Genomic DNA, 72,089 nt, shown 5'->3' on the forward strand with positions numbered 1-72,089 from the left:
TATATGTAGAAAACACATGCAACCCTCAATGTGAAGGTGGCTCAGTAGCCATATTTTATATTTTAGACAAAATTGTAAACACATTTTTTCAATTCATTTTATATTTAAATTCCAACTTATTTCTATCTGATTGGAATAATGCTCTTCCACTTCAGATCATGTCGATGTTCCACCGTCAAATCCTTCTTAATAGTAAATGGTAAGGATTGTTTTTTATGTAACAAAATTTAAAGAAAGGAGATACATTCAATGAATCTCGATCTATTATATTAATATTTTAAAATGATTTAAATAATTTGGTAAATTCATAATTTTCTATTGCATGATTGTATAAAGTTTCTTTACATTAATAGTGCATGTCTATTAAACTAAAAAAATTATCATGGTTTGAATTTTATAACAATTTTATTTTCAGAAACTACATACGTAGATTTTCGGTAAGTTGAAATTTTGGAGAGAACATAGAAGGTAAAAGGTAAGGATAGAATTTAGGAATGATAGTTGAACTAAGTTTAATGGGCACTTTTAAAAATTATCGAGTAAAAATCCGTAAAATGAATACGGACATGGACAAATGTAATAGTTAGTGTACAACGTGATAAAGATAAACAATGGAAAACAAGAGAGAGAAGAGAGAATAATAACAAACTTTCACTACTTTTAAAATTATTTAAAAATGGGTGTACACACACTGCACAGATTCCAAAAGGAATAAAGATGTTATTTGTTCACACCACTCGCTTGTTTAAATACAAGTGGGACTGAATGAGAAATACTAAAATACATTCTAACAAACTTTGTCTACAAGTTTCTGAAATGAATTAATTCTAACATCACCCCTAGGAGTACCTAGGACACTTTAGTTGCTAACATCTTCCCTCTGTGTAACCAACCCCTTTCCCTGTAATCTCTGGCATTTTATTAGTTTTGATTTGAAAACTTCTTATCTTTGGGTTTTGTTCGTACTTTTCCCTTTTTCTTTGGAAACGATAAAAGGGCGGTGGCGACTCTGGTTTTATTGACGTCAAGTTTATCCATAGCTTGATGGTCATGAATTTACCGCTACAATCTCCAGTCCACCTCTCAAAAGGAACAATTCCTTCAGTTTCTTGGTTAGACATATCTTGAGCACATATGCTGCAGTGACAACAACTTCTCCCCACAAAGTGTTAGGAATCTTCTTCTCCTTCAGCATGCTCCTTGTCATATCAAGCAAAGTTCAGTTTCTTCTTTCAGCAATACCATTGTATTGAGGAGTATAAGGAGTAGTCACTTCATGCTTCATTCCATTCTCCTCACGGAACTTCTTGAACTCTATAGAGTTATACTCACTCCCACCATCAGTTCTGAGAAACTTTAGAGTCTAACAACTCAGTTTCTCAGCCTTGATTCTAAATTTCTGAAATTCAGCAAACACCTTGTGTTTGAACTTTATAAGGGATACACGTTTCATCCTTGTGAACTCATACACAAATGATACAAATTATTTATTCCGTTTTAGTGAAGGTTCTGAAAATGGTCCACACACATCAGAATGCACTACTCCCAAAGCATATTTTACTCTTGGAGCTACTTCTAATGCAAATGACAGTCTTGGTTGCTTCCCTCTCATGCACACATTGCATGATTTTTCTGGTTTCTTAATTGTAGGAATTTCACGTACCAATTTCTTTGAATTCAGATGCCATAAGCTTCTGAAGTTCAAATGACCAAATTTTTTGTGCCACAACTCACTTTCCTTCACAACACTTGTTGCTCTAAGGCATTCAGAGTCTGTAATTTTAACATTCACCTTGAATGTTATATTCTTTCCCAGTTCTGACTCCATAATCAACTTTTGATTACAATCATACAACTTCAAAAGATTGTCCTTCATGATAATTGAAAATCCCCTTTCAATTAATTGACCTACACTCATCAGATTGCTCTTCATGCCATTATTTAGAATCACTATAACGCAAATTTATGAATTAACGCAAATTTTCCATTATTTAGAATCACTATAACATTTCCCACTCCTTCAGCATTCAAATACTTATCATCAACACATCTGATCTTGGTCCTCTTCATAGATTCAAAATCAACCAGCCATTTCTTATTTCCAGTAAGATGGTTTGAAGAACCAGTGTCCATATACCACCAATCTTCTAGAGACGCACTATCAGAATCAGAATCCATTAATAGCACATGTTCATCATCAGAACTTCTGGTTATATTCTCTTTTTCTGATTTCCTCTCCTTGTTTGACCAACAATCTGCAGCGAAGTGGCCAAACTTCTTACAACAGTAACATTTGACTTTTCTCTTGTCATACTTCTTCTTTTCCTTCTGACTCCAAGAAGTTGAGTTAAGGTTTCTGACTTCTGAGACCTACCATGTATTTTCTTGGCTTCTGAAAAAGATAACTTTTGGTCTTTCTTGACAAAAGAAGCTCTCAGAGTCTGCTCTACCTCTCTCTTAGAGGTTCTTTCAGTCAGACGCAACGCTTGCGCCTCTGGACTGCTTTGCAGCTCTTCTACTCTCATGGTGCTTAGATCCTTATAATGTTCAATTGCTACAACGATATAATCAAACTGAGGATTAAGAGATCTAAGTACATTCTCAATGATACTTTCTCCAGAGAGAGTTTCTTCACACAACTTCATCTCATTTGTGATCAGAATCTCTCTGGAGTTGTAGTCAGGTACCTTTTCATTGTTCTTCCTGCTGAGATTTTCATACTGCTTACGTAGAGACTGGAACTTCACCTTCTTCACTGATGCATCACCGTCGTGGCACCACACCAGTGTGTCCCACACAACTTTCATCATCGTCGAATCATCGATTCGCTCAAACACGTTCACATCCACACACTGATGGATGTATAATAGAGCCTTCTGATCCTTCTTCTTCAGATCACGCTGAGCATTTCTCTACGCTTCTGTTGCGTTTTCTAGAAGTGCAGTTTGATCGTAACCATCGTTGATGAGATCAAGAACACCTTGAGCTCCAAATAACACATGCATTTGAATGATCCAACGATTCTAGTTCTTACCATCAAAGACTGGAAGCTTGGTACTCAGATTACCGTCTCCGTTCATCTTCAACCTTGTGAAATACACTCAGATCTCACCTAAACACAATATTTCCCAATTCCGCAAAATCAATATATTTGATTCTGTTACGATTCTGAACAGAAATTCAACACGAATTCTCTGAACAGAAATCAATCATACAACACCTCACCGTTTCACTCGTGTTTCCCGTGGTGTTTCCTTTGGATATGAATTAGAGCTCTAGATACCAATTGTCATAAGGTGATAAAAGATGATAAATTAACACATAAGAGAGAAGAGAGAATAATAACAAACTTCCACTACTCTAACAAATAGTTACACAAAAAATGCACACACACACACAATGCACAGACTGCAAAAGAAATAAAGATGTTATTTGTTCACACCACTCACTTGCTTAAATACAAGTGGGACTTAATGAGAAATACTAAAATATCCTCTAATAAACTTTGTCTACAATTTTCTGAAATGAATTAATTCTAACAACAATTATCCATAAAAATATACAGACATGGACGCGGGTACGTGTACCTTAGCATCCATCCAGCCCGATACCTACACAATACATATTTATATATTATTATTATTATTATTATTATTATTATTATTATTATTATTATTATTATTATGTGTTAATTTATCAATTTTAATGAATACATCAGTATTACACTTCTACGCATTTGAATATAAAATATTTATTTATTAATTAACTCAATAATATTATTCTTAAAAAAAATTTAATGTTGTTAAACGTTTAAATATCATGATAAATTATAAAAAAAATATTGTTTTTTATTAAAAATATAAATAAATGAGTATAAATATAAATACTTAAATATTTATAGGGTACATGTACTATACGGATATAAACATTAACATTTACTCGTACATGAATTCGGATACGATGATTTTTTTAAAATAAAGAATGTTATAGTTGTACAAGAGATCAAGAAAATGTGTATTGTTCTCTTTCTTTTTAACTATAAATATGAACTATCAATTAAATCTAATAGTATTTTGTAATGATGCAATAGCGAACCACATACTTGACGTCTCACAAAAATAAAAAATAAATATATAATTTAAAAACAAATTTCAAAATTTTAATCATTTTATTTTTATTTTAATTATTATTTTGTTAATTTATTAATTTTTATAATAATTTTAATATACTGAATCAATAAAAATGATTTTTTTGGAAAGGTGTATAAATACTGAATTGTCGGAAGCCAGAATAATCTAATTAACTTCAATTTATCAGAGTAATATTTTAATAAAAAAGTTAAAAGTAAGATATTTTAAAAATAGTGTAATTGTATTTAATTTTCAAAAGAGGGGGCACTCTACGATCTATGATAATTCTTTTTTACTAGAAGGAAAATGACTCTCAAATATTTTGAGAAAATTAGATTAAGTAAGTATATTCTAATCAGATAATTGAGTTGCTCATAAAAGATCCATTATATTAAGGATCCGTTTATTTTATCTTTTTCTAGTGTAATATAATTTGTTTTGAACAAAGATTCTCAAATATTTTATTTTTGTGTAAAACAAATTTACAACTTTAAATAAAAAATTATTTTGAATAATTATTTTTAAAATGTGATTTTAGATACTTTATTATTTTATTGATTTTTTTTAAATATTAAAATTTCAAAAAACCACTTAATTTTGAAGTTATTTAAAATAGTTTTTATAAAATTAAAATATATTTTTTTAAAAATTGCGATTTCGACTACGTTTTAATATGAATTTTTACCAAAATAATCCAGTTTTTCAAAAAAATTCCCAAAATAACCCAACTTTCAATTTTTTCTCTCCAAATTATCCCACTTTGAAGAGGAGACGCCAGATGAATTGGCGTATGCTCTTAAACTTAGAAAGGAGGCGTCAATTGGATTGGCTAGTGCTCCTTGTGTTACCAATCAAATTGACGCCTATGTGTTAAACTTTAAAGGAGGCATCAATTGGTCTGACACCTGTGTGTTTTGTAATTTTTTTTGAAAAATATTATACATGATAGATAAAGTCGAAATTGGACAAATTCATATTAATATTAATACCCGTTTATAAAAAAAAGACTAATGTCGATGACCGGGATCAACTAACCGACCTCCGGTCCCACATCCCCTAGCTACCCGAACTCGTGGCCCTAACTCAAGTTGATGATTCACCCCAGGTGTTTGAGTATCTGAGGGCCCAGGAACATCACCACCAACTGCAGGAGATTGCCTCAGATAGTCGGACAAATCAGCGTAGTCTTGTGTATTGATCGGTAACCATTTCCAGTGAATTCCCACCGTTAATCCGACGTATTTTCATCACTTTGGTAAGATTTATGTTTGTTTTTAGTTGCTTCGGAGTCATTTATCATGTTTTATTGGTTTGGTATCGCATTGCATTCGATTACAAGTTTATGTCAAAAAGATCTCGTTTATGCTTCGTTTGGTAGTGTCATTGTTACAGGCCATTGCACAGGTTTAAAAGCAATAATGGTGAAGCTATGGATACTCAGAAAGGCAAAAATATGAAGAAACAGCAGGTCAACACGGGCACCCGTGTGCCACAACAATGCCCGTGTTGTTGATCAGGCAGAGCAAAATGAGAGGAGAAAAACAGAGAACAACACGGGCACTCGTGTGGTGACACACGGTCGTGTTGTTTAAAACAGTGCATTAACACGGGCACTCGTGTGGAGGAACACGGCCCGTGTTGTTGCCACTGTAGCTTGTGTTGAAAATAATTAATTATGGAGAACAACACGGCCACCCGTGTGGTGACACACGACCGTGTTGATTGGACGCAGCTTGGAAACCCTACTTTTTGCTTTGTGAACCGATTCTGCTCATTAAGGGTAGTTTGGACCTTTTGCTTGGGAGAGATTCATCTGAAGCTATAAGAAGGCTTGGAAGAGAAAGAAGAAGACATTTTTTTGATAGACGAAAGAAAACATTGCATTGGAGAAGATAGCGAATACGAAGGATTTGAGACGGGAGATTCAAGGGCATCAACCATTGAAGATCGAAATCTCCTAATTCTTTGTAATGTCTAATCTTTACATTATGAGTTCTTTAAGTACTATGAGAGGCTAAACCCCCTGATGCTAGGGGGGTGGTCCTGATGTTATTGCATGTTATGAATTTGAACAAATGATTTCTTGATTACTATGTTACTTATTTCAATTCAATTGTGTGATGTTATTATGCTTTTGTATCGGACAAATACAAATTGATCTACGACTTTCAATAACAGGATTGTGATTGTTAGGGTTTTCACATAATTGGGTTTATGAATGCATCATCTAGGACTAGTAACTTTCGTAAATCACCGTAAACCTTGATATTATGTATGATTAAAACCAATGATTAATTGAATGGACATTTGAGTAAGAGTTGGTAGTTTAATAGTTTCTTCCTTAAGGACTTAAGTAAGAACATTCTGAGGTTAGGTGATTGAATGTTTCATATGTATTAAGGAAATCTTGACTGAATTCATAACTGGTTAAATCAACCACTCACCCTAGCATCTTTTATCTTAATCAATTATTTTTACTATTTTTGTGTTTACTATTATAAATTCCAAAACAACCAAACTATTATCTTTTTGTTCTGATAGAATCAAATTAAAATAAGTATTTCCTACGCAATCCCTGAGATCGATACTTGGAAATAAAACTCCTTATTACTACATCGGTAAAAATAGTACACTTGCTATTTTTCCGATCAAGTTTTTGGCGCCGTTGCCGGGGATTGCCAAAATACATATTTTAATTTCTATTCTATCGAAATTTTGTTGCTCGTCAACCAAAATTTTATCTGTGACAATTTTGTTATTCAATTCTAATCTTTGTCTAACTTGTTTATGCGAGGTAAGGCCTCAGCGAATTTTTCTTTTGACGCAGATCCAGAAAGAACTCTTCGCGCTAGACTGAGACAAGCTAAGCGAGAAAAACTGGAATTAGCAGAGAAAGCAGGGGAGGAAGTTGTTTCAGTGCACTCAGAGAAGTCAGATTCCGACGCGGAAACAGTTCCTGAAATCATGGCTGCAAACCCACCACCACCACCAGAGAGACTTCTCGGTGACTATGGTGGAACCAACACCCCGGGTGGTCGTATGACAATTGTAAACCAACCGGTCAATGTGGAACAATTTCAGTTGCATCCCAGCACCATTAATCAACTCGAAAGGCGGTCCTTTTCTGGAAGAGTGAATGAAGATGCCAACAAGCATCTGAAAAGGTTTTTAACTATGAGCACAACGCTGAAAATGCCTGGACATAACGAAGAAGCAATCAGACTTCGTATGTTCCCATTCACTTTAGCAGATGAAGCCGAAGAGTGGTTCTATTCCTTACCTGCTTGTAGTATCACTACATGGGAGCAGATGGAAACAACATTCTTGTAGGAATACTTTCCCGCATCTGTGTCATTGCGGAAAAGATATGAGATCCTAAACTTCAAGCAGAAGGAGGGTGAGTCACTAGGAGATGCCTATAAAAGATTCAAGAAAATCCTAGTGGCTTGTCCTACTCACAACATGGATGAAACTGAGCAAATGCAAATGTTTGTTAATGGTCTTCGAATTCAAACGAGACAAATCCTTGATTCAGCAGCTGGTGGCTCAGCTAACTTTGCAACAGCCACCGGTATGAAGAAGATAATTGAAGCAATTGCCTCAAATGAGCATCTGGAGTTGTATGATAGGGTGTCAAGCAAATCTGCAGTAATTGATTTGAAGCTTGAAATAAACAAACAGGTAAAAATTGAAGAAGCAGTTGCTGCAGAGGTGGAGAAAAGGTTGAAGGCACTAAACATAGGTGCTCAGAAAGTGGCTCAAGTGCAACAGGCACCAAACGATGTGTGTGGCATTTGTAATGGACCACACAATACTGTTCATTGCTTTGCAACACCACAGCAGATAGAAGAGATCAAGTTTTTAAAGCAAAACAATCCCTATTCCAACACATACAACCCGGGGTGGAAGAATCATCCCAACTTTGCATGGAAGGATCAGATAGGGAATGGGCAACATCAGGTACAAGGCCAATATCAAAACCAATATCAGCAACAGCAACAACAAGTCCCAAAGAAGGAAGATTGGGAGATTGCAATTGAAAAGATGGCAACTCAAAATATGCAATTTGAAGAAGAGACTAGAAACAATCAAAAAAATACCACCGCCTCCCTAAGGAATCTCGAAGTTCAGTTGGGACAGATAGCACAACAACTGACAAGTTCTCGAACACCAGGTTCCCTACCAAGTGAAACAATTCAAAATTCGAGAGGTCAGGAGAATGTTAATACTGTCACGACGACAGAGAAAAAGGTTGCTAAAAAGGAAAAAATTATATCACCGAGCGAGCCGACTAAAGAAGAAACTACAAAAGGAACTAAACCGGTGATTAAGTTGCCCTATCCGCAGAGAATGACAAAGAAGGAACCTAGTGAGTCAGACTTGGAGAAATTCATGACAATGTTTAAAAGGATTGATGGTCATATGGCTTTGTTTGAAGCACTTGAAAGGATGCCCATGTACAAGAAATTCGTGGAAGAGGTAATGGATGAAAAGAAACCAACCACTGAAGAACAGGTATCCGGTAAGGAACAATATAATGCAAACTCCCTGGAGCAGAACATTCCTAACAAACAAAAGGATCCAGGAACCGTCATAGTACCATGCACAATCAAAGAAAGAACCTTCAAAAAGGTACTAATAGATTCTGGAGCTAGTGTGAATCTGATGCCATTAGCGATCTATCACAGGCTGGGTATTAAAAATATCAGTGATATAAAGACCAATCTGAAGTTTGCGGATCACTCAAGAAAAGATGCATATGGTATAGCTGAAGATGTGCTGGTAACAATAGCGGACTTGACTTTCCCAGTTGATTTTGTAATCCTAGACATACCTGAAGACAATGAGGCACCCATCATTCTGGGTCGACCTTTCATGAAGACGAGTCGATGCAAGCTCGACATGGATGAGTGCACGTTAACCTTGAAAGTTCACAACAAGGAAATAACATTGAATGCTATTGAAGACCAGGAGATGGAGGAAGATACAGAATCTCAGTATCAAGTAGGCTTAATCAGGACAGTGAATACTATCAAAGTCTCACCACTGCCAGTAGCCACCAGAAACGGAAAGATTCCTAACACCGAAAGGAAGGTTAAAAAGGAATCGTGGCACAAAGGAGTCCACACTGATAAAAGAGACAACGTCCGAGTTGTAGACAAGAGGTGCAACAAGGTTTTGAACCTGAAATACCCCCCATGATAAGGGAAATGAACCGTCGAGGCATGCGACGTTAAACGAAGCGCTTCGTGGGAGGCAACCCACGCGTTTGATTTCTAATTTATTTCGTTTTTCTTTTTCTTTGTGTGTGCTAAAATTTTGTTGTAGGGGAGGAGGAGAACTAGAAGGGCAAAGTCACAAACACATCAAAATGGAAGGAAACCACACAAGTGCAGTAAAACAACAGTAGTCGCTGTGAGTCCCCTTTGTATCTGGATTTAAACATTGAGGTCAATGTTTAGTTCAGGTGTGGGGGGGTTTTTCCTTTCATGTTTTATTTCGTTTTCAGTTTGTTCATGTTTTCCTTCATCGTTTTTTGCTTTCGTTTTTTTTGTGGTTTATTTGTGTGTACAGAGTGATGAGAAATGGTTGGACGAATCCAGGATCAATGGTAGTGGATGAATGACACCCCTCAAACTTAAGCTGATAAGGCACCCCGGAAGTGATGCAACCTTGAGAAAAGAAGTCGGACACAATTTGGGGACACCGGACCAAGAGAGCGGTATGGAAAGACCAAGTCAGAAAAGAACCACATAACACGAGGAGACTTCAGAGCTTGCAAGCTAACCAACATGGTGAGATCACAAAAAGCCAAACACGAAATATCAACATGAGAGTTCAGCCAGGTATGACTTTATCACTCTGATTTTGCGTATATCCTGTTGACACGTCACAGCATGACAACACACACTGAGGCAAGTTGTTTGTTTAGCCAGGGCCTTTCTAACCATCCCTATCTATATGTTTCCCTTCGTAAACCCCGTTGAGCCTTAGCCATTTTATTCATCGTAAACCCCATGTTAACTTTTAAGCGTTATTCATCACAAACCCCCTGTTAATTTTTAATCATTCATTTCCTTTTGTGTCATAACTCGGTATGATTGTGTGAATTGCAAGATGTGCAGTAAAACTAAGTTTGGGGTGGAAATCTTGAAAGAGAAGGCAAGTGCATAATAAGAGATCATACAAAAAGAAAAATAGTATGTATTTTCTTTAAAAGAAAAAAAAAAGAGAAAAAAAAAAAGAAAAGAAAAACAAAAGAGAAAAATGCTCTTGCCGAGACTTAAGACTCTAACACAAATAAAATGCTCGGAAAATTTGAGTAGAAAAAGAGTCAAAAGAGTGAAATTAACCCCCAGAGTATACGTGATGGACGAGAAAAAAAGAAAGAAAAATCACACAACATGACTACCGAGTTCAAAACCCTTTGTTATCCAATTTTTTTGTTTATCCCACCGTACCCAAGCCCCGTTACAACCCAAAAAGACATGAAAAAGTGTGTGGAATCTGCTGTGGTAGTGACATTAGAATGTATTCAAAGTTAAGAGTTTGGTATTGCATACTGTGCTGTGAGTGTACACACCTAACCCTGAGAGATATTGTGAGTGTGTGAAAAACTTGCAGGTGAAGAGGTTTCTGATGTGGAAATGTGGTAAACTGCCTGAATCGGAGAGACCTGAAACTCGATTGGAAAGAAAGAAAATAAATGGTGAAAGACTAGGTTACATTGTGGAAAATGAATTCGGGGGTGACCTTTGTTTGGACTCAATACATCACTTGAGGACAAGCAATGAGACAAGTTTGGGGTTGTGATCGGTCACCATTTCCAGTGAATTCCCACCGTTAATCCGACGTATTTTCATCACTTTGATAAGATTTATGTTTGTTTTTAGTTGCTTCGGAGTCATTTATCATGTTTTGTTGGTTTGGTATCGCATTGCATTCGATTACAAGTTTATGTCAAAAAGATCTCGTTTATGCTTCGTTTGGTAGTGTCATTGTTACAGGCCATTGCACAGGTTTAAAAGCAATAATGGTGAAGCTATGGATACTCAGAAAGGCAAAAATATGAAGAAACAGCAGGTCAACACGGGCACCCGTGTGCCACAACAATGCCCGTGTTGTTGATCAGGCAGAGCAAAATGAGAGGAGAAAAACAGAGAACAACACGGGCACTCGTGTGGTGACACACGACCGTGTTGTTTAAAACAGTGCATTAACACGGGCACCCGTGTGGAGGAACACGGCCCGTGTTGTTGCCACTGTAGCTTGTGTTGAAAATAATTAATTATGGAGAACAACACGGCCACCCGTGTGGTGACACACGGCCGTGTTGATTGGACGCAGCTTGGAAACCCTACTTTTTGCTTTGTGAACCGATTCTGCTCATTAAGGGTAGTTTGGACCTTTTGCTTGGGAGAGATTCATCTGAAGCTATAAGAAGGCTTGGAAGAGAAAGAAGAAGGCACTTTTTTGACAGACGAAAGAAAACATTGCATTGAAGAAGATAGCGAATACGAAGGATTTGAGACGGGAGATTCAAGGGCATCAACCATTGAAGATCGAAATCTCCTAATTCTTTGTAATGTCTAATCTTTACATTATGAGTTCTTTAAGTACTATGAGAGGCTAAACCCCCTGATGCTAGGGGGGTGGTCCTGATGTTATCGCATGTTATGAATTTGAACAAATGATTTCTTGATTACTATGTTACTTATTTCAATTCAATTGTGTGATGTTATTATGCTTTTGTATCGGACAAATACAAATTGATCTACGACTTTCAATAACAGGATTGTGATTGTTAGGGTTTTCACACAATTGGGTTTATGAATGCATCATCTAGGACTAGTAACTTTCGTAAATCACCGTAAACCTTGATATTATGTATGATTAAAACCAATGATTAATTGAATGGACATTTGAGTAAGAGTTGGTAGTTTAATAGTTTCTTCCTTAAAGACTTAAGTAAGAACATTCTGAGGTTAGGTGATTGAATGTTTCATATGTATTAAGGAAATCTTGACTGAATTCATAACTGGTTAAATCAACCACTCACCCTAGCATCTTTTATCTTAATCAATTATTTTTACTATTTTTGTGTTTACTATTATAAATTCCAAAACAACCAAACTATTATCTTTTTGTTCTGATAGAATCAAATTAAAATAAGTATTTCCTACGCAATCCCTGAGATCGATACTTGGAAATAAAACTCCTTATTACTACATCGGTAAAAATAGTACACTTGCTATTTTTCTGATCATGTATGCATCGAAAGGGTACCGCCATAGCTGAGTTCATGACCCATGCCAGAGTAGTTGGGTTGTGTTTGAGTTGTTGGAGGGCGACCAGGACGACTGAAGGGAGACATTGGTGTGAATGATGCGTCGATGAAAGGTTGAAATGATTGTTGTGGTGTTTGGTAGCCATATGGTTGTTAAAGGTTTTGGTTTTGCGACGTTTAGGCTTCTTGGCTATAGTAGGAGGAGGGACAGTTGGTGTTAAATGATCGTTGAGTGTTTTGACTAAGGCGACTATGATAGGGTGATGTGTTAGGTGCAAAGCGATGTTGGATGTCTTGATGATGATCTGGTTGTTGGTGGTGGTACGAGGTATGCTCTTGGTATTATGGGTGGGTGTTTGGCATGTTGGGATTGTAGGTTTGTGTGTTTATGGATCGAAAATTGAGTAACCAATCTGGCAATGTTGTTAGGGGTTAGATGTTGAGCCTTCTGGTGTGTAAGTTGCCTGGCGTGGGTCGTCTAGGTACATATCCTTGGCGATGAACTCAAATCCAACCGATCTGTAACAAGCCATATAATTATGACTTGGTTTTTCTTCGGTTAGCATCACAACGTCAGTTAAGACATTGTCTTGGCGGTGCTTCCATTTGTGACACTCAAATCTAGCGAAGCTTTGCCATGAGTTAAAGTTCCATTGGTCGTTAACTTTGCGTAGAAGCCATTCTCCTAAGTTTGTTGGGGGATCTGGGATGTGTTGAAGCATACCGAACTGCAATTTAACACGATCACTATTGTGCATCTCCATAGTGGTGAATCTTATGATCAATGTGCATGCAGTCCAAACAGCTGCGTCTTGTTCGTTGATTTCATGGTCATGAATCAAACTTAGATATGGACGCCAAATAAACTGAAATGTGAACATATGTTAGATTATAAATTTGGTAGAAGAAATTAACAAATTATTACGAAATAATTAGGTTAATGGTCATACATCTGTCGGTCGAAGGTGATCCAAGAGATTACAATACTGGGTAATACAATGTCTAGGACATCTGTTATAACTCATAACACATGCCGACCATCGGCACCATAAAAGTAAAAATATTATTTAGAGATAATAATCGATAAAGTAAGTAAATATAGTCCATTTTTAAGAACTTACTTTTGTGCATACGGGAATGTGAATGGGTTGTTGTTGACGGGCGCTAGAGACGATAGTCTGGACCAAACCCATGCTTGGAGCAAAACAACACATCCAGAAAATGTAGACGTGTCTTTATGTGAATTTTTACACAAAGGGCTATAAAGATAAGCCAAACAAGTGGGATGATGAAGATGTTGAATATATGTTTGTTAGTCACGAACATTCTGGTTGCAACTCTATTGAGTTATATATTACTCTTCAACCAAGTATACCATCTCAGCAATCTCAGAAAACTAATCAAGTTGAATTTGATTCAGAAAACTCAGATGGCGTTGACCCAGAAGCAGAAGAAGAAGTCAACGTCGTTGATGAAGAATAAGAAGAGATCGAGACACAGGTCGATCATATGTTGAATAACAACATTGAAGATGACGATCATCCAGCGCCATTACCTCCAAGTCATGTATATAATCCTCCTCAACATATGACAAACATGGATCTGCATGACAATGAAACATCCAATAGTATTTTTTATAACCCGTATCCACGATCAGAGGGTGAGTTAAAAGTGGGAGACATGTTCCGCACTAAAGAAGAATGTGTGTGAGCTATCAAAAAATTTCACATGAATAACTCTGTTGATTTCACAGTGAAACGCACTGATTCGAGAAGGTATGTCATCAAATGTCGTAACATCCTTTTTAAGTTTCGGTTGGTTGCGTCTCACAAAAAGAGAAGCGACTCTTGGGAGATAGCTTCTATAGACCCACCTCATTGTTGCATTACAACTAATGTTGAATAAGATCACCGTAAATTAAGCGTTGCATTGATATGTCAAGATATTTTTCCGCTTGTTAACAAAGACCCATCAACGAAGGTGAGTATAATAATATCTCATATTGTCTCAAGATACAACTATACTCCATCTTACAAGAAAGCGTGGATTGCGAGGACAAAGGTTGTTGAACATGTATTCGACAACTGGAAGGATTCATACAAAAAATTGCCACGACTTTTATGGGCCCTAAAAACATACGTACCAAGCACTGTTGCAATTATGGAGACATTGCCAGCATTTACGCTAGACGGAACCTGTGTTACTGGAAATAGAATATTTCACCGCCTCTTTTGGTCGTTTGAACCGTGAATCAAAGGTTTTGCATTCTGCAAACCTATTATTCAAATTGATGGAACATGGTTATACGACAAATACAAGAGTACTTTGCTTATGGTTGTTGCACAAGACGGCAACAGCAATGTCTTTCCCATTCCCTTTGCTCTGGTTGAAGGTGAAACCCCTAGTGGTTGGGGTTTCTTTCTTCGACATCTCAGAACACATGTCACTCCATAAGTCAATCTCTGTTTGATTTCAGATAGACACGCTGCCATTGAGAGTGCTTACAATAACCATGATAACGGATGGCATGATCCTCCTTCTACCCATGTCTATTGCATTAGGTATATCGCACAAAAATTCATGCGTGCAATCAAAGATAAGAACCTTTGCAAGAAAGTGGTGAATACTGGGTATGCTCTAACTCAACCGTCATTTCAACATTACCATGATGAAATTAGATTGTCTAATGCAGATGTAGGAAGATGGGTGGATAACATACCAGTAGAGCAGTGGAAAAGGGCATTTGACGGAGGTTGTCGATGGGGCCATATGACAACAAACTTTGTGGAATGCATGAACGACGTATTCAAAGGCATTAGAAATCTACCAATAACCGCTTTGGTCAGAACAACCTATTATAGGTTGACTTTTACCTTCACAACCAGAGGTGAAAGATGGAGTGCAGTGTTAATATCGGGTCAAATATTCAGTGAATGTTGTATGAAAGTGATGAAAGAGGAAAGTATTAAAGCTAGCACACACACGGTTACAGTCTTTGACCGCCATAGGCAAAATTTTAGTGTACAGGAAATAATGGACCACAATGAGGGGATGCCAAATTTATCATATGCTGGCAAACTAAACAGAAGTTGGTGCGATTGTGGAAAGTTCCAGGTCTTCCGTATTCCTTGCTCCCATGTCATTGCGGCATGCGTACATACTCGTCAGGACGCTTGCAACCATCTATCTGATGTTTACAAGGCCATTACCGTCATGAATGTGTATAACAAAAGTTTATCAGTGTTACCAATGGAGGAATATTGGCCTCCATATGAAGGTGACATAGTTTGACACAACGATGAGATACAAAGAAAGAAAAAAGGACGACCAAATAGCACGCGTATTAGAACAGAAATGGATACGACTGATAAAATGATAAGACTATGTAGTATATATCGTCAACCAGGACACAATAAGAACAATTGTCCCAATCTAGGAGCAACATCTGCATCATAAGATAATATCTCCTTTTAATTTTTGTAACATTCGATTTTTATAAATCATTATCTTTTTGTTACAACAAGATTAACAACAAACATCACTACAACATAAGCAAACTTAAAATAGAACATTTCTAACTGATTACAACAATCAAACTGATGTCATCTCGTCCAAACATCATTTCTCAAGCATCCTTATCAGTTTTGACTCGCACCCAACCAAATATACTATCGAGTCTCTCAATACGTCTAATTTTTTCCCTTCTGGTATTTTTCCATCTAACCAATGAACCAGCTCCTTCTTCAGTTGATCGAAACTACAAATGTTCCAGAAGAGCATCAACATCGGAGGTTTGTCTCTCGAATAAATAACTTTTCCATAGCGACGACGAACACTAAACATGTTTGTAATATGACAAAATTAGATGTGGAAAAATGAATCACAAAACACATCTATTTATAACCAAAAAAATTCAAATTACACTGAGGCGTTAGACCATTGACGCCTCCTCTTACAAATAACACATGGGCGCCAATTGGATTGGCAGCACCATGTGCTATAGCCAATCCAATTGACACCTCCACTTAACGTTTAAGGGTAGGCGCCAATTGGTCTAGCGCCTATGCCCTACACACACACACACACACACACACACACATACACACACACACACACACACACACACACATATATATATATATATATATATATATATATATATATATATATATATATATATATATATATATATATATATATATATATATATATATATATATATATATATATATATTTAAACTGGGGAAGTTTGAGATTTTTTTTGAAAACTGAGTTATTTTGGGATTTTTTTTGAAAAACAGGGGTATTTTAGTAAAAATTTCTTTTAATGTTACGGAACGTCAAAATTAATCATTAATTTAGAAAAAAACGAATATAAAAAAATATGTAATATTTTGGAAAACATTTTCTAAAATCCATTTAAAAAAAAATCATTTTTTTAAAACTAAAACAATTAAACCTTATAATTGTCTTAAATAATCTCATTTACTTATATAGTTTTTATAGATATCCAAACAAAATTCACAATAACACAAATCGAAGAAACCTAAATCTAATCCCGTAATCATCTATGTTTCTTTTCGATTTTTTGCTGCATTTTGTTATAAATAATTAATTTATTTATTATTTTTATTAGTAATTTAAGTTTGGATCTTTAGTAAGGTCCTTTAGGATAAAATACTCTATTTAAAGAGATTAACACTTGTATATTCTTAATAATAATATATCAAATTATTCAACTTTGATATGGTATCAGAGGTCTCGTTCGAGAGGGTTTCATTTCCGCATGAAAAAAATCTAGCCATTTTAATTGCGATTTAAACTTTTGCACCGTTCATCGTACTACGGCACTGTTCATCATATTGTATGGGACTGTGCGCTATGTAACACCCCGATAAAATAAGGCTAATTATTTAATTTGAATTAATATAATATTTATTAATTTAATTAATTAATTGGAAATATTATTGGATTATTATTATTATTATTTGGAATAATAATTATTTGGAAAATATATAAGTGGGAAATAAGAGAAATAGTCTCATTGGGAACAGAAGAGTTTTACGTGAAAAAGCAGAAGCATCGTGAAAGTGGAAAAAGGAAAAAAAGGGAAGAGCAAGAGCAGAGGTTGAAGAACGGAAAGGATTGAAGCTCAAAGATTTGCCGGATTATCTCAGGTAAGGGGTCTGAACCTTATTAAACGATAATATGCGAGCAATTTCATGATATCTGTTGAATTGTTGATGAATTTTGGGGATTTTAGGGAGATTGGGAAAGTTGGGGTTTTGATGGAAAATTCTCCGATCTGTGAGTTTTGTTGTGTTATATGCACTGTAATCGAAGTATGTTGTGTATATATGTCTGTTAAATGTTGATTTTGGGTTATTAGCTGTGGGGTACGGGTTATGGCGAGTAGAGGGGCAAAGCTGCGCTGAATTCTGCAGCAGAGGGTTCTGTTCGCGCGCGATTCGCGGCGCGAAGCCCAGTTCGCGGCGCGAACTGGGCAGGATTCAGAAGGAGTTCTGTAATTCGTTGTTCGCGACGCGAACCCTGCTTCGCGGCGCGTACTGAAGCGAAATAAGTTGTTCGCGACGCGATCCTTCGTTCGCGGCGCGAACTGTGTTGTATTGGAGAGTTCGCGGCGCGTCCCTATGTTGGCGGCGCGAACTGGAGAAATGCAGAAGCTAATGCTGGTGGGTTTTGAGTATGTTGAGTTGCGAGACTCTTAGTAAGTCACTGTAGTTGTACTATAAACAATTAATAGTGATTATATGATTGCATATGAGGTGTTATGATGATGATATGTTGAATTTACGTGTTTAATTATGAATGCGTTATGTGACGATGTGATATCGTTATGATGTTGTTGTTGTTTTGTTGAGTTGTATGTCATGATATTAATGATGATGATAACATGACTATATGATGTTGTTGTTGCTATGATGATTATGATGCATGTTTGATGTGCATGCATTCATGAAAGGCCGATGCCTAGTGATGAACGGACATGAGTTCCAATGATGTTGTTGACTCCGGCTTGTTGAGAGGCTTGGTTCCTTACGGGGGACTCGGATTCTATGGTGATGAATCTGGGAGTGGTGATCCTGTAGTGGTCACAAAATGGGTATACCGAGTCGTGTTGAGTCATGCATGGGTGTGTGCATTGCATTTGATGTGTTGTTTGTTGATGTTCATGAGTTTGTTGATAATGATGATGATGATGAGTTGTGGTTGCTTATGTGAAATATATAATTATGTTTATATTTCTGTCGTTATACTATTATTTAATAATGTACTTCTCACCCCTTCTGCATGTGTTTATGTTCATCTATGATGAGCAATGTGCAGATAAAGAGGAGTAGCTATTGTTGAGGTTCGAAGAATAAGTGTAGAGTTATTCTACAGGGTCGAGTCAAATGCTCTGGTCATGTGACACCGGGGATTATGGGATTCGATAGTTAAATTATTATTATTTACGTGTTTATGATGACTAATTTGTTGAGATAATGTTGAAACATTTTTATAATATTTATGTTGTTGTCCGCTGCGAAGTTTTAAATAAAATAAATAATATGTTTTATGTTGTGATGCGAAAAGTGTTATGTTGTATGAATTGTAAACTCTTCTACATGTGGTACTCTGATAATATATATAAATATGTCGTTTGGGTAGAAGGGTGTTACACGCTACATTGTTCCGGCACTGTTCATCTTACTGTGTGGTATTGCTCACCGTATTGTTTCGGCACTATTCACCGACACTTTTCAGCATTGTTCACAACCATTTTTCAGCACTGTTCATCGCTACTATTTTGGCACTATTTATGGTACTTTTCAGCATTGGTCATCGCTACTGTTTGCGGTATTGGTCATCACCATTGTTTGAACAACCTCACACTCGCTTGTGATTTTTTTATTTGCATTTGTTTCTAAATTTTTTCAATGGCTGACAATAAAGAAGAAACAAATGCGTACAAATCTGAATCAGAATTTACCTATTATTCCTCAAGTTTACAAGTTGAATGGAAAAAATTATTCAAAGTGGTCTCAACTAGTGAAAACGGCCTTGAAAGGTAAGGAAAAGTGAAACACCTTACAGACGCACCTTCCAAAGAGAAAGATCCCAAATTTGACAAGTGGGATATAGAAGATCCAGCGATCATTGCATGGTTATGGGCTTCAATGACTCCAGAAATTAGTGACACTTGCATGTTCCTAAGTACGACAAAAGAGATTTGGAACGCAATTAAGGTGACTAGGGGTGAATCACAATTAAGGCGGAAAGTCCAAAGTGCTGCCCAAATATATGATGTGAAGGTGAAAACATTGGGAACTAAACATGGCAATAAAATAATTACATAATACGTTAATCATCTCAAAGCCTTATGGATGGAGTTAGACCACTACAGAGTTATCAAAACCAAATTTACAATAGATGCAACAAAACTTAGGTAGTACATTGAGCAAGATAGAGTCTACGACTTTCTGGTAGGACTCAACTCTAACTTTGACCATGTTAGAGTACAAATTCTTGGCAAAGAAAAAGTACCGAACATTAATGATGTAGTGTCTAAAGTGAGGAGTGACGAAAGTAGAAGGAAATTAATGCTGACACCACAATTTGTGGAAAGCTCAACATTGCTAGTTGAGAAAAGTTCAATCATGTTTGTTGATCAGAAGAAATTCAGAGAAACCTATGTCGAGAAGAAGGGCGAAGGGGTGTGGTGTACTTATTGCAACAAACCTCGTCATACTCGAGAAAAATGTTGGAAATTGATTGGCCAACCTCCTAATAGAGAATGGGGACTAAAAAGAGACTTATTCAGAAAGGGAGGACATGCACACATGGCTAGAAGTACTAGTGAAGACAGTCTAGAAGGATGGGTGCATCTTAACCTAAGTGAAGTAGAAAAAGTGAGATCTCTCCTCAGTAAGTTGGAGAAAGTATCAGGTACTTGTTCTTTAACACATCCAGTAACAAAAAAAATATCCACTGCAGATGGCACCCTTATAATTGTAGCTGGTGAAAGAACAATTAAACTTAATTCATCCGTGATTCTTAACAACGTTCTTCATATCCTAAAATTGACTACTAGCCTAATTTCTATACATAAACTCACAAAAGACCTATTGTGTAATGTTATTTTCTATAATAACTCTTGTGTAATAAAATGAGTACTTTTCTGTTTTATCTAGTTCATAGAGATGTGTGGGGGCCATCTAACATTCCAAATATTTCAGGTGCTCGTTGGTTTATCACCTTTATTGATGAATGTACTCGGGTTACTTAGGTCTACTTACTTAAACAAAAATCTGAAGTTAGTCATATGGTTTCTCAATATCTCTCTATAGTTAAAAATCAATTTGGTATGAGTATTAAGAGGATTCAGTCTGATAATGCCAATGATTATTTTAATCATAATCTTAATTCTTTGTATCAAAATGAAGGTATCATTCATGAGTCTTCATGTGTTAAAACATCCAAACAAAATGGCATTGCTGAAAGAAAAAATAGGCATTTGTTAGACCAAACACGTGCTATGATATTTCAAAATAAAGTTCCCAAGGAATATTGGGGCGAGGCAGTCTTAACTGCATCGTATCTCATAAATTGTTTGCCTTCTACTGTGCTTGCTTCCAAAACTCCTATGGAAGTCTTATCCTCGTTCTATCCTAATGTGTCTACCTCTAGTAACCTCACTCCTAAAATATTTTGGTGTAAATCGTTTGTCAATATTCATAGTAATGATAGATGGAAACTTGATTCTAGAGCCTTAAAGTGTGTCTTTATAGGATATTCTTCCACCAAAAAAGGTTACAAATGTTATCATCCACCGTCTCACAAGTTCTTTGTCTCTCGAGACCTCACTTTCCATGAACAAGAAAGTTACTTTGTTCAAACTCATCTTCAGGGGGAGAACGTAAATAAGGAATATGAGTCCCTTATACTTCCGAACCTTACTCTTGAAACTGAAAGTGATTCTAAAAATGATGAAACTGATGTAAGATATGGGAAGAATTTAGTATATACAAGAAGGAAGACCATTCCTGAATCTACTCATATCTAAGAGTCTGACCCGATATTACATGAGGTAAATTCTAACTCTAGTGATTCAACTTCTAATTTTTTTCATGAACATGAACTGGAATCCAATTCAACTCCACCACCATTACCATCACACTATCAAGATTTACACCTTCCAATTTCCCTTAGGAAAGATACCAGAAACTATACCAAAGAACCACTTTACCCTTTATCCAACTACTTAAATTTTGAACATGTTTCACCTACCCATAAAACCTTCCTTACAAATTTGAATACTATAAAACTACCTACCTCTCTATCTGAGTCATTGTCTAACAGGAAGTGGAAATAAGCCATGGATTTGGAGAAGGAGGCACTAGAAAAGAACAATACTTAGGAATTGGTTTCTTTACCAAATGGAAATAAACCTGTAGGATGTAAATGGGTATACACTATTAAATTCAAGACAGATGGATCGATTGAGAGGTACAAGGTAAGATTGATATCCAAAGGATTCACTCAAACCTATGAAGTAGATTATTCAAAGACATTTGCTCCAGTTGTAAAAATGAATACAGTTAGGGTGATATCATCTTTAGCATCTAATTGTAATTGGAACTTAAACCAATTCGATGTGACTCATTCCTTCATGGTGAACTTGAAGAAGAAATCTACATGGATATACCTCCCGGATTCTGTGAATATACTACCACCAACACTGTTTGCAAGTTAAAAAAAATATTGATATGGGTTAAAGCAATCGCCACGAGCATGGTTTGGAAGATTCACTAAAGTTATGATAGGTTTGAGCTTCAAACAAAGTCAAGGAGATAATATCTTATTTACCAGACATTCTAAAATAGGGGAAGTAACTGTGTTATTGGTATATGTGGATGATGTTATAGTCACATGTAATGATGAGGAAGGATAACAATTGTTGGATATACACTTAGCCAAGGAATTTGAGATTAAATCCTTGGGAAAATTGAAATACTTTCTTGGAATTGAAGTTACCCACTATAAGAAAGGAATTTTCATATCTCAACAGAAATACATTACTGATCTTCTGCAGGAAACTGACAAGACAACATGCAAGCATTCAAATACTCCAGTTGATCCAAATGTAAAGTTGGAAAATGTAGAAGAAAATATTGCGGTTGATAAGGAAATGTATCAGAGATTAGTCAAAAAACTTATATATCTCTCGCATACTATACCTGATGTTGCTTTTGCTGTTAGCTTAGTCAGTCAATTGATGCACCGACCAAAGAAGATTCACTTACAAGTTGCACTCCGAATTTTACAATATTTGAATGGAACACCTGGTAGAGGAATTTTATTTGAAAGAAATGAGAGTGTAGGTCTTAGAGCATATATCGGTGCTGACTATGCAGGGTTAATTGTTGATAGGAGATCAACTACAGGTTACTGCACTTCCTAGTTGGAAATCTTGTGACTTGGAAAAGTAAGAAACAAAATTTAGTATCGAGATCTAGTGTTGAAGCAGAGTTCAGGGCAATGGCACAAAGGATATGTGAATTAATATGGCTGAAATCAATCTTAGAAGATCTGAGGATAAAGTGCGATGAACCAATGAGAGTTTATTATGATAATAAGTTGGCTATCAGCATAACTCATAACCCAGTGCAACATGACATAACCAAATATATTGAAGTTGGTAGACACTTTATTAAAGGAGAATTAGACAACGACCTTATTTGCACTCCATATGTGTTCTCGCAGGACAACCTTATAGATCTTCTAACAAAAGGGCTGAACAACAATAACTTTGAAGAAATTGTGTCCAAATTGAAAATTATATATATATATATATATATATATATATATATATATATATATATATATATATATATATATATATATATATATATATATATATATATTCACCAGCTTGAGGGAGTGTTTAAATAATTAATTAATTTAGTATTTTTATTAGTAATTTAAGTTTGAATCTTTAGTAATACCCATAAAATCAGAATACTCTATTTAAAGAGATTAACATATATATATATATATATATATATATATATATATATATATATATATATATATATATATATATATATATATATATATATATATATATATATATATATATATATATATATATATATATATATATATATATATATATATATATATATATATATATATATATATATATATATATATATATATATATATATATATATATATATATATATATATATTCTTAATGTATTCTATTTAAAAAGATTAACACATATATATTCTTAATAATAATATATCAAATTATTCCTCTTTAATACATTTCCATCCCAAAATCCATCTCATTACTCTTAATTTCAATCGCACACTTTCACATTCGTTAGCGATCACTCTTTTTTTTCCTTTTGTGCAATTTCAAAAATTTCAGATTTTCGCGGTTTTACTCGTGCACATTATTAAGGTATTTTTCTCGTTCTGTTCGATTGTCTCTTAACTTTTGTTCGTTCATATGGTTTTTCTGTTGGTTTTCATCCATTAGCTTAAATGATTTGGTTTGTTCTTTGAAGTTTGCTCTGTTATAGACTTCAAGAATTTATTCCATCACATCACAGATGATGCTACTTCGACGAACAACTCTGATATTCACAAACAACCTCACCGTTCAACTCTGATATCACTTCTTCCTTTTCACACAACAACAGCAAGAAAAAAACACAACTTATAGGCTTGTGATTAAGTGGTTGTGTAAAAAGGGGATGATGAATCATGCTCATGAAGTGTTTGGTGAAATGTGCGAGAGAGGTATTCTAGTTGATAGTTTGACATTGGGATATGTTGTGTATGGGCTTCTAACAAAACATAGAGTTAGAGAGGCTTATCAAGTGTTAGAGAAGATTGATGTTGTGGATATGAGTGTTTATCATGGATTGATAAAAGGGCTTTTGAAGTTGAGAAGAGCAAGTGAAGCAACTCAATTGTTTAGGGAGATGATAAAGAGAGGTAGCGAACCGAATATGCATACCTATATAATGTTGTTGCAGGGTCATTTGGGGAGGAGAGGGAGGAAAGGGAGTGATCCTCTTGTCAATTTTGATACTATTTTTGTTGGTGGTTTGGTGAAAGTTGGACATTCAAAGGAAGCTACTAAGTATGTGGAGAGGGTGATGAATAGAGAGATGGAGGTGCTGAGGTTTGATTATAACAAATTTTTGCATTACTTTTCGAACGAGGAAGGTGCGGTAATGTTTGAGGATGTAGCGAAAAAGTTGAGGGAAGTAGGGTTGGTTGATTTGGGAGACATACTTGAGAGATATGGACAGAAGATGGCAACCAGAGATAGGAGGAGGAATAGATTTCCAATAATTAAGGATACTAATGTATGATAAACGAGTCATGTAAGTATTATGCAGATTGATGTAAAAAAACTAAAGTTGATTAGAAATGAAGCGTTAATGGTAGTGGAGAAATCTGGCTAATGTATGTTTTCCTATTAATGAGCTCTTTAAGTGGGACTCTTGTCAAAAATGAGATTTCTTTGCAAAAGATTTCTGTATCTCAAAAAATAAGTAAATAATAATCTACACACTTTTAAGAGAATGAAACTAAAAATGTATTTAATATTTATGTTGACTTCAAAATTTTCTTTCCTTTCTATGCGCAATTCTGTACCAAACGGTGGAAGTAATCTTTTCTCTCCTTCATTCTCCTTTTTCTTCCCACTCACTCTCCATAATCAAACAAAAGAAAATGAAACCACACGACGTCGTGTTCCATTTCTCATATCAAACTTAAATTCAAATTGCTCTACCCGCGTTCACCATTCGCAGTTCGCACTTCAGATTCATATTCTCTCAACAAAAGGAAAAAAAAAGAAGAAGATTCATCTTCTTCCCAACGCAAGCCCCAACTCAAAATCCTAAAAATTTCCCAATTTCAAACCCTAAAAATCTCCTCAAATGTCATCTCCGATAACATATCCAGTAATCGCCGACGACAAGGATCTCGACGATGCCGCATTATGGGCGATGATCGACTCCGCCTCAGCTTCACATTCTTCATCCAAGCACAAACCGCTCGCAATCAAGCACCACCACAACCGCCAATCATCTTCTCCAATCACGAACCCCTCACCACCGCCTCCACCGTCAAAGTTCCCGAAGTACTCGCGTGATTCCACCGATAGTGGCGAAGTTGTTCAAGAACCTTGGCGTTATGGACCTCCAAGGAAGGTCGCGAGAATCTGCGATTCGAGTTCCTGTGAAACGAGTCCTCTAGCTATAGTTCAAACTGCGCAGAAGACGCCCACGGCAATGGTTTATTCGTCACCCGAGATCGGAAAGGTTAATGAGGCATCGCCGCGGTGCTTTGGGAGGAATCATGAAGAGAAAGACAACGGTATGAGGCATAGCTTGTCTGGAATGTTTCCTACGGTTTCTTTGTTTAAGGAGTATCAAAATGCAGCTATGGCGGTAATTACTCTGATTCCTTTGCTTTTTCAAGTAAACATGCTATTTGAGTTGGATATCATATGATAGATTTATTTCCCTTCTCACAATTAGGATATGAACTTAATCTTTTTGATAATCTTAAACTATGATAAACATATAGAATTTCCATAATGAAATGATTAGTGCTAGGTTTTAAAAACCACCGCTTTTGTAATAAAGAATAAATTGTAGTTACTTCACACCGTGACGACTGCATTTAGCATCGTACCATCTGTACTGACTGAAATCGCAAAACCCTTTATCCGATAGCGACCATTATTTAAAACTTTGTGCTAACTATAATGATAGTTACTTTCACAAATTTCAATTAAGCAATTAAATAATTTTTTTTCTTCTGGAAAACTGCTTGGTGAGTAATGCTCATTGTTACTAATGACATTTTGTTAAACCAACACAACCATTGTGTTACATAGCCTTATTACCAATTGTTTGTATAACATGATAAATTGATGGAAATTATTCAGTGATAGTGGTAATAAATTGATGGTAACTTATTCACAGTGATAGTGTATGGCATTAAACTCATCAATTGATCACTTGAAAAAGGAAGAGAAGCCACAGTCACATTCTCATTATATGGTCATAACTCATAACATATATAACACAACAGTATCTGCACTTTCCACGGTTAATTATGCAACTATATGAAGATGCAAGAGTTCGTGTAATGCAATTATTTGATTTCACCTGGGATTTAAATAATGATCATCAATCCTTTATTGTGTGTTCAATGGACAGATTTTGGAGAAAAGTGATTACACTTTGATTTCGGGGAATCCTTACATTAAAAAGACAGGTAAAGTGCAAAGTTTCTCTTCATTCTTCACTGTTAAAACGAGAATGTAAATGTTACTTGGCGCACATGTTTCTTTTATAGGTTGGAGAAAGATTTCTTGTTACTTCAACATTTCTTATGAAATTAGAGACAAGAATATTGAGTTCGATGGGGATCGCAATGTTCAGCGAGCTGAGTTTGTCATTCGTGCACACATGCAGTATGTTTGGTTTTTGTTAATTTTTCATCCGAATGATCACTATTCTAACCACTAGATAATCTACCGTCACTATTGGGTTTTTTGCTACACTAGGGGTGGCAGATTCTCAGATGGATGGGGCTCTTGTGATCGTCGTGAAAAGAGATTTCAGAAACCAAATCATGATGTACCAAGCACAGCAGAAACTAGAGCCAAAAATAAAGCTTGTCAAGTATGTCATATTATGATCTTATGCTTTTTTTGAATTTATTTCAACCATTTGGTGAGTAATTGCAATTAAAAATTGTATGGCAACCTAAAATGATAATTTTTTAATTGTCCTATTGAGTTTGAAAGAGAGAAAAGTACAGTCATAAACAAATAGTTTAAGAAAAAATCAATGAAAAATTATGTTATAACTAATCATGCAAAGTTACGAATCATTCTGTATATTAACAAAGATCATTGTAACATGTTGATACTTTTACAGGACCTACTAGGAATTGGGGAATATCGACCGGGTGCAACTAGTCAGCTTCGGTGATATGATTATTAAAGATTTTTGTAACAATTTAACATGCCCTAGTATTTGTTGAGTGTAAAGTTAACAAAAAAATAAGTTGTATAAAAAATGAATTTTTCTTGTTAACAAAAAATAAGTTGTATAAAAAATGATTTTTTCTTGTTTCTTTGAATGCACGATATGAATAGTTATAAATCATAATAAAACTGTCATTTAACAAGTATTTTGATGGAACTCCAAAATCCATTCTAAGAAATTAAGTAAAGGAAATATATCAATGTAAAAGACAATTGATGAAGAAAGAGAATAATATAAAATGGATTGAATTTCAATATACTCCTCAATAAATTTTGTACAACATCTCAAATGTGTTATTTTTTTTTTTAATTCTACTAAGCCACACCAACTCATTTAAATTTTCATTCAAATGGCGCAACCGTAAAAAATTCATATTCCACAACTTTATTTCGTATATTAATATTATTTTAATTTAAAATAAAAATAAAAATAAATATTAATATAAGGACTTAATTGAAATACTGACAGTGTAAAAAGATTTTATACCATCAGTTAATCCTAGACGTTGGAAATTGAAATAAGTTTGAATTTTATTTTAAAAACCTATAAAATAATGCAAACGGATGATGGTGATGAATCGACAATGTAAATCATTTTACACTGACAGTGCATAGTAATTAATCCCTTAATATAAAATAAATAAGAATCAAATTTAATTTAAAATTTAATTTGATTCTTATTTATTTTATATTAAGATTAATCTCAAATATATGATATATAATTAAAAATAATAAAAATAAATAATATCACATAATTAGTCAAATTTAAATTTTGACATCCTTATATCCAAAATGTTTCTAAATATACTCAACTAAATTTCCTTGAAGTTGACAATGAACTTGCTTTTCACGAATACTTGCTCTTCTTTGTATTCTTGTTGCAAGATTCGAATGATGACCTTAAATGTTTAAGTTGTTGAGTTGTTGTTATCTACATTATCATAAGAGTAATCAAAATCACATCCATATGTGTGTCGTTTGTGTTCAACAGTTATGTTGTTTAATATGATGTAAGCATATATGGTATGCTTGGGGGATTTCAGGTGTCAGGCACGCGCTAGACCACATATAATTGCAAATTGAGATTGAAACACTCCAAATGTCTGCTCCACATCCTTTATAGCTTATTTTTAATATTGTGCAAATAGTTTTCTCTTTTGTCATTGCTGTATTGAAATGATCTTGACAAATGTAGGCCACTAAGGATATATACCATCCGCCAAATAATACCCCCTATTATATTGAGTCACATTGATTGTATATTGCACATTGGTAGCATGTCCTTCCAAAACATTGTTAAACACGTTAGATTGGTTTAACACATTAATGTCAATGATTGAACTTGCACTACCAAAAAATACATGTCAAATCCACAAGTCTTGTGATGCCACTGCTTCAAGCATGACTTTGGATTTACCACGATCACCTTGACAAAACTGTCTTTTTCATGCAACGAGATAATTTTTTCATTGCCAATGCATACAATCAATGGAACCTATCATGTATGAAAATCCATGTGACTCCCTCATTTGTAAAAGATGTTCAACATCATTGTTATTAGGCCTTCTCAGATACTCAGTCCCAAACACCTCATTCACACCCCTAAAAGATGTTTAATGCTTTCACCAATTCAAACATATTCATCTACAATGTCAGCAGAAGATCTATGTGCCAACATACGAATAACAGAAGTGCATTTCTGCAATGATGAATGGTCATTTTACCAATTGCATCGACCTTCATTTGAAAATATTCATCATGATTTCCAAGGGTTTCTACAATTCACAGAAACATGTAACTATACATTATGAACCTTCTATGAAATTGGGCATCTGTGTATACTGGATTTCCTAAGAAGTAGTCATTGAATAATCATATATGCTTTTTTTTAAAAAAAAAAAGAAGTTTGAGGTTGCCCTTTGAAGTTAGCAACGTTTAAGTTTGGGGTTGAGGTACTAGAGAAATTGGTCAAAAGAAGGAAAAGAGAAAGAAACACAAGAAGCTAAAAATGACTTATTCAAAAAAAATTATGAAAAAGAAAGAAAGAAGAATAGGACAAACAAAAATGCATTCTATAGTACCAAATAATCAGATAAATAATCATATATGAAAGAAATCAGGTAACATAAGGCAAAATATGCACATAACTCCAAAGATTTAAGCCTATTATCCCAAAATATTCTACTATGACATAAGCCACGTTTTCTGTAAAAAGACCTATAAAGTGTATGTTCAAATATGAATTTGATTGAAAATTTACAAACTCATTGTAAAATGCTTATTTACGTTGATTGTGTGAATACCCTATAAAATTGAGTGAATAAAGGTGAGATGAGAGACAAATTGAGTATTTGTGTTGTTGGAAGAACTTTTCCGAGTTAATTGGATTGAAGCAGGGAACCAACATGTTGATCAGAAGAAGAAATGCGACGTCTATTGGTAAGGGCAAGAGTTTTAATTATGATGAAATGTTTAGTGTGTAGACAGGTTAACCAAGGATAAACAATATAGTAAGTTTGAGGTTGTGATGACACTATGTCGTTACATAATATCGAAGAGTGTTTTTGACAAAATCGGTGGAATAATGAGCAAAAGGAAAGTTAAAATGTTGAAGAAGTGAGAAAAATAACCAAGGGGAAGAAAATTGGGACGAAGTGAAAATTAGAAGAAAAATGAAGATAATAAGACAAACTGCCTCTATTTCTCTCGCGGACGCGGTGCTGGCATTGTGGGCACGATGAGCTCACATCACGACCGCGATAGATAGCATTGTAGGAGCAATGATGTCACATCACAATCACGATAGATACCAACATGGGCGTGATGTAGCGAAAAATATGACACATTTTACAACTTTAAATAGAAAAAGTGGAGATATTTTTTAGGATTCTCCTAGAGAGAAAGTGACCGCCAATGACCTTTTGTGGATGATTTTGGAGAGTATTAGAGCCATTGGAGGTCATATTTTCCATTGATTTTGATGTATACTTCTTATTAATTCATGGTAATGATTTATTGCACTATGAGTATCTAAGTTAATCTAGATTAGGTCTTTTGAGATGAACCTGAATATACCATGTTGAATCATATGATTGTTTGAGATTAATTGAATTCTCTTATATTATACAATTATTTAATTGTTCTTGTGTTCATTATTTTTTATGTGTGTGACGAGCGTGTAAATTGATATCAGATGAGTATAGATTATTGACTGTAAATCTACTAATCAGAACTAGAACAATTATTCAACTTAGTAATTAACTAGGGAATTATAAGTTGTGCCTTTTGAATTTACGAACTTAAAAACGTCTGATTTAACTCTGAATTGACCTAAGGAATTAAAGAATTATTGTGTAAATTAATGAGTTATACACCAAAGAATTATGTACAGTGGTCTTGTTAATTCGTTCTGAGATCATAACTTAATTGTAATTCAATTGATATACATATCATCAACATGTATAATTAGGGGATTCGATAAAAAGATGTAATCACCTTTCTGCATCAAACTTTACTCCGTTAATTTTCTCATCTTTGTTTTCGTGCAAAATCTAATTGAAAATCCCCCAATTATGTACATTAAATCACATTGCTATTTCTTTGTTTTAATTCGCAATCTCTGTGGAGACATATTATTTTATTACTTCGAAGAGACTTGTACACTTGCTACAATTGTCCATCAAACACCTAGAAGAACTATAAGAAAAATTATTAAGAAAGATCTCAAGAATATCGATTTGGATAAGAACATGATCTTTGATAGATAGAACATTATGGTGAACGTTGATCTATGTAACCGATATCACTTAGTAAGATAAAACTTGATTGTTGTGTTTATATGTATATATGTAAATAAGTTGTTTGTTGATATTTATAAATCAACCATTTTTTAAAAAGAAGTTTACTAGTAATAAGCCTTTTAATTTTTAATTTAAATTGTCAAGTTAACCAATCCAAAAAGGTAGGATGTTCGTGGTGCAATTTGAATCGATTTTAATGTAAAAGTTCATTTAATTCAAAGATAAATTTACTTGTGGTTCATTTTATTTTTAAATAATTGATTAAAAATTCTGATTGAATCTGATTTAATTTTATAATTTTTAACTTGAATAAGTTTTTGGATATACAAATTACAAATATATATTCTATTAATATTTTTAAAACACTAAAACAATAGGTTTGATGTAATATAAAATATATATTAAAAATTAATTATAAAGAATGTGAATGATTGTTTATAATTAAAATAAATTAAATAATAAAAATAAATAAATTAAACTAAACTAATAATAATATTTTAAAAAATTTATCAACGAATAATTAATTTATACAATATATCATACAATAAAATTAAATAATTATAAAAATAATATATGCATTTTAGTTTAATTTTAAAAATTCAATCTAAAATGCAATTCAAATCAGACAATTTTATCGAAATGTCATCGAAACATATAAAATATTTTTTTTCCGTTTTCCTTTTCTTTTATAAATCAATTTACTTTCACTATTTAAATTGGTTGGATGTGAAGATGTGCTCAAATTTTTTTACTTATCTATTTTTTCTAGTTGTCTAACAAATACCGTTAAAATTGGGTTTCACAACCCATATCGATAGCTGACCAAACAAAATTTTAAAAATATTTGTATAAAAACAACCTAACACATAATTTTATAAAAAATTTAATCACAACTTTTTATTAATTAAAAAATATAAATAAAATTTTATCTCACCTTAATAATTACCACCACCCCATAATTTTAAGGATTTAATTGAAAAAAATTACATAAAATAAATTGAAAAATATTCTCTTTTTTTATTGTTTTTTCTAAGAATATAGATGTGTTTTTATGTAAGTATTTCTCACAATAAAAAAAGTGTTGTAGAGTTTCTCACTAAATCTTAATCTCGGTGGAGCAGCACACATATGATCAGTTTGTTTAGTTTTAAAAAGATAGATTTTTTTTATATTTTTGAAAATGGATTTTACAAAAATGTTTATAAGTTTTTTTTAAATTTGTTTTTTATAAATTAAAACACTAATTTTGATATACTACAACATAAGCCTACATTATTGAAGATCAAAGTATAGTCAAAATCACAGTTTTTTCAAAAAATTCTATTTCAAAAATGATTTTTATGAAAAGCTATTTGAAATATCTTTAAAACTAAGTGAATTTTTAAAATTTTGATATTCAATTTTTTTTTCAATAAAATGATGAAATACCTAAAATAACATTTTAAGAATAATTATTTAAATCAAATTTTCATTTGAAATTTTTATGAAAAGTTTCTTTATAAAATTTATTTACACCAAAATATGTTACACTATAAAAATCATTAAAAAAAAAGCCAAAATAAACAGGTCCATACAATGTTATATTTGTTATTTCTAGGATTTTAAAATCGATTATGATTTCATTTCAATTTAATCTCCAATATACAAGACGAATTCCGATTTTTTTTTACCAAAATAACCCAATTTTTAAAGAAAATTCCCAAAATAACCATGGTTTCAAAAAATCTCTCAAAGTACCCCACTTTTAGGAGGAAGCGCCAATCCAATTGGCAACTCCTCTTAAAAATAGAGTGGGACGCAAATTGGATTGGCTATGGCACATGGTGCAGTCAATCCAATTGGCGCCCAAGTGTGTTTTTACAAAGGAGACGCCAATTGGATTGACATCTCAGTGTAAAATGCAATTTTTTTGTTATAAATAGATGTGTTGTGTGAATCATTTTTCCACATCTTATTTCATCATTTGGCAATCATGTTTGGTGTTCGTCGCCGATACAAAAAGGTGATTTATGCGAGAGACAAACCTCATATGCTGATGCTCTTCTGGAACGTCACTACGTTCGATCAACTGAAGAGGGATCTGGTTCGTTGGTTAGATAGGAAAATACCAGAAGGGGAAAAATTAGAAGTATTGAGAGACTCGACAGTATCTTTGGTTGGGTGCGAATGAAAACTGATAAGGATGCGAGGGAAATGATGTTCAGTCGAGATGACATCACTTTGATTGTTGTAATCACTTAGAAATATTTTTGTTTTCAATTAGCTTATTTTGTACTGATGTTTGTTGTGAACCTCGTTGTAACAAAAACTTTATGATATATAATAATTGAAGGTTACAGAAATACAATGTTACAAAAAGCTTATGACCCAGATGATGCTCCTCGATTGGGACAGTTGTTCTTGTTGTGTTCTGGTTGACGACAGATACTACATAATCTTATCATTTTATCTGTCGAATCCATTTCTGCCCTGATACGTGTGTTGTTTGGCCTTCCTTTTTTCTTTCTACGCATCTCGTCGTTGTGCCAAACTATATCACCTTCGTATGGAGGCCAGTATTCCTCCATTCGTAGCACCGAGAAGCTTTTATTATATACATTCATGACGGTGACGACCTTGTACACATCAGATAAATGGCTATAAGCGTCTTGATGAGTATATGCGCATGCTGCAATGACATGGGAGCAAGGAATGCAAAAAGTCTGGAATTTTCCACAGTCGCACCAACTTCTATTTAGTCTAACATCATAGGCTAAATTTGGTCTCCCCTCGTTGTGGTCCATTGTTTCCTGGACGCTGAAATTTTGCCTATGACGGTCAAAGACTGTTACAACGTGTGTGCTAGCTTTGATGATCTCCTCTTTCATGACTTTCATGCAACACTCACTAAATACTTGCCCAGACATTAACACCGCACTCCATTTTTCACCTCTGGTTGCGAACGTAGAAGTCAACCTATAATAGGTCGATCTTACCAAGGCGGTTATTGGCATATTTCTAATTCCTTTGAATACCCCGTTCATGCATTCCATAAGGTTTGTTGTCATGTGGCCCCGTCGACAACCTTCGTCAAATGCCCTTGTCCACTGCTCTATTGGTATGTTATTCAACCATCTTCCAGCGTCTTCATTAGACAGTCTAATTTCATCACAATAATATTGAAATGACGGCTGAGTTAGAGCATACCCAACATTCACCACCTTCTTGCGAAGATTCTTATCTTTTATTGCACGCATGAAGTTTTGTGCAATATGTATAATGCAATAGACATGGGTAAAATGAGGATCATGCCATCCGTTGTCATGGTTGTTGTAGGGACTCTCAATGGTAGCATGTCTATCAGAAATCAAACAGAGATTGCCTTGTGGAGCCACATGCGCTCTGAGATGTCGAAGAAAGAAACCCCATCCACCAGCCGTTTCACCTTCAACCAGAGCAAAGGCAATGGGAAAGACATTGTTGTTGCTGTCTTGTGCAACCGTCATAAATAAAGTACCCTTGTATTTGCCGTATAACCAAGTGCCATCAATTTGAATAATAGATTTGCAGAATGCGAAACTTTTGATGCATGGGGATCCGCTTGTCTGGCCTATCTTTATAGCTCTTTGTGTAAAAACTCACACAAAGACACATCTACCTTTTCTGGATGTGTTGTTTTGCTCCAACCATGGGGTTGGTCAAGACTACCGTCCCTAGCACCCGTCAACAACAACCCTTTCACATTCATGTATGTACAAAAGTAAGTTGTTTAAATTGCTATATATTTACTTACTTCTTTAACGATTATTATCTCTAACTAATATTTTTACCTTTTTGGTGCAGATGGTCAGCACGTCGTATGAGTTATAGCAGATGTCCTAGACACTGTATTACCCAGTATCGCAATCTGTTGGATCACATTCGACCGACAGACGTAAGGATAATAACCTCATTATTTCGTTATAATTTGTTAACTTCTTCTACTAAGTTTATAATCCAAGTTACTTTCACATTTCAGTTCATTTGGCGTCCATACCTAAATTTGGATCATGACCATGAGGTCAACGCTGAAGACGCAGCCGTATGGACTGTGTAACACCCCTTTTTCTACCCCAAAATATTTAACATATAATCAGAGTAAATAAGCACCCATATAAACAAAAGGGCGTCACATCGACGTTTTCAAAAACTAAAAGCTTTCAAAAACCAACAATACACCTGGTCATTTAAATAACACATCTCAATTATCATGAATATTCAGGCATATGCGTTCGCAGCGGAAAATAAAGAATACTCATGTATTTCATAAAATGATCCATGTCCCATACCACGATCATCTCTCAACAATCATCTCAAGATAACGTAACTCAAGTAATAACATACTGCATCTCCAATGAGATATGAGTTCGATACTACCAATCTACCCAGTGTTACATGACCAGAACATTGACTCATTACCTAATCGTCAAACTAAAATACAGAAACTCTCCAGCTAATCTCGAGCGAGCTACCGTTCTCTTACTTCAGTGATACTACTCTGGAGTATCTGCACGATACCCATGTAAAGGTAACATTCAAACAGAAAGGGTGAGAATTCAAATCATTATGAAATAGCATAATCAGGCACAATGATTAAATCAACAATTAACAGAATTCATCACACCTTGGATAATCATGTCAATAATATTAACCAACATTTATTTCACATATTTCAAACATACATTAACACTCAAGAAGTTAATACTAAAATTCAATGCAATATTCTCAAATATACACATAATCACAATTATCACATAATCACATATTTCACCAAGTTAAGTATCCAAACATCACCAAATTCAATTACCATATCTCATACGCACATCACAATCACAACCATGCAAACATTCAACTATCACATGACTCTAATGTGACTCAATGCAAGACATGTGACTCTATGCATGTGGTACCATCTACTACCTTGCCTATTTCCATTAAGGATCAACGAGTGCTCATCTACCTCGCCTATTTCCAATTCAGGATTAACGAGTGCTACATCTACCTCACCTGTTTCCAATAAGGATCAATGAGTGCTACATCTACCTCACCTATTTCCAATTAAGGATCAATGAGTGCTCATGTGAACCCACAGTTTCACCACTTCCACAATGAAGTCGACCATGCTATGAATGAATGCACACATACCAACACATATGCAATTAAGATCATCTCTACCATCTTAACATTCCACATATCACCATAACTCAACTCTATGAATTATCCACCAATGGTACATATACACATTCATAACAACATATCATCCACAATTACATATACACATTCATAACAATATATCATTCACAATCCACCAATGGTACATATACACATTCATAACAATATATGATTCACAATCCACCAATGGTACATATACACATTCATAACAACATATCATCCACAAATCCACCAATGACACATATACACATTCATAACAATATATCATTCATAATTATGCATCACACCATTCATCATGCAATAACCAATTCATGTTACCACATGAATAATATCAACAAATAACAACAACTCATCAACATCTTAACATCATCGACATAACAACATAATTATCACGCAATCATATTACAACAATGCAACGATTCATCAACCAAACGTATAACCCAATATATTTATCAATACTGTAGGCATGTGAATATTATTAAAACATATTAACAATCAATACCATGTTTTAGGTATGAGCATTAGCTTTCTAACGCTTCAAACGCCACCAAAATCGGACTCACGAGTTAAAAGTTATGATCAAAACCGTGCACGAAGGCATTACTAAAAGTTATTGTTTATTAAATTTTCCAACATAATTTTCATCTTCTTCAACCCCCATAACGTTCATGAAATAATCTCCAAAACTATTTTATTCCTGAAACAAAGTTATAGCCCTCTATTTCAGCTATCCAACGCTTCGAACAACACTCGATTTGGACTTACGGATCAGAAGTTATAACCAAAACGATTTCGACAATAAAACATAAAAACAGGCCGCGAGTGTGACGGACAACATGCAGAATTTTCCGCGGTTTTCATCGTTGGAGGACTTCCGGACCTCCGATTTCAATTCCGTAAAAAGCCAAACGTTCAGAAAATTATAACTCACACCATACTCCAATTATATAACGTTAATTTGCAGTTTTAACACAATCAATCACCACAATCAAGCATAATCATCAAAACCTAACAATCCTAAAATCATGCAAACTAGGGATTTTAACCTAAACATACATCTATCCATTGACCCGATCATACTAACCCATAATAATAAGGATTCCTCCCTTACCTCTTCAATTTGACGGAAACCCTAACTCTTCTCTTTACTTTTCCTCTCCTCTTTCTCTATTGCCTTCAATGTTCAAATGAATTCTAATTCTCACTCTCCTCACCTCTTACTATTTATATTAGTATTCTAGTTGGGCTTAAATCATGACATCCATCTAATTTAATTACTAGGCCCACTAATACCTAATATTTAAATATCTCTTATTTAATTCAAATAAATTAAACTAACACCATATATCCACTAAGTTAATTAATTCAATTATTCATGATATCTCCTATCAACTAAATAATTAATTAATACACCAATTCAATTAATATAATCAATTATTATACTACCTCACAATCAATTAATTACTTAACACTCCAAATAATTAAATATAATATAATAATAATAATATACGAACTAATTACTAAAATTGGGCTGTTACAGACTGCATGCACATCGATAATAAGATTCACAACTATGGAGATGCACAACGGTGATCGTGTGAAGTTGCAGTTTGGTATGCCCCAAAACATCCCAGACCCCCCAGCAAGCCTAGGAGAATGGCATCTGCGCAAGGTTAACGATCAATGGAACTTCAATCCATGACAAAGCTTTGCAAGATCTGAGTGTCGCAGATGGAAGCACCGCCATGACCATGTCTTAACTGACGCAGTGATGCCAAATGAAGAAAAATCAAGTCGTACTTATATGGCTTGGTACAGATCGGTTGGTTTTCAGTTCATCGCCTATGATATGTACATGTACGACCCACGCCAACAAACTTACACACCAGACACCTTAACTTCTAACCCCCAACAACATTGTCAGACCGGATACATACAAACCCCTGTCCGTCAAACTTTCTGTTCTACAAACACACAAACATACAACCCAAACATGCCATACACCCAACCCCAATACCAAAAGCATACCCCATACCACCGCCAACAAATTGATCATTAACCAGAGACCCAACATCACTTCGCACCCAACACATCACCCTACCAAATTGATCATTAGGCAGAACACCCAATGATCATTCAACACCAACCGCCTCTCCTCCTACCATAGCCAAAAATCCCAAACCTCACAAAATCAAAACCTCCAACAATCCTATCTCTACCAAACACCCCAACAATCTTTCCAACCTTTCCTCGACGCATCATTCACACCCATGTCTCCCTTCAACCGTCCCAATCACCCACCAATGAGTCAAACACAACCTAACTACTCTGGCATGGGTATGAACTCAGCTATGGCAGTACACCTTCGATGCATACTGAAGACTATGCCGATTTGTCTGACTATCTCAACATGTCATCTTCTGTAGTTGGTAGTGATGCTCCTGGCCCCTCAGATGCTCAACCACTAGTGGTGAATCATCAACGCGGGTTAGGACCACGAGTTAGGGTAGCTAGGGGATGTGGGACTGGATGTCGGTTAGGTGATCCCGGTCATCACCATTAGGCTTTTTTGTGTAAACGAGAATTTTTATTAATATCAATTGGTCCTATTTCAAAATTATGTATCACGTAGACCGTTTAACAAAAAAAATTGCATTTTACACTGAGGTGTCAATCCAATTGACACCTCATTTCAACTGATACACATGAGCGCCAATTGGATTGGCTGGACCATGTGCCCTAGCCAATCCAATTGGCGCCTCTATTTTATTTTTAAGAGGAGTCGCCAATTGGATTGACGCCTCCTCCTAAAAGCGGGGTACTTTGAGAATTTTTTTGAAAACATGGTTATTTTGGGAATTTTCTTGAAAAACATGGTTATTTTCGTAAAAAAATCACGAATTCCTACTATAGTCTCAATCTCTGAAGCATGAATGTTTTTAAAATGATGAAATACCGGTACCGAGTACATACCCGTCCCGAGTACATTGTGTGTATGATTTAAATTGATACTGAGGTGTCTCATTGTGTGTATCATCTAACTCTTTTAAATTTGGAATGAAACTTGAATGAGTGTGCTTTATTGTAGTTGTTTGTGTAGAATATAGTTTTGCCATTTCTGAAAGTTTATTTATGGTAGGTAAGGAAAAATGAAACATCTGTTATCATTAGTTTTGCCATTTCTGAAAGTTTATTTAGGGTATGTCAGGAAAAATGAAATATTTGTTATCATTTTTGGTGTTAGGATTTAAATTTGAGTGGAAAGGGAGGAAATGTTGGGTATATAAAAGATTTTACTATGGATCCTTTCCTTCTTTCTCCTTTGCTTTCATCCCTTTTTCGCATCAATTCCTCCTCGAACTCACAAACAAACTCTAAAAGAAGGAATTGGTGAGTGATTGAATTTGGTCTGGTACAGCAACGCTTCTTATAGGCCCCCGACTTAGTTTTCAACAGTCTTTTTATCCGTTCCTGTTTCAATACTGAGATATCTTTCAGATTAACATTTTTCTTTCTCTTTGTTTTTACAGACCAGTGACGTTCTACCATGCTTGGAAGAACAGCGGGTGCGCCGGCTCTATTCTAAGGGACCGAATTTTGGTAGGCTATCTTTATCTGTATTCATGCTCAATTTGGATTGATAATGTTATGAACTGACCATTTGTGTTGTTAAACTTAGTTTTGGTTTTCTATATGCATTTCATAACCAGTTACAAGATTCTTTAAATCCTTTATCTTCCGTCTAACCGTAAAAAATCGATTTTCTGTAGATTTCAAGAAGGAACTGAGGTCACTTAATAGAGAATTGCAGCTACACATTTGCAGCTACACTTATTTTAATTTAATTAATGCATATCAGTTGAACTATTTCATCCACTTCCGATGGCAATAAAAGACATTTAAGTTTCAAACTTCATTGCCTTATTGTACACCAAATATGTACAATAGTACCATATTAGCTTCAGACTCTCCAAACAAATTTCATTATGCAATCATTTGGATTCTACCACCATGAGACCGCCATGCAAGCCACAATTATAACCCTACAAAAAACCAAATGAAGCACTATTTAATTATAAAGTTGACTCAAATTGAAAGATGGTGTACTTTAGGAAGGTGTAACACTGAATGAGAGTAATGGATTATTATGAGAGTAATGGATTATTTAAAAGTAATAAACAAAACGTTCTCAGATCCTAACTCAACTTACAGAGAAGTCGATATTGCTAAACGCATCACTAAAGTATGGACCCTAGTACTCACTCACGGTTAATTTCTAATGATTATTATAATTTCTTTTACAAATTTAAAAAAAAATGTGAGAAAAGAACAGTTGGCAAAAAGTAAATCATAGAACCTCAATATCATTGAATTTTAAGAAGAATCTTGACTTGGGAACTGACAACTTGGTCTGAAGAACTAAGGCAATTTCAGCACAGAGTTTCTTGTTCAACTCTGGATTGAGAATACCAATGGCCACAAATTCACCATAAGCAGCTGGCTCCTCTGTGTTTCCAAAACACATGGGTATTGATCCTTCTAATGAAACTGTCACCCACTGCAAATCAAGATAATCTTCACATATATATAATAGTCATGCAAATAGAAAGGCTTAAAAGAGTGAGGGGAAAGTGTTGATACAGATTGAGGGTAATTCAAGATGTTGGCGAGAGTTGAGTTGAGTTGAGAAAGTATGGAAGACACATCAACACCATCAAAGCTAACGTTTGTTGAAAGGTTGAGACAAGGCATCTTCACTTTGATCACACTTTCCTCACACGCAAAATAACACCACCATACACCTTTTATCTTCTCGTTATTTGAATAACATTAATTTTAAAATCAAATATTTTTTTTATTTTTTAAAATTGTTTCAGATTTTTTTTCTTCACCGGGCCATGATGTTACGAAGTTTACGTGTTGTCCAATTCAATGTAACGTTAAGGACTAAACAACTAAAATTGTTTGGAGTTTGGTTCCTACCGTCTTACTTAAATCATCCATTAGTGTTGGAGCAAATGATAAAAATAATAATTATGTATTACTTATAAGGATGTTCAAATTCAAATAAAATTGATTCAAAAAAATTAAAAATTATAAAAAATTAAATATTATTGAATGTGTTCGGATGTTATTATGTAAAAAATATTTTATTCAGATCGAATTTTAAATTAATTTTTTAAAATTGATTTAAATCAAACCGTGTATATATTTTTATTATTATAATTTATTACCGATAAAAATCATGTACATCCGCACAAGTAAAAACCTTCATATATTAAATTATCTATTTGAGATACAATTAAAGTTATTAAAAAATTTAGGCATGAATTATTTGATATTTTATATAGTCGAATCAAGTTAGTTCTACCTCTTATTTTTTTGGTCTACAACATGTAATTATTTTTAATTCATTTTGTTAGATTTATTTAGCCCATTATAATTTTATGAGAAGATTAATGTAATTGGTGATTTTTTGTATCACAGAGATTATATTATAGATTCCAATAGCTTGATTAATTTGAACAATTAAATTAATTGAATTTAACAATTTTAATCATTATGTTACTAATTAACTACAGAAGAATCTCATCCTATATATTAATGGAACTTCAAATAATTTACAGTTTAGGTTCCCAATAGCAAGAGAACGAAACAAAGAGGGGAAGGGAATTTAGATTCAAAATTTGAAAAAAATGTAAGACAAATTAGTAGGTGTACCACTATGATGTTGATAGGTAAGTGATTTAGAGGTATTTGTGAATGATTTTAGGTTTAATTAGTTAATTACAAAAATGAATAACGACAAGTGTAATTTTGAAAATAGTGAAAAGGAAATTTCGGGTGTTTGGTGGCACTTTTTAATCTTAGGTAGATAGTTGATTTTATGATATTGATATTGATACTATTTAATAGTTTAATTTAATCTATTTATTTTTATTATTTCATTTTTTTCAACCATAATTTATCATTTTCATTTTATAATATTAATTTTTAATATATTATATGTTATATTTTATATCAAATCTATTATTTATTAGCATTTTTAGAATATTAAAAAAAAATATTTTATATTTTAGATATTCAAAAATCGATCCAAACTAAACAGCATGATGGATCATACCGTATCATATTTTTCTAATCAATTATCTAAAACCGAACTGAACTCGCAAATAAATTTATATTTGGATTGAATGAGTTTTTAGCTCAAAATCGATCCAAATTGAACCGCGAACACCCCTTACCTATAAGTGTTCGACATTGAATTGAAAGAATCACGAATTTTACATTGAAGAGTAGTTTTGGTATTTTTGTAATTAAAACAAATTCCTGATATGGAATTTTACCAAACTATAGAGAACTTCGAATCAATCTTTCTGATTAATTACTCCTCTTGTTCTTCACTCTTCACTCGAGTGAATAAATCAACATTGGTTGCAAGGCGATTCTGCTACATGATGATTATTGAAGAAGAAAAAAATGAATTTGGGAAGAAAATAAATTAGGGTTTCAACGAGAGAAGGAAGAAGAAGAATAATTCCGCAGAGAAACATCTCTGCTTTCAAATTTAAAATTTATTCAACTTTTCTATGCAACTGCACTCACTTGCTATTATATCACAATGATAAGATATATCCCTATTTATAGGCTGAGATTTCTTGCACACCAAGCAATCTCTAACTAACTTAAATAACCCAGCTAAAACAAACAAATAAAGTTAAGTTTTAAGTTATGTTGAAGACACAATTCATCTATCTTTCAACAACTTTATAATTCGACACACTATGCATTTCGACAACATGCTTCGACACAAGGAATTACATTCTCAATACACCACCTAATTCATTATATCTAAGCTATCTATATTCATCATAGATCTTACTTTCTCGAACACTTCAACCTGCACTCCTTTTGTCATGATGTATGCAATATGATTCTTTGTTTTGTACTGTTCCAAGTTCAGCTCCGCTTTTGCCACTTTCTCTTGAAGATAATGGAACCTCATTTCTATGTTTTTCTTCTTCCAAGTGCTATCATATTCTTCACTAGATTGATAGAAGACATGCTGTCGATCTTCATGGTAATTGCTCCATGATTCTTCGCTATAATTTCTTCGACCAAATTCTCCAGCCACGTTGATTGAAATGCATAGAGAGAAGAAGATATGTACCCTGCTTCACACAATGGAAGTGCCATTACTGGTTCTTTTTTTGAGTTCCAAGCAACTGATGCACCACCTAGCATAAACACATAACCGACTGTGAATTTTCTATCCTCAACATCACTACACCAACTTGAGTCAGTGTAACCCACTAGCTTACATTCTTTTCCTTCATCAGATGCAGGAATCAGAATGCCATAATGGAGAGTTCCCTTGAGATGCCTTAGTATCTTCTTTGTCGTTGCTAGATGTGATACCTTTGGCTTCTACATGAATCTACTCACCATACCTACACTGTATTCTAGATCAGACCTTGTGCGAAAAAGGTATCTTATGACCTAATAAGTCTTATGTACTGTGTTGGATCAACATCATCTTCATTTTATTTTTTCGACAATTGATATCTTGGTTCAACATGCGTCAAAGTTGAATTCCAATCTTCCATCTTAACTATCTTGAGTATCTCGCTTGCATATTGTAACACCTCAAAATTTGCCCTCATCTCTTGGGACTAGTTTAACATATTTCATTTTTTTTAGGACATTAGTCATTGCATCTTTGCATATCATGTGGCAACATCAAGCAAGTCATCCTCCTAGGTCTTGATCAGAAGATAAAGAGGTTAATAGATATTTAAGCTGAGGGTTTCATTGAACGGATCACTAATCATCTGAGGGTTGGTGCATCAATTAGGGTTTCTTGGTTCCTCAAGGAGATTGATCATTATCTTATTGGTTGAAATGGTACATCATCATCATCATGGTCTTGTCATCACCAAGAGATTCATTGTGCTTGATCAGAGTCCTTGGGATTAGGGTTTTGACCTCTAGTCAACCCTAATCATCTGCATTGTGCCAATCAGGGTTTGTCAAGGAGATGAGGTCTTCATTGAGATGAGAGGTCATTCTATGGTTGTTAAGGAGATTATGGAAGCTAGGGTTTCATGTTTGATCCATTTCATCAGGAGATTGAAGCTCAAGTTCATCTATGCATAGCCAATTCATCTATCAATCAACAAAAGTCAACCACAGGTCAACTGATGGATTTGGAGGTGGGAGAGGGTTAGAGACACTTCATTCATGTCCAAACAAGTTTCATTTGACATTTCAAACATCAAGAATGAAGAAAATAAAGTCAGATGAAAACTTTCCAAAAATAGAAAGTGACTTGTAATTCAAAATTGCCAAAAATGGAAAGGTTTTCTCCCTAAAATTACATGTCCAAAAATGCTTCAAATGAAATTTTGTCCAACATGAAAGTTGTAGATCTTGCTCTCACCTTTCCAAAAAGTCCAAGAACATGAATTTCTCATTTGTGGTTGGCAAGTTATGGATTGATCTTTGTCAAGAAAAGTATAATTTCAACAAGGCATAACTTTTGATTCACAAGGCCAAATGGAGTGAGACTTTTTGGAGCAAATTTCTTTTGATGTCCTCTATCCAAATCAAGCATTACATTTCATGAAAACTCATCACACAAAAAGTGAATTTTTCAAGTGAACCTATTTTGAATTTGGAGGGGAAAAGGTGATTTTGAGAAATATTCATTGTTTTCACTCAATTCCACTTGCATTAGCTTACAAACCACATTTCTGAATTGCTCCAAACCAGAAATTACACTGTTACATTGGTTTTGTGTATGTAAGGTGAAATGCTAAATTTAGCATAAAACTTGATTTCACTTAAGCACTTGCATTTTGGCTAATCATGATTAGCAACACCATTAACATCACATATAAAACCATAATCATAACTGTTTTCTGATTAACCATAACAAAATTGTGAATTCTAGATCTAGATCAAAAACTTTTTCATTTTTCTCTCAACTTTCTTCATCAATTTTCTTCATTCTTTTTGCCTTGCCTTCGATCAATTCATCATCTACATGCATATTGGAAGTGGATTGAAGGAAAACCTTGGAGAAATCTTGAAGAATCGTGGACTGTTAAAGTGAGCTTCAACAATGGCAAATGGAGATTTGAGCTAGATCCTTCATAAGCAACACACAAACCTTGTTCCATTCATCAATACTAGCATCAAAGAGCATCTGTTTTGCACTTCCATGGCCTAGAACGCACGATTTCACCACTGCAATTTCTGGAAGGTGAGTTTTCAACTTTAATGATTCTTGCAATTGATATATGCTTTAGATAGATCTTGTTTAGGAGGTAATTCTGCAAGTTGAACCACTGAATTTGGTTGAGAAACAAGGAAGTTATGATGATTTGAATGTTGACATGTGAAACTTTCTTTGATCGATTCTTTGAGCATGAGTAGAATTAGATGAAATTATTGCTGGATTCGTGTTGTACGTTAGGAGACCTTTCCAATGATGTATGGTTTGTGAATTTTCGTGACAAAAAGTTCTTGAGCTAGGGTTTGGATGAAGAACATGCATGAATGTTTGAAATTTTTTCCAGAAACGCTTGTTGATCCATATTTTCGTGTTTTGCCTGGTTGTTGGTGTTAGTCACTGTAGCGCACGCTCATTTTTAAATCCATACTCCCTTCGATCCCGCTCCAGTGCATTTCCAATATTGGCTTGGCATTTTTATTCATATGCTTCACATACTTCACATGCCTTCACTCATGATTTTTTTGATTTTTTCTTTACATTAGATAAATCATAGCTCTCCAACCATTAATCCAATTGAGATGAAATTTTTTGTGCCATGATCCTTGTAATCTCTACTATTTTTTGGTTATTTTTATTGAAATTGTGCACGTGTGGTTTTTAACATGGCTTAGGGTTTGTTCATATGTGTTCTTTCATGCACCTTGCTTGATGTTTTGATCATGAAATGATGATGCTTGATCCAAAATTCTTGAAATTTTGCATGTGTAAACTAGACACCTTTATGAACATTTTGGTATAGAGTTTGTGATTTTATCATTCCTGGTTTGTAAGATATGAGCTGTTGAATCTAGGTGTGACAATTTGTGTCACACCATTTCTTGTCTAACTTCCTGATTTTCTTTACCTTGCCATATGAACTTGAAATGATCTGAATTTTTTCATGTTGATTCTCCTAGATGTTAAGTTTGGATGTGAATTTTTATGGAATTGTTGGATGCATTTCCAATTTGATTGAGATTTTCTCCCCTGTTTGACCAATTGTGGACTTTTTGTGAGTCATGATCTTATATGATTTGTGAAATCCTTGTTGTTTATTGGATGGACTTGAAATTTTGTGGAGTGATTCTAGACACTTTAAAGTTTTCCATGGCTTTGGTTTGGTGCATTTATCATGTTCCTACTCTATTTTGTGCTTGCTTGAAGTTGATGCATGATTTTATTCCTTGTATGAGCTTGTTTGAACATGTTTTGACTTAGGGAATTTAATTGACTTGCTTCCACTTGTCCAAATGACTTGAAATTTGGTGTTTAGGTCATGTCATGAGTGCTGTTTATCCATGAAGTTTATTTGGATTTATTGAATTATTTTGGATCGAGTTTGGATTGATTCATTCTGTTTGGTCCAATGAGCTTCTAGATTTCATGTTTGGCCTTAGATGCCTTGTGAAATAATTTTGGTGTATGATTTGAACATGGGACCAATTGGATGTTGTTCTAATTTGATTGAACTTGATTTGTGCCAATTTTCATGTTCTGTTTTGAATTATTTCTCCCATTTTGACCCTAGGCTTTGTCCTAGGGGTTTGCTTATGTTTGAGTTGTGTTTTCAGGACAAAGAAGCATATGGCATGGAGGAATTAATTCACTTGGCTTGAGTTGCTTGTTTTGATTGATGTTGATTAACATTAAGTTTGTTTTGTAGGTGGCTTCTAAGTCATTTATGTTGAGCATGGGCTTGTGCTTTGCTTGATGCATTGCTTGTGTACAGTTAACTGTTGACTTTTAGTTTGTCTGTTTGACTGTTTGAGCTGAGTACTAATTGTATTAGATTGATTTCAGGTACATTAGTTGCTATAGTTCATTGTGAACTTGCTTGTGCTGTTGCTTGGTTGCTTAACCAATTGAGGTATAACATCACTAACTCCATGTAGTCTGGAAGACCTGGCCTGTTACTTGGCCAGGCACCTGTCTGAAGCCCTCCTTAAGAGGCATTGCTTGTGCTTGTTTATCTTTGTCCCTAAGCAGGAAAAGACCTTTGTTAAGGCAATTGGCAGACACAAGACATGTGCAATCCATCTCCTGCTATTCTGTTGAGTCATCCCCTGGCTCACATTACATGTTGATGCCTTGAGGATAGTAACCCAAGATCCTTGTACAGTTGTACAGTTGAGTCAGTGTCATAAGTGTAGAAGGGTTCCCACTTTCTGAACCCACACTTCCTTTGTCTGAAGCTCTCCCTGGCCAGGGATAAGAGCTGTGAGGCACACCCCTCACTTCCATTTTATCTGCTTCACCCTAACTCTCAATGTTAGGGTTAAGAGCTAACATCACCTGATACAGTTGGTTTGCTTTTGCAGCCTAACCCTTGTGTAAGCCCACTTTGTATGTATATAGTGTGTGCTATTTGTGATTGTTTGTTTTGATTGCTTTGCCTGTCTAGGATTAGCTTGCTGCCTGTGCAAGTTAGGATAGAAACCTTAACATAGGGCTATGATGCATGATAACTATTAGGCTCGAGTCCAGCTCCCTAGTAGTTTGTGTCTCCCTTTGTATCTGGTTAGGAGAATTTCTTTCCCTGTTGAGGGGAACTACGTTGCCCTGATCCTCATACCAGATGAGGTACGTAGGTAGGAGGTCGTACGAGATCTCTCCGGGCACCCTTTTTCTTTTTGTGTGTGTTTGCTTGACAGTTGCTAGGCTCGAGTTCCCGACTCCTTAGTAACTTGTTGTTTGTTTCTTCTTGTGTGTGTAGGAGATGGATGTAAGTCCAACAATTGGCATTCCGTATCCTCTTGTTGTGTGCTTGGAGTCCGGTATAAGTCCATCAAGTGGCATCTGGTTTCCAGTGTGGGTTGGTTTGGTTCGGAAGCTGATGTAAGTCCAGCGATTGGCGTTCGGGTTCCATGTTTGCCTTTTTGTGTTTTGTTTGGCGTGCGTGAGCCGAACTACGGTAGCTCTGATTCTCATTCCAGATGAGATACGTAGGCATAGGATGCGATATCCTAGCGAGCCCTCTCCCCTCTTCCTCCACCTGTGTTGTTTTCAGTGTGTGTGTGTGTGATGTTTGTTTTAGCAACCTTTTTCTATCGTTTGAGCATGGATCCCGTCGAGTACGACAGATGCGTAGGGGTGCTAATACCTTCCCTTCGCATAACCGACTCCCGATCCCATTCTCTTTGGTCGCGAGACCATGTCTTTTCCAGGTTTACTTCGAGCGTTTCCTTTCCCTCTTTTGGGATAAATAACGCACGGTGGCGGCTCTGTGTTGTTTTGTTTTAGCCCGCCGGTTGTTTTTCGCGGATGCGACACATATCTTATTTGATGCAACATCAAGCCTCTACTTCTCTTGTGGAATTTAATGCCAAAGAAGTATGTAATGTTTCCCAGATCATGCATTTCGAATTCCTTGCTAAGATTACCTTTGAAGTCTTCGGTCTTTTTCTTGCAGCTACCTATTATTAGCAAGTCATCGACATAGAGACATAATATAAGCAATTCACTCTTTCTTCTTCTTACATATACTCCATGTTCAATTATGCACTTCAAAAATTCTTTCTCTCTTAGAAATCTATCTATCTTCTTATTCACAACTCTTGGAGCTTACTTAAGTCCATGCATGGCTTTATGCAACACATATGCTAATTGTTCATGTTTACTAGACTAATAACTAACCTAGTTGTTTCGATTCTAGCAACATGTGCAAAAACTTCATCAAAGTCGATTCCTTCTCTCTAAAGAAATCATTTCGCCACAAGTCTTTCCTTGTGTCGAGTTACTTCTCCTTTAGGATTCAACTTCACCTTGTATACGCACTTCAAATCGATTTCCTTCTTGCCTTTAGGAAATTTGACAAGTGACCAAATGTTGTTGACTTTGATGGACTTTAGTTCCTCATTCATTTCTTTCATCCACTTCGAATCCTTGAATGCCTTAGTTGCATTAATTGGTTCGACATCTGCATAGAAAACATAATGTACCTGCTCACCTTCATCGTCAACCACATCATCTGATGTAATCACACATTCTTGCAACCTTGCAATCATGCGTATTGTTCTTTGGGGTTTGGTTGTGCTTGCTTGAACTTTGACTTCTTCTTGTCGAACTTCTCTTTCGACATCACTTACTGGTTTTTCACATAATATTCTTACTGAATTTTTATTTACTTTTTCAGTCAATTCCCATTCCTTAAGCTCATATATGATCACGTCTCTGCTGATCACTACTTACTTATTCATTGGTTCGAACAATTTGTATCCACCAGTCAAATGATATCATATAAGGATTATTTGACTCGACTTATCGTCAAGTTGTCTTCTCATCTGATCAGAAACATGTCTATATGCTATAGATCCAAATACCTTCAGATGACTCAAACTAGATTTGACACCAGACCAACATTCTTCTAGCGTAATTCCTACTAGCCTTTACGTTAGACATATGTTCAGTATGTATGTTGTAGTCGACACAACTTCTCCACATAATTATTTGGGTATATGCTTGCCTTTTAACATACTTCTCACCATATTCATGATGATTATGTTCTTCCTTTATGTAGTTCCATTCTTCCGTGGAGTGTAAGGTGACACCACCTCATGCACAATCTCTTATTTATCACATAATATGTTGAAGTCTTTTGATACATATTCTCCACCATAATCAGTCCTTAGAATATTGAGTTTTCGATCCCATTATCTTTCGACCATATGTTTAAACTTGGAAAATACCTCAATCACTTCACTTTTCTTCTTGATAAGGTAAGTCCATTGTTTTCGATTGAAATCATCTATGGATGTGACAAAGTATATGTTACCTCCTATCGAATCCACAACGATAAAGCCACATACATCCGAGTATATGATTTAAATAATTGTCTTTGACTTGCTTCTTGTATCCTCGCTGAAGTTGTTCTTGTGCTGCTTTTCCTGTACATATTCCTCACATACTTCATTTGGAATGTCGATTTCTGGTAACCCTAAAACCATATTTCTTCTTTTCAGATCTCCAATAGCTTTGAAGTTGATATGACAAAGAGATAAGAAATTCACTTGATATTGTTGGATATCAAGTGTTGTCATCATCCAAACTAAATAGTTGATTGATACTTTGATATCAACAAGCTTCACCACTTTGGATTAACTTCACAGTACCTACAAGCACATAGATCCACATTTCTTTCCCCCTAAAAAGTTGTTCATTATATCCATTGAAAATAAGTGTTTTGGACATAAAAGTATTCTTAGATCCATTAGTTGACTAATCTCCCAAGTTAATCATATATTTCTTAGAGGGTGGTCTTTTACTCTTACACTGTTAGGTGCTTTAAATAAGAGACTGGCATTTTAATTCCTGTTTAAGGTGAGAAAAATACAAGAAAGAGGGAGGAGTGAGAATTGTTTTGTATTTTTTTTTTCAAAATTATCCAACACAAAGTGTATTGTAATGTAATAATCAAGAGAATAAGGATAGAGTATCACGTAAACATAATTTATACTAGTTCACTCCATTAGCAAGAGGCTAATCCATTCTCCTCAATATTTATGCGTTTGAAGTTGTTTTTTATTTAGACGTGAAGATTCTACATTTTTGTTCATATCATCCTTGCCAATCATTTACTTATTGGAAAAAATTCGTTGGAGTTGTATTATCTATACAAAATTCTTATTCATTCATTTTACTAATTGTCATCCTTTTATTATTTGTACTAACAAAACTATCATGATATGACCGATGATAATATTTTCAAAGGGTGACATATCACATAATAGACGATTTCTTGCATTGACTATAAATGATCAGGTATTCTTGTGTATAGAAGATCATTCTTTCCTTAATTTATAGATGGACATATTAGCTTTAAACATATTATCATCCATGTTGACTTAAGCATAAATGACCATTCCCTTAAAGGCGGATGACCATTTCTTCTTGCTTAGTATAAATGACCATTTTAGAAATAGTCACTACTATAAAAAAGAACCTATCATAACGATTGGAAAATGGATACAACCCTTGTGATGATTTGGTTTGTTTCAGTAGTAGGGGCTGTAGAGGTATTAGGAGTGACAATAGGTGTAGTAACAAGAGTAGGTGGATGAGTATCATTACCTGACATTGTATTTGAAACCAAGAGATCCTCCTCTTCATGGGGCATAGCGTGTGACTCAAGTGGTGGTTGTTGAAGGATAGGTATGATGATATGAGGGGATTGTGGTATGTTGGGTATGCTTAGAGATGGTGGTGGTGTAGATTTGACAAGTTGGTTGTATGGAAAAATGTGGTCAAAAAATTTGACATGCCTAGAGGTGTATATTTTGTGATTTGTTGGGTCAAGACATAAATAACTGTATTAGGATTCTGCATATCCTAAGAATATGCAAGGTTGAGATCGGGGTTGAAGTTTATTTGAGACATAAGGTCGCAGCCAAGGAAAACAAAGGCATCCAAAGGAATGAAGATGTGATGTTGTTGGGCTTTTCTTGTGTAAGACTTGATATGGTGATTTCATGTTGAGGATAGGAGTTGGTAACCTATTGATTAGGTACACTGCTGTCTTGAACGCAAAGGACCAGTATTCGGGAGGTAGATTTGACATATGTAGTAAGGCTCTTCCAGTTTCAACTACATGTCTATGTCTCCTTTCAGCTGGAGCATTGAGTTCAGGTGTATGTGGTGATGTGGTGAAATGAGATATGCCATGTGTGTGGAGAAATGATTTTAGTTTGATGAATTCTCCTCCATTATCAGAGTGCAATGAAATGATTTTTTCTTTGAAGTAGTTTTCAGCAAGATTTTTGAATGTGGGAAATACATTAGAGACATCAGATTTATTTCTTAATGGATAGAGCCATACATATTTGGTGAAGTGATCAACAAGAAGTAAATAATAGGAGAAACCATCTAAAGACGTGATGTGGGATGGACCCCATACATCAGTATATATAAGTTCTAATGGTTTTTGTGTTTTGATACTGGAAATGGAAAAAGGTAATTTGTGACTCTTAACACTATTACATGATAGACAAGGTTGTTGGTGGCTCTTTATTTTGTGAGATGGTAGGAGATGTCTCAGTATGCGATCAGATGGATGCCCCAATATGTGATGCCATGGTGGAGGAGTGTGTGTGGTTGTGACAAGTGCCTGTGGTAATGATGATGGATGGGGCATGTGGTAGAGTCCATTGCTATGCTGCCCTTTTAGAAGAGGTTCTCTTGTCTTCAAATCCTTTATCAAGAAATGATCAGAAAAAAATTCAATGGAAATTGGATTAGTGTGACATAGAGATGAAACAGACAATAGTTTTTGAGTAATTTTAGGCACATGTAAAACATTGGAAAGATGAAATGATTTAGAAGGAGTTTGTAAAATAATTTTACCAATGTTAGAGATGGTGTGTCCAGATCCATCACCAACCAGAAGCTGATCTGAACCTGTGTAAGGTTGAGACAAGTGCAGGTTATCCAACTCATTTGTTATATGATGAGAAGCCCCTAAGTCTAGGATCCAATCTGCTGCACCAGAAGGCGTGGCCCTAGTATGAAGAGCAGTAGGTGGTTGATGCTTTGGAGGGTAGCCATGCAATTTGTAGCAGACCTTGGCAGTATGGCCTGGTTTGTCACAAAATTGACACACTACACGCCTTGAGAAGCCCGGTGATGTTGATCTGGACATTGTGTTATTGTGGTACTGTTTTGGTGTTTTGTTGTAGAATTATTTTCCTTTGTGTGCAGTGTTTGCAGTGGCAATGAGAGGAGTTTCTTGCACAGGTGTATCCCTCTTTAAATAACTTTCAAAATCAGAAAGGAGATCGTGAAGATCATCAAATCCGATAGGATTTTCTCTAGTTCTTAGAGAAGCTATTACTTCACGATATTCAGCTCCAAGACCATTCAAAGTGTGGATGACAAGGTCGACATCGTCCACCGGAGAGTTGATGATGGCTAATTCATCAGATAAGGCCTTGATGCCCTGAAGGTATTCAGAAATAGATTGTGATCCTTTTGTGAATCGAGAGAGTCTCTCTTTTAAGTGCATAATTCTTGCACGAGTTTTGCTTGCAAACATCTTGGTGAGAATGTCCCAAGCTTGTTTTGAGGTTTTGACATTCCCCAACATGGTAATAATGCTTGGATCAACAGATGATATGATGGCATGCAGGATCAGTTGATCCTGTCTTTTCCAGCGTTTGTATGCTGGATCAGTTTGGGATGGACTGGCAGTGGTGCCATCAACATAGCCAATGAGATCATACCCTACAAGGAGTGCATTGAATTGCACTTGCCAAGCAGGAAAATTGCTGCTGCTCAGTTTCACTGACGAGTGAGTGTTTAGGGCAATAACAGAATTGGTATTTGGTGTAATAGAAATTTCAGATGTTGTCGAGGAAGACATGGTGAGATTGTGGATCGGTTTTGCTGTAAAGCTAGTAAACTACTGATACCATATAAGAGTATATTTTTCACTTATATGAGAATGATATTTTACAGAGATTTGCATCAGTATATAAAGCTATAATACATGATGATAATTAAATAGAATTAGCTAGAGTGATGCCTAAACTATAGCTACTGTTTGTTAACTACTTGACAGGATCAAATGCTAATAATAACCAATAACTCTCATTTAATTATTTGATGACCAATTCAAATTATTTCTTTCATTGGTCCATTACGCCCCCTCAAGATGAAGGTTCCATCAACGACCTTTATCTTGGACATGAGTTCAGTGAACTTGGTTGTGGGAAATGGTTTAGTGAGTAAATCTGCCAGCTGATCCTTGGTAGACACATGTGTTACGATGAGCTTGTTGGTTTGAACCTGTTCTCTGACAAAATGATAATCTAATGATATATGTTTCATTCTTGAGTGAAGTACAGGATTGGAACAAAGGTATGTGGCACCCACATTGTCACACAATAGTTGTGGAGGATCATGTATGGGTATTCTTAGTTCATGCAGTAAGTTTTGGAGCCACATGATCTCAGTGGTAGCGGTAGCAACTGCATGATATTCAGCCTCAGTAGATGACCGTGCTACAGTTCTTTGTTTTCTTGAGAGCCACGAAATTGGGTTGCCTCCGAAGAAAATGATATAAGCTGAGGTAGATGTGTGATCATCATTGTTCCCACCCCAATCTGCATCAGAGTATGCTAACAAGTTGTTTGCAGCAGTTTTGTGTAGCATGAGACCATGATTAATGGTTAGTTTGATGTATCGAAGGATGCGTTTTAAGTGTTGTAGGTGAAGGGAAGTTGGTTTATGCATAAATTAGGACAATTTATTGATGCAGTATGATAAGTCTGGACGAGTAAGATTAAGATACTGAAGTCCTCCAATAATATTACGAAACTCCGTGGCATCGGTGGATGATGTACCATCGTGAAGTTGTAGCACTGCTGTGGAGGAAAGTGGTGTAGGAGATGGTTTCGCCCCCTCCATGTCAAACTTTTGTAAGAGGTCACGAATGTACCGGTGTTGAGAAAGAAAAATTCCAGAGCTTGTTGGTATGATTTCAATACCCAAAAAGTAGTGAGGTTGTCCCATATTTTTCAACGAAAATCGTTGAGATAGTGCCTTGATGAAGCTTTGAAGGAATGTAGAGTTGTTACCAGTGAGCAACAAGTCATCTACATAGACTAAAAAGTAAGCCTTGGTATCACCCGAGTGATAAATGAACAAGGATGGATCACTTTTGCTTGTTTGAAATCCATATGCAATAATAAATTCCTTCAGAGAATCATGCCATGCTCTTGGTGCTTGCCGTAGGCCATAGATGGCCTTGTGAAGTTTACAAACATAGTTGGGATGTGTTGCATCTTTCATACCTGGCGGTTGGTCCATGAAGACCTCTTCTGTAAGAGCTCCTTGTAAGAACGCATTGTTCACATCTAGTTGGTGCATTGACCACTGATGAGAGATTGCTAAGGTAAGAATAATCTTAATTGTTTGTGGGCGAACAACTGGTGCGAATGTCTCCTTGAAGTCAATGCCAGGACATTGTGTGAAACCCTTGGCAACAAGACGTGCCTTGTAGCGAGCAATGGAACCATCACTATTTCTCTTGATACGAAATAACCATCTACATCCAACAATGGTTTGCCCTGCCTTAGGTGGTACAAGTGAGAATGTGCCATTTCTTATTAAGGCTTCAAATTCATCTGCAATTGCCTGACGCCAATGGGCATGTTTCATTGCCTCACGGATGTTTGAAGGTTCCAAATTCTCAGGTAGAGGGTGTTTTGATGCAGTATACATCCTTTTTGGCTTGAATATATTATTTTTCGACCTTGTGATGATTTGGTTTGTTTCAGTAGTAGGGGCTGTAGAGGTATTAGGAGTGACAATAGGTGTAGTAACAAGAGTAGGTGGATGAGTATCATTACCTGACATTGTATTTGAAACCAAGAGATCCTCCTCTTCATGGGGCATAGCGTGTGACTCAAGTGGTGGTTGTTGAAGGATAGGTATGATGATATGAGGGGATTGTGGTATGTTGGGTATGCTTAGAGATGGTGGTGGTGTAGATTTGACAAGTTGGTTGTATGGAAAAATGTGGTCAAAAAATTTGACATGCCTAGAGGTGTATATTTTGTGATTTGTTGGGTCAAGACATAAATAACTGTATTGGGATTCTGCATATCCTAAGAATATGCAAGGTTGAGATCGGGGTTGAAGTTTATTTGAGACATAAGGTCGCAACCAAGGAAAACAAAGGCATCCAAAGGAATGAAGATGTGATGTTGTTGGGCTTTTCTTGTGTAAGACTTGATATGGTGATTTCATGTTGAGGATAGGAGTTGGTAACCTATTGATTAGGTACACTGCTGTCTTGAACGCAAAGGACCAGTATTCGGGAGGTAGATTTGACATATGTAGTAAGGCTCTTCCAGTTTCAACTACATGTCTATGTCTCCTTTCAGCTGGAGCATTGAGTTCAGGTGTATGTGGTGATGTGGTGAAATGAGATATGCCATGTGTGTGGAGAAATGATTTTAGTTTGATGAATTCTCCTCCATTATCAGAGTGCAATGAAATGATTTTTTCTTTGAAGTAGTTTTCAGCAAGATTTTTGAATGTGGGAAATACATTAGAGACATCAGATTTATTTCTTAATGGATAGAGCCATACATATTTGGTGAAGTGATCAACAAGAAGTAAATAATAGGAGAAACCATCTAAAGACGTGATGTGGGATGGACCCCATACATCAGTATATATAAGTTCTAATGGTTTTTGTGTTTTGATACTGGAAATGGAAAAAGGTAATTTGTGACTCTTAACACTATTACATGATAGACAAGGTTGTTGGTGGCTCTTTATTTTGTGAGATGGTAGGAGATGTCTCAGTATGCGATCAGATGGATGCCCCAATATGTGATGCCATGGTGGAGGAGTGTGTGTGGTTGTGACAAGTGCCTGTGGTAATGATGATGGATGGGGCATGTGGTAGAGTCCATTGCTATGCTGCCCTTTTAGAAGAGGTTCTCTTGTCTTCAAATCCTTTATCAAGAAATGATCAGAAAAAAATTCAATGGAAATTGGATTAGTGTGACATAGAGATGAAACAGACAATAGTTTTTGAGTAATTTTAGGCACATGTAAAACATTGGAAAGATGAAATGATTTAGAAGGAGTTTGTAAAATAATTTTACCAATGTTAGAGATGGTGTGTCCAGATCCATCACCAACCAGAAGCTGATCTGAACCTGTGTAAGGTTGAGACAAGTGCAGGTTATCCAACTCATTTGTTATATGATGAGAAGCCCCTAAGTCTAGGATCCAATCTGCTGCACCAGAAGGCGTGGCCCTAGTATGAAGAGCAGTAGGTGGTTGATGCTTTGGAGGGTAGCCATGCAATTTGTAGCAGACCTTGGCAGTATGGCCTGGTTTGTCACAAAATTGACACACTACACGCCTTGAGAAGCCCGGTGATGTTGATCTGGACATTGTGTTATTGTGGTACTGTTTTGGTGTTTTGTTGTAGAATTATTTTCCTTTGTGTGCAGTGTTTGCAGTGGCAATGAGAGGAGTTTCTTGCACAGGTGTATCCCTCTTTAAATAACTTTCAAAATCAGAAAGGAGATCGTGAAGATCATCAAATCCGATAGGATTTTCTCTAGTTCTTAGAGAAGCTATTACTTCACGATATTCAGCTCCAAGACCATTCAAAGTGTGGATGACAAGGTCGACATCGTCCACCGGAGAGTTGATGATGGCTAATTCATCAGATAAGGCCTTGATGCCCTGAAGGTATTCAGAAATAGATTGTGATCCTTTTGTGAATCGAGAGAGTCTCTCTTTTAAGTGCATAATTCTTGCACGAGTTTTGCTTGCAAACATCTTGGTGAGAATGTCCCAAGCTTGTTTTGAGGTTTTGACATTCCCCAACATGGTAATAATGCTTGGATCAACAGATGATATGATGGCATGCAGGATCAGTTGATCCTGTCTTTTCCAGCGTTTGTATGCTGGATCAGTTTGGGATGGACTGGCAGTGGTGCCATCAACATAGCCAATGAGATCATACCCTACAAGGAGTGCATTGAATTGCACTTGCCAAGCAGGAAAATTGCTGCTGCTCAGTTTCACTGACGAGTGAGTGTTTAGGGCAATAACAGAATTGGTATTTGGTGTAATAGAAATTTCAGATGTTGTCGAGGAAGACATGGTGAGATTGTGGATCGGTTTTGCTGTAAAGCTAGTAAACTACTGATACCATATAAGAGTATATTTTTCACTTATATGAGAATGATATTTTACAGAGATTTGCATCAGTATATAAAGCTATAATACATGATGATAATTAAATAGAATTAGCTAGAGTGATGCCTAAACTATAGCTACTGTTTGTTAACTACTTGACAGGATCAAATGCTAATAATAACCAATAACTCTCATTTAATTATTTGATGACCAATTCAAATTATTTCTTTCATTGGTCCATTACGCCCCCTCAAGATGAAGGTTCCATCAACGACCTTTATCTTGGACATGAGTTCAGTGAACTTGGTTGTGGGAAATGGTTTAGTGAGTAAATCTGCCAGCTGATCCTTGGTAGACACATGTGTTACGATGAGCTTGTTGGTTTGAACCTGTTCTCTGACAAAATGATAATCTAATGATATATGTTTCATTCTTGAGTGAAGTACAGGATTGGAACAAAGGTATGTGGCACCCACATTGTCACACAATAGTTGTGGAGGATCATGTATGGGTATTCTTAGTTCATGCAGTAAGTTTTGGAGCCACATGATCTCAGTGGTAGCGGTAGCAACTGCATGATATTCAGCCTCAGTAGATGACCGTGCTACAGTTCTTTGTTTTCTTGAGAGCCACGAAATTGGGTTGCCTCCGAAGAAAATGATATAAGCTGAGGTAGATGTGTGATCATCATTGTTCCCACCCCAATCTGCATCAGAGTATGCTAACAAGTTGTTTGCAGCAGTTTTGTGTAGCATGAGACCATGATTAATGGTTAGTTTGATGTATCGAAGGATGCGTTTTAAGTGTTGTAGGTGAAGGGAAGTTGGTTTATGCATAAATTAGGACAATTTATTGATGCAGTATGATAAGTCTGGACGAGTAAGATTAAGATACTGAAGTCCTCCAATAATATTACGAAACTCCGTGGCATCGGTGGATGATGTACCATCGTGAAGTTGTAGCACTGCTGTGGAGGAAAGTGGTGTAGGAGATGGTTTCGCCCCCTCCATGTCAAACTTTTGTAAGAGGTCACGAATGTACCGGTGTTGAGAAAGAAAAATTCCAGAGCTTGTTGGTATGATTTCAATACCCAAAAAGTAGTGAGGTTGTCCCATATTTTTCAACGAAAATCGTTGAGATAGTGCCTTGATGAAGCTTTGAAGGAATGTAGAGTTGTTACCAGTGAGCAACAAGTCATCTACATAGACTAAAAAGTAAGCCTTGGTATCACCCGAGTGATAAATGAACAAGGATGGATCACTTTTGCTTGTTTGAAATCCATATGCAATAATAAATTCCTTCAGAGAATCATGCCATGCTCTTGGTGCTTGCCGTAGGCCATAGATGGCCTTGTGAAGTTTACAAACATAGTTGGGATGTGTTGCATCTTTCATACCTGGCGGTTGGTCCATGAAGACCTCTTCTGTAAGAGCTCCTTGTAAGAACGCATTGTTCACATCTAGTTGGTGCATTGACCACTGATGAGAGATTGCTAAGGTAAGAATAATCTTAATTGTTTGTGGGCGAACAACTGGTGCGAATGTCTCCTTGAAGTCAATGCCAGGACATTGTGTGAAACCCTTGGCAACAAGACGTGCCTTGTAGCGAGCAATGGAACCATCACTATTTCTCTTGATACGAAATAACCATCTACATCCAACAATGGTTTGCCCTGCCTTAGGTGGTACAAGTGAGAATGTGCCATTTCTTATTAAGGCTTCAAATTCATCTGCAATTGCCTGACGCCAATGGGCATGTTTCATTGCCTCACGGATGTTTGAAGGTTCCAAATTCTCAGGTAGAGGGTGTTTTGATGCAGTATACATCCTTTTTGGCTTGAATATATTATTTTTCGACCTTGTGATGATTTGGTTTGTTTCAGTAGTAGGGGCTGTAGAGGTATTAGGAGTGACAATAGGTGTAGTAACAAGAGTAGGTGGATGAGTATCATTACCTGACATTGTATTTGAAACCAAGAGATCCTCCTCTTCATGGGGCATAGCGTGTGACTCAAGTGGTGGTTGTTGAAGGATAGGTATGATGATATGAGGGGATTGTGGTATGTTGGGTATGCTTAGAGATGGTGGTGGTGTAGATTTGACAAGTTGGTTGTATGGAAAAATGTGGTCAAAAAATTTGACATGCCTAGAGGTGTATATTTTGTGATTTGTTGGGTCAAGACATAAATAACTGTATTGGGATTCTGCATATCCTAAGAATATGCAAGGTTGAGATCGGGGTTGAAGTTTATTTGAGACATAAGGTCGCAACCAAGGAAAACAAAGGCATCCAAAGGAATGAAGATGTGATGTTGTTGGGCTTTTCTTGTGTAAGACTTGATATGGTGATTTCATGTTGAGGATAGGAGTTGGTAACCTATTGATTAGGTACACTGCTGTCTTGAACGCAAAGGACCAGTATTCGGGAGGTAGATTTGACATATGTAGTAAGGCTCTTCCAGTTTCAACTACATGTCTATGTCTCCTTTCAGCTGGAGCATTGAGTTCAGGTGTATGTGGTGATGTGGTGAAATGAGATATGCCATGTGTGTGGAGAAATGATTTTAGTTTGATGAATTCTCCTCCATTATCAGAGTGCAATGAAATGATTTTTTCTTTGAAGTAGTTTTCAGCAAGATTTTTGAATGTGGGAAATACATTAGAGACATCAGATTTATTTCTTAATGGATAGAGCCATACATATTTGGTGAAGTGATCAACAAGAAGTAAATAATAGGAGAAACCATCTAAAGACGTGATGTGGGATGGACCCCATACATCAGTATATATAAGTTCTAATGGTTTTTGTGTTTTGATACTGGAAATGGAAAAAGGTAATTTGTGACTCTTAACACTATTACATGATAGACAAGGTTGTTGGTGGCTCTTTATTTTGTGAGATGGTAGGAGATGTCTCAGTATGCGATCAGATGGATGCCCCAATATGTGATGCCATGGTGGAGGAGTGTGTGTGGTTGTGACAAGTGCCTGTGGTAATGATGATGGATGGGGCATGTGGTAGAGTCCATTGCTATGCTGCCCTTTTAGAAGAGGTTCTCTTGTCTTCAAATCCTTTATCAAGAAATGATCAGAAAAAAATTCAATGGAAATTGGATTAGTGTGACATAGAGATGAAACAGACAATAGTTTTTGAGTAATTTTAGGCACATGTAAAACATTGGAAAGATGAAATGATTTAGAAGGAGTTTGTAAAATAATTTTACCAATGTTAGAGATGGTGTGTCCAGATCCATCACCAACCAGAAGCTGATCTGAACCTGTGTAAGGTTGAGACAAGTGCAGGTTATCCAACTCATTTGTTATATGATGAGAAGCCCCTAAGTCTAGGATCCAATCTGCTGCACCAGAAGGCGTGGCCCTAGTATGAAGAGCAATAGGTGGTTGATGCTTTGGAGGGTAGCCATGCAATTTGTAGCAGACCTTGGCAGTATGGCCTGGTTTGTCACAAAATTGACACACTACACGCCTTGAGAAGCCCGGTGATGTTGATCTGGACATTGTGTTATTGTGGTACTGTTTTGGTGTTTTGTTGTAGAATTATTTTCCTTTGTGTGCAGTGTTTGCAGTGGCAATGAGAGGAGTTTCTTGCACAGGTGTATCCCTCTTTAAATAACTTTCAAAATCAGAAAGGAGATCGTGAAGATCATCAAATCCGATAGGATTTTCTCTAGTTCTTAGAGAAGCTATTACTTCACGATATTCAGCTCCAAGACCATTCAAAGTGTGGATGACAAGGTCGACATCGTCCACCGGAGAGTTGATGATGGCTAATTCATCAGATAAGGCCTTGATGCCCTGAAGGTATTCAGAAATAGATTGTGATCCTTTTGTGAATCGAGAGAGTCTCTCTTTTAAGTGCATAATTCTTGCACGAGTTTTGCTTGCAAACATCTTGGTGAGAATGTCCCAAGCTTGTTTTGAGGTTTTGACATTCCCCAACATGGTAATAATGCTTGGATCAACAGATGATATGATGGCATGCAGGATCAGTTGATCCTGTCTTTTCCAGCGTTTGTATGCTGGATCAGTTTGGGTTGGACTGGCAGTGGTGCCATCAACATAGCCAATGAGATCATACCCTACAAGGAGTGCATTGAATTGCACTTGCCAAGCAGGAAAATTGTTGCTGCTCAGTTTCACTGACGAGTGAGTGTTTAGGGCAATAACAGAATTGGTATTTGGTGTAATAGAAATTTCAGATGTTGTCGAGGAAGACATGGTGAGATTGTGGATCGGTTTTGCTGTAAAGCTAGTAAACTACTGATACCATATAAGAGTATATTTTTCACTTATATGAGAATGATATTTTACAGAGATTTGCATCAGTATATAAAGCTATAATACATGATGATAATTAAATAGAATTAGCTAGAGTGATGCCTAAACTATAGCTACTGTTTGTTAACTACTTGACAGGATCAAATGCTAATAATAACCAATAACTCACATCCGACTAACCATTATAAGGTAAGGTGTGGTTGTATTTATCATGCTTTTCACCACGAGCGTATGACCGTTGTGATAAACTAGGTAGTGCTCTATATATTACAACGGTCAAAATATACAGCCGTTGTGATATAAAGCGAAAGGTCATGAGTTTGAAACTCAGTGATTGTATGGTTTATAATATTTTACATTCTATCTATAACAACGGTTGATATAAATAACCGTGATCAAATACTTTGTTTTTATTTTATTTTTTCATATATTACATACCTATATTTTTTTACCTCTCTCTCTCTCTCTCTCTCTCTATATATATATATATATATATATATATATATAAGTGAATATCACAATTAATCCACTTATCTTGGGCTCATAAAATGTGAGTTTGTTTCTAGAGTTGTTCAACCTATAGTGTCTCTCCACAATCCTGTATATTGAAAATGATTTAAAAATATTACACACTAAGGTAATTACAAAGTCAAATAAAATATTACTAAAAATATCATAAACATAAAGTTACCTAGTAATAATTTATTTCATCATAGGATCAAGTTCATAGTGTAACGAACACTGTGTAGTTACCATATTCGTCTGAAGAGATATGGTGATCAATTGATAATGTTCTTTGAATGAATAATACAAGCATATATAATTGGTATTTGGTAAAACATGAAAACTAACTATAATAGAGCAACCATAATCCTAAAATTACTCATTATGGAATTGTGCTAACTAACATCCCCCCTCCCCATGCTATCTGTGATGTTAATTATTCTTCAATGCTTTTTGTAGAATTAGTTGTAAATCGTACTCTAACTGGATCCAACAATCCATAAGTACTCAATTTATTTAATTCTATACAAACGCGGTGAATGTACCTATATAGTTAAACAAATACTAAAAACACGTGAAGAATTAGTTCTATACAAACACAACGAATGTACCATAGTGAGATATACTTACGTGCACCAAACTTGTAGTAACCCTATGTCCAACCACCGTTTTCCAACAATCACATCCTTTATATCTTTAGGAATGATAAATAATTCCTTTAACCCACTCAATCTCTGGACCATGTTATAACGCGAGAGTAAACATCACATCTTCGTTGCGCATAACATAACATAACATAACATGTTGGAATATGATTCTTCAGAGGGAGCCAATAACCTGATATGAATCTCTCTACCGATGGGGGAAACATAACATAACATAACTACCTTTTGTGTTTACACCACATACAACATTTATAGCATACAATTGATCATCAACATCATCATCTTCATTGGTACATAGTGGGACAGTTCCACTGATTCTCTACATCATAAAAAACACAGGAACACAAAACAGAATTAACACAATATATATCATACATTTCAGATATCACAATATTCCCACTCTCACATACTGCATATAACTATTTTATTTCTTACAATTATTTCTTATGAGTTTCACACTCCGCTTCTAACTTCTCTTAAAATTCCTGCTTTTGAGTATCTATATTCCTCTGAAGCTCTTCCAACGTTTCTTTTTGCACCTGTCCGATATTTTTTATAGACGTGCCAAAAGACACTCTCATGCCAATGTCATCTCCAACCCCACAGACATGACCACCGTACTCCTTTGTTCTGATTGCTTCTACTAATGTATCATATCGTGGTTCTGGAACAAAGGGAACCTTCACGGGCTGAGCTAACCAACGAATCCTACACAACATGATAAGACATACATTATTTATTACCAAAGGGATTTAAATAACACATAACATATGCACAACAAATCGTACTTATAATTTTTTCAGCGACTGCTCTTGAGGCATCTGAAGTGTAGTCTCTATTTGTTCTTTATCGAGCCCTTTTCCACTTCTCATGGAGTCCCCATCTCATAGTTCTTCTTCTTTCATTAATCATTGTTTTATCAAGTTTCCTGTATCCCATGTGAGATAATATATGGGGGTATTTATTTTTAGACTTGTTCAATTTTCCTACTTCACTTTTAACATGTTTTAAACATAGTAAAAATATTAACGTCCATTGTTGTATCCATAAAATTATCAAAAAATACAGCTGGTACTAACCATGAACTCCTCAGAACTACGAGACTTCACAAACTTTTTCCAAACCTTCTTGTCAAGTAAATGATATTTCACCCACGAGTGCTTAATATTAGACTTAGGCTTCGTAATGTAGTCACTCATGAGTCATGACTTAAAACTTCTCCAAGTCGTACCAACATAAGTGGTCCATTTTTTTCCAACTTTGAATCATCACTAAACTCAAACATCAACTACACATTTACATCAATAAGTATGTATTAGTGTTTATATAAAGTAATATCGAATCGATAAAAATTAAAATTAATATACTTGAATGTCTGTTCATATGCTATTTTTCACCTCATCTGCTATATCTTTCCAATCATCTAACAATATGCTGACTATGCTACATCCAAGGAATGCAGTATAACTCATAAAAAGCGATGAATGAGGACCATCAAAAATAGTATAAACAACATTAAACTCGACCGGAAGTTTGACTTTGTTGCACTGATATTATAAAAAACATTCAAATAAATCTAACTGTTTTCTAAATATTTTTGATTAAACATTCTAAACTCCATGAAGTAAATAAACTCAAAACCTTGAATTTAATTTATTTAGAATTATTTCTAAAATTATCTATTACTAATATATAAAAAAAAAAAGAGATTTCTATAGTCAAACTACAATACTAAAAATTCACATAAATTACTTGTTAGAGAATTTGACCTTTAAATTTGATATACTCTAATATATATGAACTTGATATAACTTGAATTAGGAATGTAAAAAAATATTTTGTCATTTTTATTGATGTTTGTTCTGACTATATTTATATATTTAATAAAAAATAAAAGTGAGGTGCTTGATATATTTAAGAATTAATTCTTTAGAAAAATTAAAAGGTGTAACAGATTCCTAAAGTATAAATCTAACTTATTTAATAAATTTTACAAAATACATGAAATTATACATGAAACTATTGTTTTATATATCTTTAAAATAAATGGTAAAGAGGAAAGAAAGAATAAAATATTAACTTAATTGATTGTTGTTATTATGCCGAAATCAAATGTATTAGTGGGGGAAATAACATAAAATAATCCGATATAGTAATTAACACTGGGATCGGTTTGTTTTATCTTTAAAAGATTGATTTTTTTTTATATTTTTAAAAATAATTTTTATAAAAATATTTTTCAAAATATTAAAAGTATTTTTAAATTTATTTTTCTATAAATTAAAAAATTAATTTTGGCATTCTATAACAATAAATATACATTATCAAAAATTAAAATATAGTAAAAATCACAATTTTTTCAAAAGTTGTATCTCAATAATGATTTTATGAAAAACTATTTGAAATAATTTTAAAATTAAATAATTTTTTAAAAGAGATTAATTACTATACACTGTCAGTGTAAAAAGTTTTACACCGTCGGTTCATCACCATCACCCATTTGTATTACTTTATAGATTTTTAAAATAAAAGTCAAACTTCGTGTAATATCCAACGTCTATAATTAAGTGATGGTGTAAAATCTTTTTACATTGACAGTGTATTTCAATTAATCTCTTTTTAAAATTGGATATCTAAAAAAAGTTTCAATAAAGTGATGAAATATCTATAATAACATTTTTAGGTTAAATATGTTAGTGGTCCTCCTAATTATCTCAAATTTCATTTTTAATGCCTAGAAATATTTTCTTTAAAAAATGATTTTCTTAAAAATTTTCATCTACAGTTTTGATCCTCCTAAAAGTTTATTGAAACTTTTGAGATATTTCATCAAATTAAAATGAAGATTCTTCCTAAAAGTTTCTACAAAATTTGATGAAATAAATCAATTTGAGATATTTGAAGAATATTATTTTTAGGGCTAAAAAATTTAATTATGTCAATTTCAAATGGGCATTTAAATAGTAAAGTCTTGTGTTAATTGACATGTTTTTATTAAATACATAATTCTTTAAATAGCATGTTTTTATTAAATACATAATTCTCTATGCACAGTTGAAAAACTAATTCCTCGAACATAATTATATCTTTTAATTTTTTATATTTCAGCATTCTTTTTAATAATTAAGAAAATACACTCCATTTGACAAAAGAAAACACTCCATTATTCCAAAAATTGAAAAACAAATTCATACACGCAGATGAAAATTTATTTCGTACTACATATATTAATGAAGCACTTCAATCTCAATTAAGTTTTGATAAAGCAATGGATGAAGATGCTTGTTATTTAAAATAAAGAAAAAGTGCAGTCCATACTCAAATAATAAGCACATGTGCTGCAACGTGAGTGTCTTCTTCAAAAAGGACAAGTCTCAAGCTATTGGTGACCTCTTGATGTTGAAAATGAGACTTTCGATACTTTTTTAGAGCATATCTCCTTTTGTGATGGATGGGCAACTTGTCTTAAATGATATATATTATTCTTTGTTTCATTTTGATAATTTTTCGGACATTTAGTTTGTTCTTGATCCTTTTGTTGTAACTTGAATATTGTCATGGAGAATGTCTTCGCCTTAGTTTTTCCATGTTTCTCTAACACTTTCTTTCATATAGTGTGTTTTGTAATAATGATTTCCATGTATCAACTCGTGAGGAAATTCATAGACAAGGGTGTCCCCACTTTTAAAACTTAAGAAAAGGTGGATTAATTTAGGGGTCCATCCATCTTGAGGGTCGCTATCCGATCAAGTAAGGTCCCCGAACCATCATAATTGTGTGTCGAGCTTTGTCTTTTCACTCCTTTCGTCATGTAGGTGATGCCTCCTTTTTTAACCCTTGGTAAGGTTTTAGAAGACCCCCGCATTTTTTCCATAGAAGATTTGTAAATAAGATCACGAGAAAAACTCAGAGAAATTTAGTATAAAGAATCTTTGTATTGGTCAAGTCCATAATTTACAGTTTCTGTTACGAATTAAATATAAATCTTTTTATCTCAGTGGCACAAGTTTTGGAAAAATATGCATGGTTTTCCAAATTAAATACCATACGTCAAAGGGTTATCATGGCCTCAAGGCCATAGGTAGGTTGAAATGTTGTTTCATTTATGGATGAGTGAGATATCATTTTGTATTCTTAGTGAATACAAGGAAACTCTTTAGCCCAAATGGGTTTGGCCTCGCTAGTGATATCGTTTCCTAAGGATGGGAAGTTTTCTTTAAGAGATTGAAAGGTCTGGTATATCTTGCATTGGTCAAATATTTTTGGATACATGCAACAACCACAGATGTTCATATCTTCTTTTGCGTCCTGGGTCAGAAATTTGAAATCTTATGAAAAATCCATAGCCAAGCTACTGAACCATTATGGTTTTGGGAAGAGATGTTATCAAATGTCCACAAAAGGGGTAAAATTGAATGAAGTGGTTGCTACCATATTCCAAGAAGGAAAGAGTTAAGGAGTCAACAATCTCCAACCTAGGTTGAGGATTTGGGTTAAGATTCTTTTGGGGTGCATTCATCATCGTCCTGTTGGAAACTATGTTGATTACATCATCATTAACCAAAAATACATGTTGTATTATCTGACCAAAGGTGTTAAGTTAAATCTTCCTTCCATATTGTTCAAATATCTTAGGGATATAGTTAAGCAACAAGAAACTTAGGTCGAAAACCCAGGAAGTGGATTCCCTTGGATATACTAATTTATGACATTTTGGTTGAAACTAAGTTTGTGGAAAAGTTGGAAGAGATAAATTTTCTTGAAGATGTCTACACGGATGTGGGAAAGTCTTTCAATGGAAATAATCTGAAAAATATGTTAATGATTTTAGATGTTGTGGGCCCTGTAGTGTTGGACAAATAATATGTTTCTATCAGAAGGGTAGAGATTGATGATTTCCTCGTATTCGCTAAGCTGGACCCCCCAAAAATTCTGAGGGAATACATGAAAAGCTGCTTGGAGGAAGGTATTGATCCAATGGTGGACATTCACAACATGTCAGATGCCCCTCCAGATGCAACTCTTAAGAGGAAAGTAAGGGCAAAAAAGTATGATGAAGGACCCTCAAATCCTCCTTCTCCATCTCCAATTAAGCAGCCAAAGAAGTTTGAGACCTCCAGATGGGTTTTGAGGTCTACAGTTTGTGTAGAAGAATTTGGACAACTGAATAAAGAAGCTGAGAAACAATCTACCGAAGTTCCTACGAACCAGAATCCAAGTAAGTCTTCTAATGCCGAGACTTCTACTAATTCTGATTATGTAAATGTTAACTCTTTATTAATTATTTTGCCCAACACATCTATTCAAAATCAACCTTTTAGTACCATAACAAAACCTATAAATGTACCTGATACAACAATGCACCAGAAACCACAAATGAACCAAAGCCTAATGAACTTGAAACCACAAATAATCCAATCCAACAACAACCTACATCTCCACCTCAACCTCAACCTTAACCTCTACCTCCACCTTCACATGGACACGCACTATCTGATCATCCAAATAATCCTGAATCAGATTGATACACATGTATTTGACCCGCTCTTTGATGACTTGTTTTCTTTAGATGATTCCTATGTTGATAGAGAACTTTTCTCTAATAAGGATCCAACTGTAGTTGAACTATCTCCATCCTTTGAGTCAGACTCAGAAATGAGTAAAGAGATGAGAACCCCCACAAATAATTCTGAACATACCTCTCATACACTCTCATTTGATGAATTATTAACTGATATAAAATTAAAAATAGTTGGAAGTCTAAGCTTTATAAGAAAGGTTGTCACAAACTGTGTCAACCCTGTTGAAAGCAATTGCATTATGGGATCGATACACGATCTGGTCAAATTACTGCTTCAAATTCCTCAAGAAAATTTCTTATGATGTTGTCATAGAAAAGTTCATACCCATATTCTCTGAAGTAGTGACTCAAATTCTGGAGATAGAGAAGTATGTTAATGAGTCCTTAGCTAGGTCTAAGATTTTGGCGCTCCCAGCATCATAACAAGTTATATCTCTGACTGAATCTGGTTCCTCTTCTTTAATTTTATCTAATCAGTAAGTAGTTGGAGCATCTTATAGGATTCCCATTTCTGAGCAGAACATAGTTCTTCCGCCTAAAGTCGGAGCAAATTATGCGACTGCACTGAACTTAGATCCTCAGCATGAAGTTGGATCAACATCTAGGATTGCATCTTCTGAACCTCATGCTTCTAAGCCAGTTAATTTTGTGATTCTGAAGACCTTGGAAGAACTTAATAATGAAAATGAAGAAGTAAGTACCATACTTGATTGTTAGGATGAGACCAACTATCAGATTCAGAACATGTTGACTACCATCCTTTCTAGACTTCAACTCCTACCATAAATCTTGTCTAAAAGTTTATTAACTTGATTAGAAAAATGGAGACTTGAGCATTTATAAGTGAGAGAACCCACACACCTATTACCTTATTGTTTTGGATGAGTATGAGGTGTGTCTCTCACAAGGTGTGTTGCTCATAAAAAAAGACCGCAATGGAAAATGGTCCCTCATGTTGAACCCCTAAATTGATGACCTAACACTGGTATCATGACTCACTTGTATCAAAAGTATTTCCCACATGATGGTGGATAGGAGACATATCCCATTTAAAAGGGTGTCAACTGTAATACAAGTGTATGTGGATGAAAGAACTTCTGATTAAGGGGGGACATTATGGACAGAATCACACTTGATAGAGAGTGTTGAGAATAACAAGTGTGAGTTGGAAATATTGAGAAACAAAGTGTGGGGAAGTCTCACATTAATTAGAAAATATAAATGAGAGAATTCACACGCATATTACCCCAATGAAAAATGCCCCCTCATGTTGAACCCCTGAATTAATAACCCCAACATCCCACTCGCTCTTCTCTTCTACATCATTTTGTCCTTGTCAACCATCTCCTCTTAATATGTATGTTCCAACGTATCTTCCAAAACCTCCTTATCCACCACGAGAAGTTTGGTTCATCTATGATAATATAAATTGTTCAAATTTTTGTGAACGCTTATATACAATTCGCAATATGCTTCTTATAACTCTATTTGTTTTCCCCCTCATTTCATCTATCTCTTCCTTTCTTATTGCTTCGCGTGCTACCTCATCATAAGTTAAAATTTTCACATTTCTTTCATTTCAGCTGTTAGTATTGGTGGACGCGACGAGCCTTCTCCATCAACATTTTTCTTGCTCAAACACCTATCTGAAGGCTTCATATTTGTGACCAAATCCCCTACGGTATATATTCTCCCATTTTTCTTCTTCACGCCAGTTATACAATTCCAAGTATGCAATAACACAATAGTATCAATAGGATATGATCTTGTCGTTATTGCTACTTCAGATTGCTTGGATAGGTAAAGTGCTCATCGTTTATCATACTCCTCTTACACATACATAAAAATATTATATAATTAGAGTTTATATTTAAAAAAATTAATTATATAAAAGAATTAAATAAAATAACTAAATATGATGACAACTTACTTGAGTTTTTTCATGAACGCTCATAAACATTTTCGACATTACTCTTAATATGAATCTTCACATGAAGCTCATTGTGCAAGTTAGACAATATTGATACTTCTTGTTGTGTGAATGCAACTGTCTAACCCAGATGCTCTATTTTTTCCCCTTAAAGATATCCCCTTAAACTCATCGTAATCCCAATAAGCAATTAGTTGTTGAACTTCTTGCAAAGTGATTTGTACAACAATTAGCTTCTCGATAAATATATTTGATCTTACACTTCTAATGTATTTGAAACATTAGTGTTGGGGAGTTTGGGAAGGATTGGAAGTTATAATAAACTAAATATTTATGGATTTAAGAGATCTTGATATTACATTATTCACCTAATCTCTTAAGACATTAAAGATATGCATAATTTCTCTTATAAATCAAATATTTCCTCAAATTTTAATCGACTCGTGGGGTTTTAACACTCCCATTTGAAACCCAACAATTAGAGATAATGTTTCAAGAAGAAGTAGAAGCAAATGTATATTATGAGCAATCTATCTTTATAAATTTCTTTTTGTTGAAAAGCCCATTTGACTAATTGCAAAGAGAAAGAAAATTACTAGTTATTTTGAAACTATAGACTAGATCACATAGCCTCATCAAAAAGAATTGATCAACCAAAATTACAAGAAAAACC

General features: G+C 35.1%; 4 protein-coding genes across 4 annotated transcripts; 2 read left to right on the plus strand and 2 right to left on the minus strand.

The window, feature by feature from the left end:
* Positions 1-1,950: 1,950 nt before the first annotated feature.
* Positions 1,951-2,810, minus strand: LOC127131273 (uncharacterized). The gene is made up of 2 exons (XM_051060202.1): positions 2,375-2,810; positions 1,951-2,255 (listed from the first exon to the last, which is right to left on the minus strand). Exons 1-2 carry the CDS (start codon positions 2,808-2,810, stop codon positions 1,951-1,953), a joined length of 741 nt encoding a protein of 246 aa, XP_050916159.1.
* A 20,956-nt stretch (positions 2,811-23,766) lies between these two features.
* LOC127127656 (putative pentatricopeptide repeat-containing protein At1g26500) lies at positions 23,767-24,999 on the plus strand. The gene is made up of 2 exons (XM_051056911.1): positions 23,767-23,890; positions 23,997-24,999. Exon 2 carries the CDS (start codon positions 24,186-24,188, stop codon positions 24,810-24,812), a length of 627 nt encoding a protein of 208 aa, XP_050912868.1. The 5' UTR covers positions 23,767-23,890; positions 23,997-24,185; the 3' UTR covers positions 24,813-24,999.
* A 108-nt stretch (positions 25,000-25,107) lies between these two features.
* On the plus strand, positions 25,108-27,600 carry LOC127127655 (uncharacterized). Its single transcript, XM_051056910.1, has 5 exons — positions 25,108-25,898; positions 26,676-26,733; positions 26,815-26,932; positions 27,026-27,143; positions 27,402-27,600. Exons 1-5 carry the CDS (start codon positions 25,386-25,388, stop codon positions 27,453-27,455), a joined length of 861 nt encoding a protein of 286 aa, XP_050912867.1. The 5' UTR covers positions 25,108-25,385; the 3' UTR covers positions 27,456-27,600.
* Positions 27,601-40,299: 12,699 nt separating this feature from the next.
* On the minus strand, positions 40,300-41,325 carry LOC127127657 (uncharacterized). The gene is made up of 3 exons (XM_051056912.1): positions 41,143-41,325; positions 40,859-41,059; positions 40,300-40,544 (listed from the first exon to the last, which is right to left on the minus strand). Exons 1-3 carry the CDS (start codon positions 41,251-41,253, stop codon positions 40,494-40,496), a joined length of 363 nt encoding a protein of 120 aa, XP_050912869.1. The 5' UTR covers positions 41,254-41,325; the 3' UTR covers positions 40,300-40,493.
* Positions 41,326-72,089: the final 30,764 nt, after the last annotated feature.

The sequence above is a fragment of the Lathyrus oleraceus genome, chromosome 3 (assembly GCF_024323335.1).
Source record: "Lathyrus oleraceus cultivar Zhongwan6 chromosome 3, CAAS_Psat_ZW6_1.0, whole genome shotgun sequence".
NCBI lineage: Eukaryota > Viridiplantae > Streptophyta > Magnoliopsida > Fabales > Fabaceae > Lathyrus > Lathyrus oleraceus.

What these genes read in the sequence shown, in the direction of transcription:
- LOC127131273 (XM_051060202.1), bottom strand. Translation starts at nt 2,810, where the DNA reads ATGATGAAAGTTGTGTGGGACACACTGGTGTGGTGCCACGACGGTGAT. An exon ending in AGAAGCCAAGAAAATACATG is followed by an intron (nt 2,256 to 2,374) that starts GTAGGTCTCAGA and finishes ACTTCGCTGCAG; the next exon opens with ATTGTTGGTCAAACAAGGAG.
- LOC127127656 (XM_051056911.1), top strand. Translation starts at nt 24,186, where the DNA reads ATGATGAATCATGCTCATGAAGTGTTTGGTGAAATGTGCGAGAGAGGT.
- LOC127127655 (XM_051056910.1), top strand. Translation starts at nt 25,386, where the DNA reads ATGTCATCTCCGATAACATATCCAGTAATCGCCGACGACAAGGATCTC. An exon ending in TCCTTACATTAAAAAGACAG is followed by an intron (nt 26,734 to 26,814) that starts GTAAAGTGCAAA and finishes TTTCTTTTATAG; the next exon opens with GTTGGAGAAAGATTTCTTGT. An exon ending in CCAAAAATAAAGCTTGTCAA is followed by an intron (nt 27,144 to 27,401) that starts GTATGTCATATT and finishes ATACTTTTACAG; the next exon opens with GACCTACTAGGAATTGGGGA.
- LOC127127657 (XM_051056912.1), bottom strand. Translation starts at nt 41,253, where the DNA reads ATGCCTTGTCTCAACCTTTCAACAAACGTTAGCTTTGATGGTGTTGAT. An exon ending in TCTTGAATTACCCTCAATCT is followed by an intron (nt 41,060 to 41,142) that starts GTATCAACACTT and finishes CTTGATTTGCAG; the next exon opens with TGGGTGACAGTTTCATTAGA. An exon ending in TAAAATTCAATGATATTGAG is followed by an intron (nt 40,545 to 40,858) that starts GTTCTATGATTT and finishes GGTTTTTTGTAG; the next exon opens with GGTTATAATTGTGGCTTGCA.